Source organism: Oncorhynchus clarkii, chromosome 19, assembly GCF_045791955.1.
Source record: "Oncorhynchus clarkii lewisi isolate Uvic-CL-2024 chromosome 19, UVic_Ocla_1.0, whole genome shotgun sequence".
Taxonomy (NCBI): Eukaryota; Metazoa; Chordata; class Actinopteri; order Salmoniformes; family Salmonidae; genus Oncorhynchus; species Oncorhynchus clarkii.
In genome coordinates this window covers 48,078,132-48,150,220 of record NC_092165.1, presented here as the reverse complement: position 1 = coordinate 48,150,220, position 72,089 = coordinate 48,078,132, and the positions used below count along the sequence as shown (strand labels likewise).

Sequence of the window (72,089 nt, the reverse complement as noted above, 5' to 3'; positions counted from 1 at the left end):
CCCAAAATTAATGTCATTGGTTCAGAGTTTGTTTTGATATTTTGACCTGCGTGTCATGATCGCGTTTGGTGTGGGGGGAGGGCAAAATAAATGTATGCACGATAGCGCATGCGCGCAGCCGGTTTGGGTTCCGTGTAAGTGTATGTAAACTTCCGACTTCAACTGTATGTAATAAATGGATGTGATCCTTCCATTACCACTTGCGAACAGATTAATACAGGTGACAAGAGGGCAGCAACTGGGTGGGATATTTTCTTAGCTGGTCATTGCGTGTGTGTGTCTGCCTCTGTGTGATTATGGTTCTTCTGTAATAATCTTTGAAAACCTTTCAATTATTACATTTGTTTTGATCACAGTACTAATCACTACAATGGCTATAACGTGTCAACTTCGAAGACCCCAGTAGATGGAGACAAAGACCATACTAACCAAGGCCTCCCATATGATTTCCCAAGTCATGTCACTGTAATAAAGCACTTCAGTCTCCTTGCTGGACAGCACTGTACAGAACAAACACACATCGTTAGCTTTATATTGCCCATTTTATTTATTCTGCATCTTTGGCAACATAGTCAGCGTTCACATTTTAGTTACATATAAGAATCAATGGATTGCTAGACAGGGAGACTGCATCCATTCACTCCTTTCCCCCTTCCTCCTTTAAATTACAATCATCAAAGTGCTTATTAAAAGTGCATATTTACAGAGTGCTAAAACGGACAGAAAACATGAACATGTTTTAAATGGAAGACTGTGGTACTAAAGGCACTGGACACAGATCAGCAGCTTTAGATTGCACTGCTGAGAAAAAGTTTAGGAGTCAAGCAAAGGTTTGGTATGATAAGATCAGTTACTTTGTCAGTTACTGATGGGGTCCCAGTGTAGACATTTACAGCAACCTGCACCTGCACTCTTGACCAGAAGGGGGCTCTGTTGTGTCAACAAAGCCTAACTTTCTCTACATGGCTGTCAATGACCATATCAGCTAGTAGAGGAGTGACTCCCACTCCCCATCCTTCCACCAATGGCAGTGAACTGTACCTCCCGCCGAGGTTTCCCTCAAGCACAGTGTCCTGGGCGTTACATCTCAAAGTGACGATACATGCACTCCACATATCCCAGAACTCTTTGCCAGTCTGGTCCTCCGGCCCTCAGCATCTCCTCCATGGTCTGTAAAACACAGATGACTTCAATACTGCAGCGTTCACTGTTGAGTTTTTTCATACAACAAACTTGACAGTCTTTAAATAACACAAGTTCTGATTAACAGACTCACCAGTGATGTTGTGATTCCAACATTCTCTCCCGTCTTAAATGCCAGGCTGAGGTTCTCGCTCTATGGATAAAAGAAGCAGCACCATGTCTGAGGGGCAAATCACTGAGTGAGTGTGCAATGCATGCGTGTGTTACCTAGGACTGTTCCGGTGACCGTAGTATGCCGTAGTAATGCCGTAGTACCGGCATTCACAAGTCATGACTAGTCAAATTCCATGTGATCGTTTAGTCACAGCAACTAAGCTTCTCCATGAGAGCCCATGAGCTCATGTTGCGCCACATTTCTATAAGCTATGCAATTGCGTGAGGAAACAGAGTTGATGGCCTCTATTAAAAATGGTATCCCATCAGCTTTCTATAGGCTAAGCCTGCTATATTTATTTCTCAACTTTATTTGAATGCACATTGCTTTGCATTACAACAGGAGTAGTCTACCTAACTGGCATGAAAATTAACCACGGGAAAAGCATCCTCCATTCGCTATTCACAGTGGGGCCAAAAAGTATTTAGTCAGCCACCAATTGTGCAAGTTCTCCAACTTAAAAAGATGAGAGAGGCCTGTGATTTTCATCATAGGTACACTTCAACTATGACAGACAAAATTAGAAAGAAAAAAAATCCAGAAAATCACATTGTAGGATTTTTTATTAATTTATTTGCAAATTATGGTGGAAAATAAGTATTTGGTCACCTACAAACAAGCAAGATTTCTGGCTCTCACAGACCTGTAACTTCTTCTTTAAGAGGCTCCTCTGTCCTCCACTCGTTACCTGTATTAATGGCACCTGTTTGAACTTGTTATCAGTATAAAAGACACCTGTCCACAACCTCAAACAGTCACACTCCAAACTCCACTATGGCCTAGACCAAAGAGCTGTCAAAGGACACCAGAAACAAAATTGTAGACCTGCACCAGGCTGGGAAGACTGGTAAGCAGCTTGGTTTGAAGAAATCAACTGTGGGAGCAAATATTAGGAAATCGAAGACATACAAGACCACTGATAATCTCCCTCGATCTGGGGCTCCACGCAAGATCTCACCCCATGGGGTCAAAATGATCAAAAGAACGGTGAGAAAAAATCCCAGAACCACACGGGGGGGACCTAGTGAATGACCTGCAGAGAGCTGGGACCAAAGTAACAAAGCCTACCATCAGTAACGCACTACGCCGCCAGGGACTCAAATCCTGCAGTGCCAGACGTGTCCCCCTGCTTAAGCCAGTACATGTCCAGGCCCGTCTGAAGTTTGCTAGAGAGCATTTGGATGATACAGAAAAAGATTGGGAGAATGTCATATGGTCAGATGAAACCAAAATATAACTTTCTGGTAAAAACTCAACTCGTCGTGTTTGGAGGACAAAGAATGCTGAGTTGCATCCAAAGAACACCATACCTACTGTGAAGCATGGGGGTGGAAACATCATGCTTTGGGGCTGTTTTTCTGCAAAGGGACCAGGACGACTGATCCGTGTAAAGGAAAGAATGAATGGGGCCATGTATCGTGAGATTTTGAGTGAAAACCTCCTTCCATCAGCAAGGGCATTGAAGATGAAACGTGGCTGGGTCTTTCAGCATGACAATGATCCCAAACACACCGCCCGGGCAACGAAGGAGTGGCTTCATAAGAAGCATTTCAAGGTCCTGGAGAGGCCTAGCCAGTCTCCAGATCTCAACCCCATAGAAAATCTTTGGAGGGAGTTGAAAGTCCGTGTTGCCCAGCAACAGCCCCAAAACATCACTGCTCTAGAGGAGATCTGCACGGAGGAATGGGCCAAAATACCAGCAACAGTTTGTGAAAACCTTGTGAAGACTTACAGAAAACGTTTGACCTCTGTCATTGCCAACAAAGGGCATATAACAAAGTATTGAGATAAACTTTTGTTTTTGACCAAATACTTATTTTCCACCATAATTTGTAAATAAATTCATTACAAATCCTACAATGTGATTTTCTGGATTTTTTTCCCTCATTTTATCTGTCATAGTTGAAGTGTACCTATGATGAAAATTACAGGCCTCTCATCTTTTTAAGTGGGAGAACTTGCACAATTGGTGGCTAACTAAATACTTTTTTGCCCCACTGTAAGTGCATAAGGATGCCATGTATTTTTCCCCCTGCTCCTGTTCGACAGGTGCATGATAATGGTCCAGTCTATATGAAAACTAATTTAATTTCAAAACGAAAGAAAATATGAAATTGAGAATAGCGTGATGGTGACAATATTATCACTTCTGAATGATGCCCAGTGTGTGCAGACAAGAAACAGCTATTACCTTTTTGACTATATCAAATCATAGTTGCACGCATTGTGTAGCCTAGCTCATAGGCTTATATATTTAGATAAGGTTTGTATCACAACTAAAGTGGCCAAATAACTCCAAACGTGGTCTATAGGCCTAGGACCCCTGGAACGCGATCAGAGCACATAGCCTACGGAGCGCACAGCCTACGGAGCCTAGTGAAATGTGTTCTTATAAGCCCAGTCATTGAGCAATCGCGTGTGAAAGAGTTTTGACTGAACACTATTTAAAAGAGGATCCCAGCTTTCTCGTACTGCTATATTTATTGAAATGAAGCACATTAATCCCCTTTACAACAGGGGTAGCCTACCTGGCATACATAGAATGCAAAAGGGGGGAGTGCACTCAATATTTGGAAGATGCTCCTAATGTTTGGTATACTCAGTGTACACTAATATAAAAGTTGCACCCCCCCATTTTGCTCTCAGATCAGCCTTTGGGGAATGGACTCAACAAGATGTCGACAGCATTCCACAGGGATGCTGGCCCATTTTGACTCCAATGCTTCCCACAGTTGTCAAGTTGGCTGGATGTCCTTTGGGTGGTGGATCATTCTTGATAGACATGGAAAACTGTTGAGCGTGACAAACCCAGAAGCGTTGCAGTTCTTGACGCAAACCGGTGCATCATGCAGTCTCAGAATGTACTAAACATATAGCCTAACATTTGTATCACAACTAAAGTTACATAATTAACTCTAAATTAAGCATATAGAGGACCTGTTACCTTGTAAACGACTCAACACAAAATGTGCACACATCTGGAAATCGTTTGAGGATAATATACTTTTTAAATTTTTTATTCCCAGCTATGTTCAATTATATTCTTCATACTATAAAATAATGCCACGAAATTCTAAGCAAGTCTGCTATATGAACTAGTGTTGCCCACAGCCATATGACATAGCAAGATCAGAGACTAACATAAGGACAACTCAGAGGATGCTATTCTGTTCTTCTGAAATAGACTCCATTTTCTTCATATCATGTTTCTTTAGACCTGTCTAAAATTAATAATGGATTTATTGTGATGGTGTAGGCGACATTAAATGGATGTACATGTTCCAAAAGTCCGCATCAGTAGCTTGTAGGCTATGCGTGGAAGCCTGGAGATGCTAAACGTGTTTATGTTAATTACCGGTAAATTACCGTGAGACCGGCAGATTTGGATGAAAATCAACATTTGACAAAATGTCATAACCGCCACAGCTCTAGTATTACCCACCTTGTTGTCAGGGCTAAGGGTGCAGTAGGGGATGTGTGAAGGGAGGTAGGTGTGGTACACAGCACAGAAGGCCAGACCATCCGCCCAGCTACTGCTGAAGTTAGTGATGTCAATATTCTGTCAATAGAGAAAGTGAGCGGAGGCAGAGAAAGGGTAAAGACACCACCATAATGAGTGCTGAGTGATTACATCTGGACAACATTCTCTTTACATCAGAGTCCCAAAGCATTCTTTCTCCTGACCCTGTTCAACACACACACACTAGGGATGGGTGATGTCAACCTTTGTCATATCGTGATTATGTACCCATAAAACATTGTAATGAGCGATGCTTTCGCCCCTACTAAAATAAATAAATAATACAAATCTGGTAAAATGACTATTGGGCTGTAGCACGAAATCGAATCAAACTGGACAAATTATGTTGAAAGATAATGTTGTTGAAAGCCTGGGCAGAGGCCAAGTGCAGACAATGGCAAATATTTTCTATGATTCCTTTCTGGTGGAGGAGCAGAAAAAGTTTGTGTGTGTGTGTGTGTGTGTGCACGTGTGTATGCGTGTGCGCGTCTGTGGCGCGCACATGATGATGCAGTGACTGTGATGAGGAACAGCTGTCTTACAGTAGTGAGTTACAGGACTATATCAAGTGCTTGATAGAAGCAGTCCACAGTACTGGATAATTCTTGCTTTATTTGCATCATAATATAGACTTAGGCTATAGACTTTTCTTGTTCTTTTTGAACAACACCTTAAGACTAGAATATTTAGGAAATAAGCTACTGTTCTTAACTTACATTTTTCTTAAAGCTTTTATGATCAGCCTAGTAGGAGGATAGGTTATTGGTCATTTGGTTTACCGTCTCACGGAGGGATTTTCCCAGGCTGCACAAATCATTTCTGTCTTAATAAGCTTAAACTTGTCATTAGATTTTTGTATAGGCTATTGATATTGTTTGTTTTCTCTCATTATTAGTCCTCTGGTTACTAGTGCTGAGCGATTAACCAAAATGTTTTTAAAACAACTAATTGACTGACGTTGTTTCAATTACTTGGATTCCATTTCATACTTGTTTTCTTTCTGTGAGCTCAATGGCACATTTTGCTGCAGTTTCTCTACAGATAAATCAGATCTGCCCAAACTGTGCAATGGAGTAGGGAGTTGTAGTTTCCAACAGGGTAATGTTCTACACAGTTTAGCGTAGAAAACTTGATAATCAATTACAATGTCAGATCTGTGCGAACAAGAGGGGACACAGAGCGCAGTTTCTTTGTGAGGTATCTCTACCTGAAAATACATGAACTAAGGGATTGATAGTTGGTATACAGCAGTCATAAAAGTATGCCTTATTTACTTTGAAGAAGTAGCATAGCCGGCAGCTCTATAGATATGAGATGACTTGGAATGGAATTATTATTAAAAAAAAATATTTAACCTTTATTTAACTAGGCAAGTCTGTAAATAAGAATGTGTTCTTAACTATGACGGCCTACACCCGCCAAACCCGGACGATGCTGGGCCAATTGGGCCGGATAATGTCATCAAATAAAACAAATGTCAAATCCACAACAACTAAAATGTTTGATTAAAGTACTGTGAATAAATGGTTAATAAGTAAATCAGAAGTCATGGGCAGTCACAATATACATTGTTTTAGTCTTTGTTACAGCACTCAACCCACAAAATGCATAGTGCATTTAATGTAAAAAATATATATATTTAACACTCAGCAAAAAAAGAAACGTCCCTTTTACAGGACCCTGTCTTTCAAAGATAATTCATAAAAATCCAAATAACTTCACAGATCCTCATTGTAAAGGGTTTAATCACTGTTTCCCATGCTTGTTCAATGAACCATAAACAATTAATGAACATGCACCTGTGGAACGGTCGTTAAGATACTAACAGCTTACAGACGGTAGGCAATTAAGGTCACAGTTATGAAAACTTAGGACACTAAATGAGGCCTTTCTACTGACTCTGAAAAACACCAAAAGAAAGATGCCCAGGGTCCCTGCTCATCTGCGTGAATGTGCCTTAGGCATGCTGCAAGAAGGCATGAGGACTGCAGATGTGGCCAGGGCAATAAATTGCAATGCCCATACTGTGAGACGCCTAAGACACCTACAGGGAGACAGGATGGACAGCTGATCGTCCTCACAGTGGCAGACCACGTGTAACAACACCTGCACAGGATCGGTACATCCGAACATCACACCTGCAGGACAGGTACAGGATGGCAACAACAACTGCCTGAGTTACACCAGGAACTTACAATCCCTCCATCAGTGCTCAGACTTCAACAATAGGCTGAGAGAGGCTGGACTGAGGGCTTGTAGGCCTGTTGTAAAGGCATGTCCTCACCAGACATCACTGGCAACAACGTCGCCTACGGCCACAAACCCACCTTCGCTGGACCAGACAGGACTGGAAAAAAGTGCTCTTCACTGATGAGTCGGTGATGGTCGGATTCGCGTTTAACGTCGAAGGAATGAGCGTTACACCGAGGCCTGTACTCTGGAGCGGGATCGATTTGGAGGTGGATGGTCCGTCATGGTCTGGGGCGATGTGTCACAGTATCATCGGACTGAGCTTGTTGTCATTGCAGGCAATCTCAATGCTGTGCGTTACAGGGAAGACATCCTCCTCCCTCATGTGGAACCCTTTCTGCAGGCTCATCCTGACAGGACCCTCCAGCATGACAATGCCACCGGCCATACTGCTCGTTCTGTGCATGATTTCCTGCAAGACAGGAATGTCAGTGTTCTGCCATGGCCAGCGAAGAGCCCGGATCTCAATCCCATTGAGCACATCTGGAACCTGTTGGATCGGAGGGTGAGGACTAGAGCCATTACCCCCCTAGAAATTTCCGGGAACTTGCAGGTGCCTTGGTGGAAGAGTGGGGTAACATCTCACAGCAAGAACTGGCAAATCTGGTGCAGTCCATGAGGAGGCGATGCACTGCAGTACTTAATGCAGCTGGTGGCCACACCAGATACTGACTGTTACTTTTGACCCCACTTTTGTTAAGGGACAAATTATTCCATTTCTGTTAGTCACATGTCTGTGGAACTTGTTCAGTTTTAGTCTCAGTTGTTGAATCTAGTTATGTTCATACAAATATTTACACATGTTAAGTTTGCTGAAAATAAATGCAGTTGACAGTGAGAGGACGTTTCTTTTTTTGCGGAGTTTATATACAAAAAAATAATAATACTGATACAATTTCAAGAAAAATAAAATCGCTGAAACCCGAAATCGTGATAATTGTCTTATAATCGAACCGAAACCAAACCTCAAAAGGCACTAATCGCTCAGCACTACTAGATACATTAAGTTTTTAAACTGTTCAAATAACTTTGAGATGGAACGCGGTTTCATTCTTTGTTTGATCGGGAGAAAGCCATGCATAAAAAGATGAAGCGTAGCCTTCTGTCATATTCATTGCCTATATTCCTTTCTCTCTCCATTCGACAGGTAAGTCATTTTTTTAAACAGCTTGACATAAGATAGTTAAGGAATGTCTGTTATTAAAAAAAAAGTATAGGTTTAGGCTACTATAGCCTGATGCCCATGCATCTGACAGAGAGAGAAACTATATTTTCTGACTGGACATTTTGTGCTGCTTTTGGGGAATTATCCGCTCTGTCTGGCCTTCAGTCCTCTCGTAGCTCCTATAGAACATATGTATAGAAATGAACTATAGCAAATAGGAAACAACAAATTACTCGGAATGTCACGTGTGAATCCCTGCGAGACTACGGTTTGGGTCACATCACGATGTCATAACCAATCTTCGTCTTTCGACGACGCTATGATAATAAATGGCCCAACCGTAACACACGCATACGTTACAGTACCTTGTAGCCCTGAGTGCGGCTCTGACACCAGCGCAGAAGAGAGTTCCTCTTGGAGCCTCCATGGCGGCGTAGCAGTAGATTAAAGCCATCCTGAGACCTGGTCTTAGAGGTCGTGTTTGGGGGCAGCTCTGCCAGGGCAGAGTTGTACTGGTTCAATGCCTCCTCCCGTTTCCCTGGAACACACATATGTCAATAGAAAGGGATTTAGCTCATTTCCGTTACTAGACATAAGAGCAACATGGAATGGTGAGCGTACTGACACATGGGTGATTGTGGAACACACACAGAAACACACCTGTGTGAGTGCTGAACCAGCTGTCTTGCCATTCTAGCCCTTTTCTTCCTCTGGTTTGACTTTGGTTCTGAAAGGACACACCATACAGTATATATATTGCTACGCAATAACATAGCATACATTCCTTTCAAATTCTAGTAGATCAGAAAACACACTGACTAACGCAATGATGCCACCGGTTGGAATAGTAATATCGTTAAATATTTCCAGAGGTATGACACACAGACAAGCAGTTAGACCCCAACTTTTAAGTGGTCTCACCTTGTTTGTAGATCCAGCTATTGTGGCAGTATTGGACTGGGATGTTCCATTCATTACAGCAGGGGAGTCTGAAGATGCGGGTAGTCTGGAAAGGCTTCTGTGAAATCAAGAAATGTGCTTTGCTTTTATTAGATGAACTGAACTCACACAGCCACACTGAACAGAGAAGATTTGTTGTTCAACTTATCAGGGGTCAGACATGAGAGCAAATTATTCTCAGTTCATGTTTAAAAAATATATCAAAACCGAAAATAATTATTATTTTTGAATAATCTAACTGAAAGCGTAGTAGTGGATCAGTTTTAACATGGTTTTTACAAATCCATGTCCTCAAGTGCCCTGCCTGTTAATCTCTGTTCCGTTACAGCAGTCCAAAAATCGGTCTGGATTGCTTTTTGTTAGAATAGACAGATATATAAATCATGGACATTAACCTTCATTACAAGCAGGAGGCTGAGCATAAGTTAATGTATAGTTGAAATCATACAAACAGGAAGACATCATGGTACTCACTTTGCCCTCTCCTGTGTGACTATCCTCTGTGTCTCCCTCATGCTACACCCTTCCTCTCCACTCCTCTCCTCATTGGTCACGTTCCTCAAGTACCTGTTGGCCACGCCCTTAATGTCCGTTCGAGCCTCTTTCACACTTATATTCTTATTCCCTTCTTCCTGACTCATCTTCTCCATCTTGTCATCTCCTCTTCCTCGGCCAAACCTGCTGATCCCCCTCTCCCTTCCCCGGTGTGTCCCCTCCTGGGTCTCCAGTGTGCTGGTCTCCCCAGTAGCCCTCTCCATGCCCTGGGTCTTGGCTTGAGCCTGTCCTGGTCCCTGGTTCTGGGTGAGGTGGACCAGTTTCTGCCTGCTCTCCCTCAGATCTCCTCTCAGGCTGACCAGCTGCCCATCAGTCTCTTTCTGTCTCTGCTGGGCAGCCTCCAGCTCCCGCTCTGTATCCATCTGAGCCGCTCTGAGCGTGTTCAGCTCCTCCTCGGCCTCGGCCCTCAGTCGGTCGGCCACTGCTACCGCCACCTGCAGGTCAGACTGGAACTGGTTCCACTCCACTCGCTCCGTCTGCAGGAAGGAAGACACTAACAGTTAGCTACTATGAAGAACAATCCAACGGTTGAATCATGTGTGTTAGTGCTGGGCTGGAACAAACATATGTATAGTCTGCAGCTCAAGGCCTGGAGTTAACTAATTCGGGTCTTAAAGTTTATTTCTATATTCACACCCAGAGTGAAAGTCTTTCATCTTTGATTTCATATGACATCATTTCCATATTAATTTGTCTGCCAGCATCACATTATACACAGCACTGGGCCTCTAGAGACTATGAGCTATTTAGTGATCAAATAACCATTTGGCATTCATAATCTGACTCAAATATTGGACAGAATGAGAGGCAAGCTTTTGCAAGTTTAGAGGAGTGGCACTAGGGAATCAAATGAGCCACATCGGGACCCTGTGCCAAGGGGTTGTGACATGGTGGCGTCGACAGACATGGAAGCTCTGCTTCTAGCTTCTAAGCAACTTTGCTACACCGCAATAAGATCTGCTAAATGTGTATGTACCAATAACATTGTATTTTGATTTAAATAGCCCTGGCCCCATTCAGGTGCTCAGATCACATCCACTAACCTGGAATGTAGTGTTAACAGCTCTTACTCCCAAGGGTTTTTGATGCACTGAGATTATTGTATATGTTTCCTTGGAAATGTATCAAATTCAAACAGGGAAAGGAAATCAGAGCATTATTGCTAAATTTCAAAGGAAACAGCAGGTTAGCGGTTTTCATTATGAATCTTGTTCTGGAGGCAGTTCTGCAGAGTGGTCACTAGCTGGCACAACCACAAAGTCATACCATCTGATTTTAAACCTAACCCTAACTTTAACCACAATGCTAACCCTAACTTTACCCACAATGCTAACCCTAACCATAATTTAAGATCAAAAAGCCCATTTAAGTTCTCATGAAAATGTACAATATAGACAATGTTGATTTTGCATCTGGCCAATCTAGCGAGGATCACTTAATTCTGCCTCCAGGACAAGACTCATTCCAATAAACGTCAAATAAGAATTTGTTCTTAACTGACTTGCCTAGTTAAATAAAGGTAAAATAAAATAAAAAATAACATTTTATTGGTCGCGTACACATATTTAGCATATGTTATCGCGGGTGTATTGAAATGCTTATAGTTGGCTAGAAGCTAGGAACAGGGTGACTGTGTCTATCGGTGCCATCTTGAATTACCCCCGCATCAAGCTATTACCTCATGAGAAGGGTGATACCAAGATCCCAACACCAAGTCCTCAAATCAAAACCAGACGGTGCATCTCAATATTGTAAAATGGGCTCCTCCCCTAACCTCATCTGCAATGATAGAACTGCACCAAGCTAAAGTACCAACAAACATCAACCATGTTTTCTTCACATCTCCTGTGTCCAAATTGAGTTATTGACATACTGTAGCCTTATTCTCTACCTATATAGTACTCAAAACACCCAACAACTAATTTAGTTAAATAATACAATGTAAAAATTGCTGAAACCATTCCAATGAGGACTTGGACATGCAAAGCCAATTATCTCAGAATCATCTTTTTGCAGATAGAATCTTCTAGTCCCAAGCTCTCATATTGAGAAAAGCTTTTGAGAGCAGACATCCCTATAATGATGGAAATAGAGGACTAACAAGCTCTAAAGCAGTCAGGTAACATACAGATGACTCGGTTCGTGAACATTGCAATGTGACCCGCAGAGTAACGTGGGAGTGTGGAGGAGTTGGGTCGTTTGGTAATTAAATGAAGAATGGATAGAGACGTAGAGGAGGAGAAGAGACAGAAACTGGAGCCAACTCATTTCCTCATCTGACCAGCGACTCAAGACCACAGCTGGGGCCAATTATGCAGTCACTGGAGACACACACACACAGAACATATTCTCTTCCACCCACTCTCGATAACACACACCTTCCTTCTTTGTCTTTTCCCTTCGAACACAGCCATAAAGTGAAGTTCACCCCTCTCTCGAACAAACTTTACAGCATGTAAAACCACACAAACACTGAACAACCCGTTCCCACATTCTTTGATTCAAATCCACAAACACGCAGCCTCACACAGAGTTTAAACTGCCTTGTTATGGCAGCAGAGACAAACCACTTTTTATTAGTACACATGATGCAACTCATAACGCCAGATGGGAGAAAAAGGACAACGTGGGAAACCATTAGTCTAAACCCCCACATTCTTTAGTAGCCTATGTTCTGAATCCTGTCTGTACAGCTAACTAACTGTCAGTGTCCAAACAGGGTATGTCTTAGAAGGGAAACAGGATGGGACACTCCTTAACTCAAAGATAACACTGTTGATTTTCCCTCAGACACACACACACACACTCTCTCTCTATATATACATCCCTGAGGTACTGACATAGTGACCCACCACAGGCACAGATGCTGACTCTCATACACTGATTCATGAACAGTCTCTCTGGGAGTGTTGAGCTAATTCCAGATGTGTGTTTCTCGGTTGGTGTGCGTGCGTTTGTGCGTGTGAGAGATAGAGAGAGAAAGAACCATCCATCTGTCCCCACGCCTCAGTTTACGTCCACACCCAGACTCCTAAACGCGTACTTGGGGAAACATCCTCACTCAACCGTGGCTCTGCAGCTTTCCACATTCACTAGAGTGTGTTGAACAACCAGTTCCCATACACTCTGATACTCATTAAGAGACTGGTTCAGTCCCTCTACTTACAAGGCCTGTGGATACACTCACCTAGAGAAAAGACATACTTCTTATACCTCTCCCATATACACACACACACACACACACACACACAGTATCTATTTTCTCCCCAGCCTCCACCATTTTTTACACATTGCAAATTTGACACACAACCTTCATTTGGCATGTAAACATGTTCAACCCCAGCCTCTTGAGTTTCTGGAGCCAAAACCAAATAGCTCATTCCAGGAAATCTGCAGCACTGTCCACCTGGAAATGATCCCAGAGCAGACCTGAGAGCTATTAAATCCTTGGGATCAGCCCACCCACCAACCAACCACACGGACAGGCACAATGAATGGGGGGAGACAGGGAGGCTAGCATGGGGGGGATAAGAGACAAAAGCAACAGTTGTGAAGTAATTGTTGTAGTTTCTGTGCTGAAGGAGGGAGGGTTGGTGAGAGAGGAGCGGTGAACCCTCAGATGTCCAGAGAGAGAGGCACAGGAGAGAGAGAGTGAGGTACATTTACAGTTTAGTCATTTAGTAGACGCTCTTATCCAGAGTGACTTAAAAGGAGAAATTGAGGTTAAGTGCCTTTGCTCGGTTACTGGACCAATGCTCCTAACCGCTAAGCTACCTGCTGCACAGAGAGAGAGAGAGGCACAGAGAGAAAGAGAGAGAGAGACAAGCACAGAGAGAGAGAGAGGCACAGAGCGAGAGACACAGAGAGAGATGTATGACCATATTAGAGAGACATATTTCCCTCAGATTACACAGATCCACAATTAGACAACAAACCCGATTTTGATAAACTCATATCTACTGGGTGGAATACCACAGTGTGCCATCACAGCAGAAAGATTGTGACCTGTTGCCACAAAAAAAGGTCAACCCATATTTATGCTTATTTATTTTCCCTTTTGTACATCGTTACAACACTGTATATATACATAATATGACATTTGTAATGTATTTATTCTTTTGGAACTTCTGAGAGTAATTTTTATTGCTCATTTTTATTGTTTATTTCACTTTTGTATATCATCTACTTCACTTGCTTTGGCAATGTTAACATATGTTTCCCATGCCAATAAAGCCCTTAAATTTAATTTGAATTGAGAGAGAGGTACAGGGAAAGAGAGAGAGGTGGAAAGAGAGAGAGAGAGGGGTAGAGAGATGCACAGGGAGAGAGAGCGAGGCCCAGGGAAAGAGAGCGGTAGAGAGTAGAGGTCGACCGATTAATCGGCATGGCCGATTAATTAGGGCTGATTTCAAGTTTTCATAACAATCAGTAATCGTCATTTTTGGAAGCCGATTATGGCCGATTACATTGCACTCCACAAGACCACATGTTACTCGAGTGCAGCAAGGAGCCAAGGTAAGTTGCTCGCTAGCATTAAACTTATCTTATAAAAAAAACAATCAATCTTAACATAATCACTAGTTAACTACACATAGTTGATGATATTACTAGGTTAACTGTTAATTTATCATCGAATCACAGCCTACTTCGCCAAACGGGTGATGATTTTACAAAGGCACATTTGTACGAATGTACCTTACCATAAACAAAATCAATACAGATAAGTTTTTTTTTATATATTTTTTTAAACCTGCATATTTAGTGTTAGCAGGCAATATTAACTAGGGAAATTGTGTCAATTCTCTTGCGTTCATTGCATGCAGAGTCAGGATATATGCAACAGTTTGGGCAGCCTGGCTCGTTGCGAACTAATTTGTCAGAATTTTACATAATTATGACATAACATTGAAGTTTGTGCAATGTAACAGCAATATTTAGATTTAGGGTTGCCACCCATTCGATAAAATATGGAACGGTCCGTATTTCACTGAAAGAATAAACGTTTTGTTTCGAAATTACAGTTTCCGGATTTGACCATATTAATGACTTAAGGCTCGTACTTCTGTGTTTATTATATTAGAATTAAGCCTATGATTTGATATAGCAGTCTGAGCGGTGGTAGGCAGCAGCAGGTTCATTCAAACTTTACTGCGTTTGCCAGCAGCTCTCAGCAATGCTTGATCACAGTGCTGTTTATGACTTCAACCTTATCAACTCCTGAGATTAGGCTGGCAATACTAAAGTGCCTATTAGAATATCCAATAGTCAAAGGTATATGAAATACAAATGGTATAGAGAGAAATAGTCAACGCGTAATAATTCCTATAATAACTGCAACCAAATCATTTCTTTCCTGGGAATATTGAACCTCCAGCTTTCATATGTTCTGAGCAAGGAACTTAAACGTTAGCTTTTTTACATGGCACATATTGCACTTTTACTTTCTTCTCCAACACTGTTTTTGCATTATTTAAACCAAATTGAGCACGTTTCATTATATTTGAGACTAAAAATATTTTATTTCTGTATTATATGAAGTTAAAATAAAAGTGTTCATTGGTCCTTCAGTATTGTTGTAATTGTCATATATATAAGCAGATACCGATAAATCGGTCGATTTTTATATATATATAGACCGATTTATCGGTATCGGCTTTATTTGGTCCTCCACTAATCGGTATCGGCGTTGAAAAATCATAATCGGTTGACCACTAGTGGAGAGGTAGAGAAAGCGAGGTATAGAGAGAGAGGCAGAGAGAAGCACAGGGAGAGAGAGCGAGGCCCAGGGAAAGAGAGGAAGAGAGAGGTGGAGAGACAGAGGTAGAGAGAAGCACAGAGAGAGAGAGCGAGGCCCAGGGAAAGGGTAAACACTGCAGCCCGACACCCACATCTCAGCCAATACTCTCAATACTCTCTCCCCATTCTCTCTCTAGCGCACACACACACACCAACAATAGTCAGTCAGTCTCTCCATTCTCTCCCTCTAACACAGTCTGACTTTTTCCCTAACGCCACCAAACAAAACAAGTTTTGTCTCCGACAGCTGAATGCAGCCCCCCTCCTCCACACATCTCTGTCGCTCTCTGAAAGTACATTAAAGCTTTTATCACTTACATTTCACAACTGAGTCAACAGTGTTAGAAACACTGAATTTAATATTTAGGGGTAGAGGTTCTCTCACTAGAGCCCGTCTCTCTTGGCTTTCCCCAGCTCAGTCTGTCTTGGGCCCCTACAGATATGTTGAAGAGTTCAGGAAAGGAAAGGAAATAATAGAAAGGGATGGAAGGAAGTAGAAAAAGAGAGGATGGTAGGAAAAGAGAGAGGGATGGAGGGAGTAGGGCTTGTATTCCATCTTCACAATCTGTAGCAGATTAGGGGAAGCTGTGAGCCCCTGGAAAGAATAATAATTATGGTGGGTCAAGGTTTGGAATGGGCTTTTGACAGGAAATTAACAGAAAAAAATGGAATCTGAATTGGAATCTCTTGGGAGCCTCTGGATTGTCTGAGCAACGCTCAAAGAATTTAAACTTCCATCTTCCTTACCATGTCTTTCTACACACCATCTAGCCCTTTCAACACAGGAACCTGTGCGTTGGGCAGGGGAGGGGGCAAAATGATATCAGAGCATTTCCTCCTGGGCCTCTCAGGATGGGTCTAGGACAGGATGAGGCCTATTAGCAGGACCACATCTCCCAGAGGCCCTTGCTCTGATCCATTTCTGGGTGGAGATGACAGGGTCTTTTGTTGTTATCTCCTGAACTCAGATGTTACAAGCGGTGAAACCCAGCCCTGACCTCTGCCTCAGGGTGGTGTAATTTCCTGTTTACATTTCTAAACATATCCACACCCCCATTCTCGTCGACAGGGCTACAGCGGAGCAGGTTGAGAGCTTCAAGTTCCTTGGTGTCCACATCACCAACAAACTAACATGGTCCAAGCACACCAAGACAGTTATTCCCCCTCAAGATTTAACATGGGTACTCAGATCCTCAAAAGGTTCTACAGCTGCACCATCGAGAGCACTGGTTGCATCACTGCCTGGTATGGCAACTTATCAGCCACAAGGCACTACAGAGGGCACAACGAATGGCCCAGTACATCTCTGGGGCCAAGCTTCCTGCCATCCAGGACCTCTATATCAGGCGGTGTCAGAGGAAGGCCCTAAAAATTGTCAAAGACTCCAGCCCCCCTTTTACACCGCTGCTACTCTCTGTTGTTATCATCTATGCATAGTCACTTTAATAACTCAACCTACATGTACATTATACCTCAACTAACCACACATCGACTCTGTACCGATACCCTCCTGTATATAGTCGCGCTATTGTTATTTTACTGCTGCTCTTTAATTACTTGTTACTTTTATTCCTATCCATATTTTTTTTAACTGCATTGTTGGTTAAGGGCTCATAAGTAAGCATGTGACTAATACAATTTTATTTGATTAAAACTGAAGGTAAAACACACCTGGGCTTCAGTACTTAGATTAATAGGAATATAGGAATATATTCTGTCATGTTCTACTGTCTAAATGTGTAGCCATGATGAGCCTCACTCCAGATCTGTTTGTGCTTTAGCCAACTGTCCTCTACAGTGTTCCTTTGTTATTATGCCAAATGTGCTGCATGGCATGACAACAATAGTCAGAAGACTTGGCTAAAGCCTAATCAGATCTGGAACTAGACTGAAGCTGAAGGGTTACATTATGTAAAATCAGTTTCCTGATTTGGAAACAGGACATCTTCTGTCCTAAGGTAAGTTTAGTGTTTATTGGGATGTCTTGTTGGTATTTCTCACCTGCATGGTCTCCCGCAGACTCTGGACCTCAGCGGTCAACTCCTGGCGCTCCACTAGCAGATGCTTCAACACATCTGACAGAGGGAGGGGTGGGAGAAAAAGGAGAAAGAGAGTAAGCGCGAGAGAGGGAGGATGACAGAAAGATGCATTTGGTAGTAGTTATTCATATAATTCAGAGGTATGACATCATGCATTTCATAATGAGGGATTATTTTAGGCATTGCTATAAAGAGGGAGTGGTAATGTTTATGTACATGATGTGCTGCTCTTACCTGCGCTGTTTAGTGTTGCATACTGACTGGGACTGAGACCCAGTGCTGTCCTACACTCCTCCACCAGCCTCTCAATCTCACCCTGGTTGTCTGCAGACCCATGGTGCTCCAGCGTGGTCAGGCTCAGCCCACTGTCCTTCTCGCTCTGCCCCGAGGGGTTGACCAGGCTAATCGGGCTGGCCGAGGACAGGGAGCTACCCAGGAATGAAGGAGTCTTGGTGGGGCTCATCGATGAGCTCTTCCCCTGGGGTACAGGGAACCTGGGACTAGACCTGGTGGGGCCTCCATTACACCCCATCACAACCAACCCTTCAGGCACTGCTGCATTACTTCCTGTCCTTCCTTGCAGGGAGATAAACCCAGGACCAATCACAGAGTAGCCTGGGCTGACGGACAGGAGTCTCTTCCCACTTAGGGCTGGGGCTAGGGCTGTAACTGGTGCTGTGACTGGTGCTGGAGTTGGGGCTCGGGCTGTGACTGGTGCTAGGGCTGTGACTGGTGCTGGGGATAGGGCTGTGACTGGTGCTGGGGATAGGGCTGTGACTGGTATTGGGGATAGGGCTGTGACTGGTGCTGGGGATAGGGCTGTGACTGGTGCTGGGGATAGGGCTGTGACTGGTGCTGGGGATAGGGCTGTGACTGGTGCTGGGGATAGGGCTGTGACTGGTGCTGGGGATAGGGCTGTGACTGGTGCTGGGGATAGGGCTGTGACTGGTGCTAGGGATAGGGCTGTGACTGGTGCTAGGGATAGGGCTGTGACTGGTGCTGGGGATAGGGCTGTGACTGGTGCTGGGGATAGGGCTGTGACTGGTGCTGGGGCTGCTGGCTGGCCTGGTGTAGAGGGTGTGATCGGAGTGAGAGCAGGCAGGGTGGAGGTCACTGGAGAAGTAGGAGGGGTTTGGAACAAATCCAAGCTGGGCCCTGGAGAGAATAAGAGCAACGACGCACGAGTGTGAGGGTGAGTGAGGGACACGTACAGATGGTCAGAGAGACAGGCAGACTGACAAAGAGAGTGTGAGAGATTGAGTACAGTGGTCACTGGTTGGGCATGCAGAGCTGCTAGGATGACTAAACCAGACCATTAACCCCGTACAATACCCAGGCTGTCATTCAGGATGAATGGGCAATTGCTCATCTGGAGACACATTCCTCTGCTCTGTGCTGCTGATCTACTCCACCACTGACCCCATCCTCCTCTGTCCTTTGCTTGAACTGACCTTCTCTAGGTTTAATTGATATTACCACTGATAGAGTTCAACTAAACAAGTTATTGAAAGTGATGCATCATGATCAGGTAAATATCAATCCACATCAAATACAGAGTGACGGGCCATAACTCCCCACTTCCACCGCTGCCTTTTATGCACCTATTCCAAGCCATAGTGTGCTAGTGTGAGTGTGACTGCCAACATTAGGCTTGCCATGATTAAGCCGTTGCCCTTGTGCAGAGCTGGGGAATTCTGCCGATTCATCACAGCTGGAGCAGCAGAGCCTGACGAATCACAAGAGGATGCGAGGAGAATGAGCCCAGCCAAGCCAAGATTCCTACCCTCTGGCTTACACACACACACTTTGTTGTTCCCCAATCTCCTGTCTCTTCCCCTCTTCTTGTCTCATTCCTTCTCTCTATTCATGTCAGTCTCTGTCCATCCCCCCTCCCGTCTCCTTTCGGTCTTTCCACCATCGACTAAAAGCTTAAATATAAATGCGAGTCTCAAGGTATGTTGTCTTTGTTCTCTGTAAGAAAAGTCAATAAAATACTTCTTCAGCACAGCAAGGGGGGTTGGCGGGTTAATTAAGTGAGGTGTGTGTGTATTGTAGGGGGGCAGAGGGTACCTGTGGGTCCATGGCCGTCCTTGCTGGAGAAGGTACCCATGATGCAGTGAGAAAGTGGGCAACACACCAGTGGCTCTCAGTCAGGACAGAGCAGAGGCTGCAGAGGAGACCTGCACACAACAATCAGTAGGATTAATCTCCAATATGACACTGCACAATTATGTCATGTTCCACAAGGGAAATTATGCGCCAATGAAATCGGTCATCACTTCTCTAATCATACACATAGCACTCAGTGGCGTAACACATTTGAGGGGCCCCGCAAGGTCTGGGGGGAAAATAAACTTCCAGCAGTTCTACACATTTGGCCATGGGGCAGAAAGGAACATGTGCAGTTACATAGCTAATATCATGCCATTCTACACATTTTGGCATGAGAGAAAACATAGCAGTTTATTTTTTGGTGGGGGCTGCAGGGTGTGTGGTAAGCCAGTGATAGTGCTTTTCTAATCACTTGATATGATTAGAGAAGTGCTATGGAAATGGGCTACTTTGTTTCACATGTAAACCAATCACTTGAACCGGACCCTCTAGTCTAGCATATTGAATGCCCAGTAAGACAGATAGATCGTGCATCCAGACTAAACATTACACTCCCTAGAATCTACGCCATGTTCATTTGAATGTTCATTTGAATTTGGTGTAGTACCTGTGGTGTAAATCAAAGCCAACAACAAAATAAACTACATTTTAGTGAGAGGGATATACCAGGAGACAGAATAGAACCCCACAACTTCTTATCATTAGCACAGAAAACAAACGATATCATATCCAATGCAAATTTGCATACATTTTAATTACAGAAGACACTAGACATAAGTCTATTTACATTAGTAGTAGTGATAACAATAAAAATACGTGCTGGTATCCTGTGTTAGGTTGTCTAATCGTGAGTGCATAACATCAGTCCAAAGGAGAGTGCCAATCCACGAGGCACTGGCAGTACTCAAACCAAATTTGTAGCCGACTAATGATGGAAATCACTCAAACCTCAATGGCTTTGGGCGTTTGCATTGTTCTCACATTTTAAATGAACACGAAGGACTTTAATCAAGATTTTAAATTGGATTGATAAACCGAAGGAAGTTTCATGCATGTAGTCCTAGACTTACAGAACCGCACCTTAACCTAATTAATGTAGCCTCGGAGGGCAACTCAAGTCGTCCCATAAAAATATTTATTCAGAAACATACCTATTTATTCAAGGAATAACAAAAGCAAACATTGTTGTTCTACAAACACAAAACCAGTTTCAAAAGAAGTTGGCTGATATGTTCTTTCTTTCCAAACAGTGACGCATGCATCAAACGTTTTACTCTGCGAAAAAAGTAACTATACACAACCTTTAAAGTAGAATAATTTCTTTTTTTTATCGATTTATTTTCCTCCTCGTGGAAATATAGTCCGTGTGTTGTCCTTTCTTCCCTCTGTAGCCTACCGCGCATTGGATCCGTCTTTGTCAGTGCGGTGGGGTTGAGCACAACGAAAGAGTCGGGACGAAGTAGCCAAGTGCACCAACTCCACTTGTTCTCGGTGGAGTAGACATATAAACTCCTGTTTCTCTCATGAAAACACCCAATATGTCATGTGATTATTTTCTAACAGAACTGAATGCATCTTTATCAACTTTATACAGGCCTAACTTTCTCTAACTTTGATCCATTCTTCTCTGATATCCTTTAAATTCGGACCTTGACCACTAGGGAGCATAGTTGGGCTGTCCTACCAGCGTTTGCAACCTACCAGATGGAATTATAGCCAAAGACAGTACAGTATGAAGATAGCTAGTAAATGTCATGCGCAGACACACGTCATCGGGTCTAATGGTCGTCACGCTCCGAACTGCGCATGTACAAGATGTAAAATCAAAGGCACTCCTTCAATATAAAGTCCGTTTTTCACTTTCACGAGGCTGGAGTAATTGACATGTTCAACTACTTAATACGTTGGCTTGAATCGAGGTTGTGCCTTTAGATTTCGAGAAAATTAAGAACGAAGGAAAAAACCCAAAACCCCGTCCTGGTCTGCTTCTCAAGCGTTCCCGGAAAACTTGCGATGTTGCGCCTCTGGGAATTGAAACTCTGTGTTATAGCCTTTTGAGTTGTCAGCTCTTTTTGATCTAGTGGTATCTTATACATTTTTTCAGGTGTATAATCATATAAAATTAAACATTTTGGTGAATCCTGTTGTAGGGGTAGGCCTGCGCCTGTAAGGTTGGCCCAGCAGTAGGCTTGGAGGCTTGAAAGCATTGGAATGAAGGCAGCGGTAGCCTGGGCCTACATCATTGGTTTATTTTGCAAAAAATATGGAAAGTTCCAGGTCTCTATGGGAATTAGGCTATTTACAGTGCCTGACAAAATGAAAATGACAAAATGATACAAACTTGAAAAAAGCAAACTTGGTTTAGACTAAGCCAACATGGCTTAGGCCCTAAAAAGAGTTAGTCTCGTATGAATCATCCTGGTCTCACGAAACAGAACCTAAGCTCGCGAGATCAGGATGGTTTGTACAAAGCTAAAAAGGAGTGCCATGTTGTTTATTATAAAGTGTTTCTCATAGTGGTCTGGTCAAAGATGGTGGATAAATAAAGATTGTTCACTCAGGTCGTTTACCATTTAACAAAAATGGTCAAGGTTCCTGTCTGTGTAAGTGGCCGTTCCCTCTCTCACGTGAACAGATGGTTCTGGTCTACTTATTGTCCCATCCCCACTCGCCCCATCCTCCCCAGCACAACCAGAAAAAAAATAACCCTTCGCAGGGCTGGGGCAATAATCAGACCATATTGGCAGAACAAATAAGGGAGTGAGATGTCTCGCTTTCTATACCATCTCTGGTCTGCCTACCCATGCTGTGAGCAGCTTGAGGAGCTTTTATGTGGTTCGAACCAGTGGAGGCTGCCAAAGGGAGAATGGAACAGAGCAAATGGAATTCTGCTCCGGCCATTACCACGAGCCCATCCTCCCCAATTATGGTGCCACCAACCTCCTGTGGTTTGAAACCCTGGAATGATGGTACCTCTCCAGTCTCTCTGTCCTTGGAATCTCTCAATTCAGGTTTGCAATTTGGACAGATAGAGATTCGGACAGGTGTGTTGGATGGCGACAGAACCATAATTCTGATTTCAGAAGCTACAGTTTCCATTAACTTGTCCAGTGATTTCTTTAGTCACATTTAGAGCGTTTGAATAGAAAATAGACAATTGCCTGCTAGGATGCGTTTCATGTATCCATTTAACTATCATGCATTGATAATATTGGGAGTTTGCCCCACCAAGATTTACATGCTAAAATTGGCACTGGATTTCACAAACTGATTTGATAGAGTATCAACAGCCATACTTAACGATAAGAACACCCTCCAGCAGGTATATTTAACTGGTCATCCCCAAAGCCAACACCTCCTTTGGCCGCCTTTCCTTCCAGTTCTCTGCTGCCAAAGACTGGAACAAATTGCAAAAATCGCTGAAGTTGGAGACATATCTCCCTCACCAACTTTAAACATCAGCTATCTGAGCAGCTTACCGATCGCTGCAGCTTTACATATCCCATCTGTAAATAGCCCATCCAATCTACCTACCTCATCCCCATATTGTTTTTATTTACTCTTTTGCACACCAGTATTTCTACTTGCACATCATCATCTGCACATATATCACTCCAGTGTTAATTTGCTAAATTGTAATTACTTCGCTACTAAGGCCTATTTATTGCCTTTCCCCCTCACGCCATTTGCACACACTGTATATAGACTTTTTTTCTATTGTGTTATCGACTGTACGTTTGTTTATTCCATGTGTAACTCTGTGTTGTTTGTGTCGCACTGCTTTGCTTTATCTTGGCCAGGTCGCAGTTGTAAATGAGAACTTGTTCTCAACTGGCCTACCTGGTTAAATAAAGATGAAATTAAAAATAAATAAATACTTTGTCACGCAATATAATGAACAACCAAATATCCGTAATATGAAGAACATGAATGAATAAAAACAACCCAACTCTATGAATACACTCTTTGGTTGTAGAACACACACACTTGGCTTTATATTGTCACACAGTGAATTTGTCCTCCCTAAATACTGTATAATGAATGACTCAATTTCTCCCTGGTAAAACGGAGTTGAATCCATTTGGAATTTAGTACAGCTTAAAAGCACATTATTCCAACCTCTGGGTTCATTAAGAGAATGTATGGTATCTAGTTGGATGATGATAGTGTGGTGGTGGGGATACACCCCAACGGGCTCAGGAGGCAAATTTTGAGTCATGCATCCTTCGAAACATGACCCGCCAAACCACGCTTCTTAACACCCACCTGTTTAACCCGGAAGCCAGCTCCACCAATGTGTTGGAGGAAACACTGTTCACCTGACTACCGTATGTATGGTGACAAAATTACAAACTTTATGTACATGCTCTGTATGAGCCGTAAACCTATACATTTCCACTGTCTGTTTCTCTCATGTAAGAAGAAGCCAGTGTTCTTCCTCTATTTTCTGAGCAACTTGGTCACTCCGCCAAAGAGCCTCTGAGAGTGACTACAGGTTTAGGTTCATCCGGTTCTTTTCATATCTTTCAAGGGCACAGCTGTGTGGAGATAAGAGAACAGAGACTAGTTTGAGCATCAGCGACAATTCTATCAGCAGAAAGGAGTAACGCAACTGGTGTTTTCACTTGTTTGTGCGCAATGTTCCCACCATGATCTCACACACCTGCTAAACTGCCACATAAACAGAGGTTGTAATTTCCTATAAAGGATGAGACTCAATTCTTGTTTGTTGGGCTCTTAACGCTGCTCTGTTGTTGAGTGGATTGTTAACCAGCTCCAGATTTGCAAATCTTATAATAAAAAGTTACTTTGAATGATCTGCAGTCTTTCTTCCTTTTGATTAGAATTTCCACAACCAAGGTCAGCCTGTAGGCGTCCGGCCTGCCACAAGGAGTCGCTAGAGTGCAATGAGAAGTCAATTCCCCCCGGCAAAACCCTCCCCTAACTCAGAGATGCTGGGCCAATTGTGCACCGCCCTGAGACTCCCAATCACAGCCTGTTGTGATACAGCCCGGGATCGAACCCAGGTCTGTAGTGACTCCTCTAGCATTGCGGCGAGTTGCCTTAGACCACTGCCCAACTTGGGAGGCCAAAGGCAATATTTCTTAAACTTACAGAAGGTTAACAATATCTCCAAAACTAAATATATATGTTGGTATTAGTTGGCAGGGGTCATTACATCATTGTGTTTATGTATTTCTGATACAAAACATCTACCCCAAAAAATAAAGGGTAAGAACCATTTTCCATCTGTTGATTCAGAACTCAAAGCCTTTACTTATGCCTTCATTTCCCAAAAATATAGACTCAACTTTCATTTGACACCCAATTGTATATTTTCCTATGAATATCACTTCGGTGGTCATGGGTCATTTGATGGAAATGCCCACATGCGGTTTCAGTGACCATTATTAATTATTCTATAAGACTAAACAATAGATAATACATTGTTCAATCCATCTGGAAAAAGTTATTTTGACTTTCTAATGTACAGGTAGAGAACAGACTGAGGAATAGTAAAAGTCAACAATAGTAACAACTTAAAAGAATCATACATTTGTAAAACAAATATAGATAAAAGAAAAACGTGCCAAAAGTTGAACAAATTTATTTGTCCCAGAAATCCCTTACAAATTTCATACATGTATGCAGTAGGTACAGACGACATAATATTCTAGTTTGAAGGAAATAGGGGTTGACCTAACAGGATGCATTTGTTTTCTGTTCCTAAAAAAGTGGTTTCCAAATTGAGCTCAACGGGAACACACCATGTCATGTTTCTGCGTAAAACCATTAGGTAGTCCATTAACAAGTGTTTGAGTGTCAGTCTCTGTCACGAGTTGAGGGAACTGCCTGTAGCTCTTTGGTGCCAGCTCAGCCAATTAGCACATCTGCTGAGTGGATTAGGGCCATTTGTAGTGACCTAAAATGCAGTGGCAGGGCTAGCACAGCTAATCTGGTCTTGCTAAAAATGTCTATTTTGGCAGACACAGGAAACTGTCTCAGCTGCTGTGGAAAAGGATTATGGGATCAGATTTTGCAGACCTCTACTGTACCTGTGGTTCCAGTGGTTGTACAATGGATGTTTGATTTTGAGTCTCACTATCTTCTTTGGGGGGAAAATATAGGTGTGATTCACACTAGCTCTGAGAAATTCATAATGGCCTTTGGTAGCAGTAACAGAAAAATTATCATTCTGAAAGATGCTGTGCACATTTCCCAATCTAGTTAAAGATACCCGATATCATATGAACTCTTTGGAACACAGCCTTTGCTCATGGCACTGCAGGAACCAGTCTCTTGTCTTCACCCCTAATACCAGATTGGGGCGATGTATGCCAGCTCACAGATGTTCCACCTGGTTTAATCCCACAGGAGGAAATTGGTTTAGTGATGAGGAGCTTTGTTCTCTCTCGCTCTCCCTCATCATTTTAACCGTGGTTCAAATAAGAGCTATAATCTAAGGAGCAGTATTGATACAGTTACATTATTCACATGGCAGTGAGACATCATAAAGAGAGTCTGGATCATTCTATACAACCAGAGTCATCACTAGCATGCTTCAGTAACTGTAGCTGAACAATCGTCCAGCCTTTCCTTGCAATGTACCTCATTACAATATCAATATGTAAGAGAATTGACACCTTCAGAGAAGACAACTACTGTAGCACTATCGTTTGAAGACACTGTGAAATAAAACCTGTGTCTTTCACTCCAGTCCAGACTGGACCTGACAGTGGATGTCAAGCTCTAGTGATGGATAGGTCCGCCTAGTTCTTATCAGTTGAAATCAATGGAAGTTGTTGGCTGTGGATGAGCTGCCAACACTTATGGATGGCAACCAGCCCGAGGGGTTGCCAACCATCTGTGTACCAGGGGGCCGAGCCAAACACGTGACTTCACAAAAGACACACAGGATGTAGCTAAATCAGACTTCCATAGCTAAACCTTCCTACCCACTGTGGCAACAAGTTGAATTACTCATCCAATCAGCAATTTTAAATATACTGCATGTCAATGCAGAATCTCACACAGGTGAGGCTAGTAATTATTGATTATCAGATTATGGATCTCTGGGTTAGGGTTCAACATATGTTAACACTGAAGTGCTAGCACAGTGGAGTAAAGCTCCACCATACCTGGCTAGGTACTGCATACTGAGGGATTAAAACATGCACTCTAGATCTGGTGGTTGTTTTAAGGCACTCTCTGCCCAGCGAATGCTGGAGGTGGGATGTCCTGACAGATGCTGTGGCTTTGAGACAGGTCCATGAAGGAAGGGGCTCTCCCCTTCACCGGGGTGCTCCCAACGTCCATCCAGGTCAGCACGCGGGCAGAGGGCCGGTGGTGCAGTGCCAGCTGCCTGGAGCTGTAGCCACACACCCCGATCCCCAAGGCCCCCAGGAGCATGGCCAGACGGGGCAGGTCCCCAGCTCTCTGGGTCTCACTCGCCATAGCCTGGGTCTGATGGGGAGACAAAGCAACATGACATGATGTGGTTAAAGGGGAAAGCAATCTTATTCATGAATAATGGTCTGGGAGATGGCATGGCATTGGCATCCATAGGATAATCATAATAGGCTTTCTAAACGGGCTCAACGCTAACCACTGAGACTACGGCACTGACCAATGTACTGTGCATTGTGCTATATGCTAATAGATAAGGGGATGTAGTGGGCTGCAGTCGCATAAACAGAACATAACTCAAAAAACATAAAACCTCCCAGTCTCTTGCGACAAAATTCCCAATTTCCCAATGTACCAAGTCAGCCACATTATGCCCCCTTCACCCCCACACCCCAATTGAAGAGATTAAAAACCCATCTAGCACATTTGCCAAATTACAGTCTGTGACAAACAAAGGCTGTTATTTTGCGAGATGGACAATTTCCTCGCAGGCCCCTAGACAATAATAAAGAGCAGAGAAGAGGAAGTAATAGATCCCCCAGCTATAATGGGGCTGGGACTCAGGCTGTTAAGCAGCCCTTCCTGATGCTCCCTCAGAGTTATTTGTAATCATAATTCAACAAACCATGTCATGGATTTCTCCCTCACTAGCTAGCAGTAAACACTACTAAATAAGTCCAATAAAGTTGTGAGCTAAAACAAAAGACTTCCTCAAACTTGCAGCTGAGAAGTAAGACAGAGAATATATATTTATTTTTATGCAAGTAGAAGCGTAAACTGCACTGTGGTCTATAACACATTACAACACCACTGTGTTCTCTGTCATTCATAGCCTGCAGACAGTCAAGTTTGAATAGAAAGGGGAACGGCAATCTTAACAAGCTGGCCACTGGTGTTAGTGAGAAACAGACACACAAACTGCCCAATGTTCTATCAAATTGCAAGGCCGCTGCACTTTCTTACAAGGACCTAAACATAAAACCATTTGAGACAAACTGCCCTACTACAAGGTGCAATAGGTTAGTAATAAATGATAACATTAGGCTCAGTAAAGCAATCTCTGGCCAACGGGCATTAACCTGGAAGCCATGCAGTACCTGTCCATCCATTCACAACTACAGGCAATACAGCATACATCAATACACTATCTCAAGTCCCAGGAAACTCCCTAGAGACTCCTAAAGCCACAGAATGCCAAGGACCAAGTCATCTATACTAGAACATCAGCATATATTGCAGGGCATTTATGTTTGAAAGGTCCTCAATCAAGGCAAGATCAGGCCAAACAAAGCAGAATCCACTGCCTCATGCTAACCAGTGTTGAAGACATACAGTTTCCAGTGACTCAGCCAGAAGAGAACTAATTTGGACTGGAGCTACTTGAGGTAGCAGACAGTTTAAACACCACTAATCCCCTTAGAGTAAGGAATGACACAGCAAAACATTCAGTACTTTGTGTACTCATAAGATTTGTCTAAAAGGACAAGCAAAAAAGGACAAGACTAAACAGTACAATTTTGTACACATCACTGGCCACTCACCTGTAGATACCGTAGGTCTCCAGGAGTTAGTCTTCGGAGTCTGAAAAACATCTTGCTGCGGGTCTCCAGGGTTTCAAACTCTTAGAGACTGATAGTGAAAATACAGTTCTACTGGTCAGTTCCTCTCCAACTGTTTCCTCGCAGTCTTCCTAGACTCTCTTTCTCTCCAGTGAGAACCCCACTGTAAGAGGGCTCGTCAGAGGACCTGGATGTGGGGACCTGCTGTTGTCAACCTGGTGCGTGTCAGCCTCTGAAGCTCTTATATAACCTCTCCTCTTTACATAACTACAGTACAGTATAGAACACAGGTGGTGTGTGAGTGGATTATGGGAGTTGCTGGCACAGAGACAATGACCTAGGAGTAAGACAGGGAGGAGGGGGGATTATACACAAGGTCATCAACAGGGAGACAAGTCAATCACTAGAGAGCCAGAAGAGAAGTCACATTGCTGAGATCAAGTATGTAAACACAGCATACAGCATAGCTGTACAGTAGTAATACATGGTTATAAGTAACGCTATATGGTCAAGCATACTAAATGGTAGGCTACCTCCAATAAGATGAGCATTAGGACACATCAACACCAGTTGGTTAACTGCTTTCCCCTTCCCAAGGGCAGAGAGAGTATCATTAGTTGTGAGTTGAACCTGCAACATTAGACTCCTTCAAATCGGCCGAGTTGGGAGATCTGGATGTTTTTCTGATTATGTTGGCAGCAGTGTCTCCTCTCTTTTTGCTAAGTCAGCACCTTCCTTGAGGTTTAATATCCCTTTGTGTCGTTGGGTCCATACTTGCCAGGGGGTGGTCTCCAGCTCAGAAGAATATTAATAATAAGGTTGTTCGGTTGATAACATCAGTGGATAGGGAGAGAAGGAACAGTGTCACAGAGGAACCAGTAATGACCCTCCACTCAACAGAACCTCTGAACAGTGGCTTGAACATTTCATACTCACTCAGCTAGGCAACTGAGCTTTCAGAGTATCCTTTCCCCAAAGTTAGTACAAGTAGATTGTTACTCACAAAAAAAAGATATTTAATAAGATACGATGCATGTCCACATCACCCCAAAATATGACTGTCATAGTATGCAGGACAGTGTTAAGGCATGTCGTAAAGCAGTATGTAAGGCAGTGCGTGAGTTGAGGCATTCTTGTGAGACGTGCATTTAAAAACAACTTACCTAGAAAGATACTCCTGACTGGACATTCACATTATATTACATGGTGTCAGAAGTGCGTGACAGGCTAACATCCTACTAAGAAAGTAGACTATGGCGAAGTTTGAAGCGCCGCATAACGTTAACTTTGATAAACCGACGGAATGGAAACATTTTATGGGGTTCAGAACAACGACCAAGTTGGATCAGGCAGATAGCGATGTGCAAGTCCCTCATACATGACATGTGCAGCAAGGCAGAGGACGTTTTCAAATCGTTCACCTTTGCATCAGAGAATGAGAAAGCAGACTTTGATATTGTCATGTGGAAATATACTGAACAAAAATAACACATGTAAAGTGTTGGTCCCATGTTTCATGAGCTGAAATACATTATCCCAGAAATGTTCCTATGCACAAAAAGCTTATTTCTCTCAAATTCTGCTCAAAAATGTGATTACATCTGTTAATTAACATTTCTCCTTTGCCAAGATAATATACCCACATGGCAGGTGTGGCAAATCAAGAAGCTGATTAAACAGCATTATCATTACACAGGTGCACCTTGTACTGGGGACAAAATGTGCAGTTTTGTCAAACATCATCATTCCACAATTGTCTCAAGTTTTGAGGGAGTGTGCAATTGGTATGCTGACTGCAGGCATGTCTATCAGAGCTGTTGCCAGATAATTTATGTTAATTTCTCTGCCATAAATTCTCTAATATGACGTTGCAGGCGGTTTGGCAGTGCGTCCAACTGGCCTCACAACCGCAGACCACGTTTAACCACGCCAGCTCAGGATCTCTACATCCGGCTTCTTCAGCTACAGGATCGTCTGAGACCAGCCACCCGGACAGCAGATGAAACTGAAGAGTATTTCGGTCTGTAAAAAGCCCTTTTGTGGGGAAAGAAATGTATTCTGATTGAAGAATACAGCTACCTGGGGAAAAGGAAGAGGCATTTATCAGAGCACTTTATTCGCAGCATATTCAGGACTGGATAAAGGACGGTCTCGCAAACTGCAGTTGATGTCAGATCTCATATTAGCAACTACTATACAAACAGTCCGTCAGTCAGAGGTTAGCATGTGAGTAAGAGATTGCAAAATGGCGCACAAAACACAATGAGAACAGAGATTCAAGGGACACGGAGCGTGCAGAAGGAAAACGCAGCCGGTGTGGGAAAATGCAACATAAAAAGCAGGAAAGATGAACAGAAAACAGGACATTGGGAAAGAATGTGTCACACAAAATCGGTTACAGAAAATTACCAGGCATCATATTTATTGGGATCCGTTAGCAATGCCAATAAGAGTAATGACCAATGGACAGTGCAAATCCTCATTGGGGCAACACCTGGAAATAATGTATTGACACTGGAGCAGAAGCTAGTGTAATGTGTGAAAAGAGATTTGATATACACATTCCAGAGAGAACATTGCAGCCGTCTACCATTACTCTGTGAGGTACCGGGGGCCACGAATTGTTTAGGGCAATTTCAAGCAAGCACCACATACAACGAAAAACACTACTCCTTCCCACTATATGTCTTTCAGGCACAGCGTGAACAACCTACTCAGCCGGTCAACAGCAGCTAAGATGGGCCTGGTGAAACACATCGAAGAGTTCATGAGCGCATTAGGAGAACATGGCTTGCTCAAAACAGAACCAGTGAGAACACAGCCATATGCAGTGCACACAGTGTCCAGAATCCCAATACCACTTATGCAGAAGGTGAAAGAGGAGCTGTGCAGGATGGACGAAAATGACATTGTGGAGAAGGTGACGCAGTCAACAGATTGGTGTGCACCCATGGTGCCTGCCCTGAAGAAAAATGCTTGCGTATATATATGAAAAAGCTTAATTAAGTGGTGAAAAGAGAATTGTTCATCCTACCCACCTCGGAAGAGATACTCACAAAGCTGAGCGGAACCAAAGTATTCTCACAATTTGATGTGTCAAGTGGGTTCAAGCAAATACCCCGCCTGCCGTTTGGGATCTCGAGCACTCCCAGGCGAAAATTACGGAGACGTCACATTTTTTATGGATGACACTTTGTTATATCAAATCAAATTTTAAAGTCACATACACGCTATTGCTGGTGTAGCAAAATGCTTGTGTTTCTAGTTCAAACAGTGCAGCAATATCTAACAATTCACAACAATAAGGAAGTAAGGAATATATAAATATTAGGATGAGCAAAGTTGGCGCGGCATAGACTAAAATACAGTATAATAGAATACAGTATATACAGTGGCTTGCAAAAGTATTCACCCCCCTTGGCATTTTTCATATTTTGTTGCCTTGCAACCTGGAATTAAAAAATATTTTTTGGGGGTTTGTATCATTTGATTTACACAACATGCCTACCACTTTGAAGATGCAAAATAATTTATCTTGTGAAACAAACAAGAAATAAGACAAAAAAAACTGAACTTGACTGTGCAGAACTATTCACACTCCAAAGTCAATACTTTGTAGAGCCACCTTTTGCAGCAATTACAGCTGCAAGTCTCTTGGGGGATGTCTATAAGCTTGGCACATCTAGCCACTGGTATCTTTGACCATTCAAGGCGAAACTGCTCCAGCCCCTTCAAGTTGGATGGGTTCTGCTGGTGTACAGCAATCTAAGTCATACCACAGATTCTCAATTGGATTGAGGTCTGGGCTTTGACTAGGCCATTCCAAGACATTTAAAAGTTTCCCCTTAAACCCCTCAAGTGTTGCTTTAGTAGTATGCTTAGGGTCATTGTCCTGCTGGAAGGTGAACCTTCATCCCAGTCTCAAATCTCTAGAAGACTGAAAACAGGTTTCCCCTCAATAATGTCCATGTATTTAGCGCCATCCATCATTTCTTAAATTCTGACCAGTTTCCCAGTCCCTGCCGATGAAAAACATCCACCACCATGCTTCACTGTGGGGGATGGTGTTCTCGGGGTGATGAGAGGTGTTGAGTTTGCGCCAGACATAGCGTTTTCCTTGATGGCCAAAAAGCTCAATTTTAGTCACATCTGACCAGAGTACCTTCTTCCATTTGTTTGGGGAGTCTCCCACATGCCTTTTGGCGAACACCAAACGTGTGCAAAAATTTTTTTTTAAGCAATTGCTTTTTTCTAGACACTATTCCGTAATTCCTAGCTCTGTGGAGTGTACGGCTTAAAGTGGTCCTATGGACAGATACTTCAATCTCTGCTGTGGAGCTTTGCAGCTCCTTCAGGGATATGTTTGGTCTCTTTGTTGCCTCTCTGATTAATGCCTCCTTGCCTGGTCCGTGAGTTTTGGTGGGCGGCCCTCTCTTGGCAGGTTTGTTGTGGTGCCATATTCTTTCCATTTTTTAATAATGGATTTAATGGTGCTCAGTGGGATGTTCAAATGTTCAAATTTTTTTATTACTCATTCCTGATCTGTACTTCTCCACAACTTTGTCCCTGACCTGTTTTGAGAGCTCCTTGGTCTTCATGGTGCCGCTTGCTTGTCAGTTCCCATTGCTTAGTGGTGTTCCAGACTCTGGGGCCTTTCAGAACAGGTGTGTATATATATATATATATATACACTGAGATCATGTGACAGATCATGTGACAGTTAGATTGCACACAGGTGGACTTTATTAATTATGTGACTTCTGAAGGTAATTGGTTGCACCAGATCTCATTTAGGGGCTTCATAGCAAATGGGGTGAAGACATGTGCACGCACCACTTTTTTTTGTTTTTTGAAACAAGTAATTTTTTTCATTTAATTTCACCAATTTTGACTATTTTGTGTATGTTCCATTATTAAAGTGGCCAGTGATTTCAAGTCTGTGTGTTTAGGTCAGCAGCCTCTAAGGTGCAGGGTTGCGTAACCGGGTGGAAGCCGCCTAATGATGGCTATTTAACAGTCTGATGGCCTTGAGACTGAAACAGCTTCTGTCTCTCGGTCCCAGCTTTGATGCATCTGTACAGACCTCGCCTTCTGGATGATAGCTGGGTGAACAGGCAGTGGCTCGGGTGGTTGTTGTCCTTGATTTTAGGGCTCCCGAATGCCGCAGCAGACTAAAGCACTGCATGTCAGTGCAAGAGACGTCACTGCAGTTCCTGGTTCGAATCCAGGCTGCATCACATCCGGCCATGATTGGGAGTCCCATAGAGCGGCGCACAATTGGCCCTGCGTCGTCCGGGTTTGGCAGGGGTAGGCCGTCATTGTAAATAAGAACTTGTTCTTAAACTGACTTGCCTCGTTAAATAAAAGGTTAAATAAATTAAATAATGATATTTTTGGCCTTCCTGTGACATTAGGTGCTGTAGGTGTCCTGGAGGAGCACGACAAGCAACTAAAGAGTCCTGCAGATGATCAGGGTCAACCCGGACTAAAGCTGAAAAGAGGAAAGTGTCCCCTCAGGCAAACACAGCTACAATTAGTGGGATACCTCATCTACCCCTCAGGAGTCAGGCCTGATCCAGAGAAAGTAAAGGCCATCAGGCAGCTTTCCCCACCAGAGAACATGCAGGAGCTGAGGAGAGTTCTTGAGATATACTTCCCTAGGTAGTTAACCATCCCCAACCTTTCCACAGTGGGTCATACACTGCAAGTCAAAGACAGCATGGACATGGGACCGGTGCCTCAAAGAACTCCTGACGACTTCCCCAGTCCTGAAGTTCTATGACAGCAAAAGAGCCTCTGCAGTCTCAGCAGATACACCACCAAGCCCAAGCTGCTTGCAACACTACAGCTCCATGGAGAGGATTGGAAGCCAGTGGCGGTCTGCTCCAGACGGTTCACCAAGGTAGAAACCAGATACGCACAGATCGAAAAGGAGTGTCTGGCGAGTGTTAGAAGATCAAGAAATACCTGTACGGCCTGGAGGACTTCAAGTTACTGACAGACCACAAGCCCTTGGTCCCACTAATGAACAGAAAAAAACTTGGATAATAATGTGGCTTTACGGTGTCAGAGACTACACATGTGGCTTATGAGGTTCAAAGCCACAGTAGGAGTACGCACAAGACAAAACCTTGGTTGTGGCAGACAGTGTGTCAAGGAGTAAGTTGACACGCACACGGACGTGGAGTGTTGCATCACAGCCGTAATCAACGACATACCTGATACAGACAAAAATTAAGAGTTGCCACTGCAGCAGATAAACTATAGACAGTGATCAAGTACTTCACGTAAGGCTGGCTTGAACATGTGAGTAAAACCCCAGTCACAGTCAGTTTCTCCCAGTGAAAAGTGAACTGTCAGAGTACAACGGTATAGTCACATGGAGAAAAGGCATTCTAGTACCAGACAGAGGGCAGACATGTCCGTCATACACGATGAACATCAAGGTCTGACTAAATGCAGAGAGAAGGCCAACGCCTCAATGTGGTGGCCGGGGATCTCAGAGATAAATAAAAAGGCTGTCATGTCAGTCTTGTGAGCTTAGAAAGGCACAGCAAAGGAGACTAATCTCAACACCACTCTGTCAGGCCATGGAAAATAATTGCTTGGGACCTATGTAAGCATTAAAAAAAATACAAAAATCATAGACTATTACTCAAGGTTCATCGAGATACTACACATGCATACATATCTCAATTATACAGATCTGAGTTCCAAGAACTGGTGTTGAAGACCTGCTGGTTGCTCTCAAGTGCTACAGGTCAACCCCATGCACAACAGAAGCGAACCCAGCAGAGCTCCTTATGGGTAGAAAAATCAGAACTACACTCCCAACCTTGGAGAGAATCCTGCAACCTAAGTGACCTAACAAAAAACACACATCAGGTTAAAGGATGAAGCAGAAAAGAGGAAACAAGCCTTCTACTACAACTAACATCATGGCGGGAGACTATTACAGTTGCTACTGCTGGGAGAAACCATGCTCACCATGCCCGATCACCAAAAGGAGTGGATGACACCTGCAGTGGTACCAGGTGAAAGCACCACATCCAGGTCTTACGTCATCGAGAAATAGAAAGGAGGAACACTATGATGAAACCGTCGCCACGTCCAGCAGTGCCTAACCCAACTAAAGGGTAGGAAAAGGTGGCTACCTAGTCAGTTGTACAACTGAATGCATTCAACTGAAATGTGTCTTCCGCATTTAACCCAACCCCTTTGAATCAGAGGTGCAGGGGGCTGCCATAATCAACATTCACGTCTTCGGCACCCGGGGAACAGTGAGTTAACTGCCTTGCTCAGGGGCAGAACGACAGATTTTGTACATTGTCAGCTCGGGGATTCAATCCACCAACCTTTCAGTTACTGGCCCAACGCTCTAAGGCACTGCCTCTCCTGAAAGAAGAGAAAACAGTGACTGTTCCACCAACCGAGTGACAGCACACAGGCTGCTGGTCAAGGACTTTTACTGTACCAGGTCTGGTAGGGTTAGCAAACCAGTTGTCAGACAGGACCTGTAAAGAACAACTATAGAAACAAAGAGGCATTGAAATGAGACACTACAGGTCAAGAGACTTCAGGGGAAAGTAGTGATAAAAAAGAAATGTTGCGTTGCTTGGTGCTTTCAAAACCTTTACAGTAACATTGTTACTGCTATTCTTAAGTACAGTTGTTTTCATTATGTTTACCATAATTTGTAGGCATTAAAAAGAAAATGTGTAAAAGTTAGAGGGAGATGTCATGGTATGCACGACTGTTACGGAATGTCATACAGCCGTGCGTGAGTTCTCGAGGCATTCTTGTGAGACAGGCATTAAAAACAACTTACCTAAAAAGATACTCCTCTAAATTGACATTTACGTTGTATTACATGTATGAATCTAAGTTGCTTGTAACTCATAAAAGTCTTACAAGACTTAAGATAATTTTTGTGATAGCCTATCCATGTCACATCCTCAAAAAGATGACAAGGCTGAATAAAAGTGTGAATTTTAGCAGCCCAATAGGCAAAGTGCTAATGGTATGCCTCTAAAATTCACTGTTACAGCATGATGAGAATGTAGTGTTTGACCTCAATTATCCCCTCTGGCTAATGACTCCAGAATGGGCCTCTTCTCTTATGAATAGGGGCCACAGATGGTGGCCCCTGTGTTAATGGTTCACAACTGCTATGGTAGCTAGTTACTGATCCAGCCAGGACTATCTATGCCTGATCTCATAAAGCCACTCATTTCTAAAATCAGCATCTAGAATGAAATTAATTCTAGATTAGAACGCTCAGTGCTAAAGTAAAATGCTGTGATGTCAGTGGATAATCTGTTGGCTCTGGGACAGTAGGTGATTATCAACTGAACTTCACTCACAAACAGAATGTCAGCAACATTGTGGGCGCATTCCTCTGCCCAGGCATTGCCGACGCATGCCAGATCTTACACAACGCCTGGATAGGTATTTTACGTATCAGCAAACCAAATTATGTAATTGAAATCTGGTGCCCTACGGCACAGAACCATTGGTTGATGCATGCAGGAGAACGCAACCTGTGCATGAATGGAGACTATACACATGTAGATTTAGGGTGACTACCAATGTCTAAACAGGTCTTTGTCCCAAGGGCCAGGAATTTTTCCTATGTTCTGAACAGCAACAATAGCCTGTTGCTAGGGCTCAGTTCTCCTGAGCAAGAAAAAACACCTAGCCCTAAACCTATAATATGCTGAAGAATATCTCCCTTCCAAAACTTCGTTAGGACGTCGTACGTGTACCGTGACTTGATTAGTGAAGTAAATTTTCGCCAAGTTAGTTTAGTCAAACGGTGTATGTTCCGACCTCATTGAAAATGGATTGTGAAGACTACATTGTACAGTAATTGGTGAGCTATCAAGTTGTTCCAAATGTCATGTCAACAAGCCAACAATTGGGTCAGATTTGGCATACGTCTCACGTCATTTGGAAGGAGGACGCCAAGTATGATGCTACTCTTAATTAATCATGCCTTCATATGAAACAACTAACAGTAACTCAGTGGCATTATCACACTTACTCATGGAAGGTGGATCATTCTAACAGCCTCTTCATTTAAAATAAGTAATTAGGGTGCAATGTCTTACTGTATATCAGGTGGACAATAAAAATAAAAGCAAAATATAAAAACATTTTAATACGCAGACACTAATTGATTTCCATTCATATCCACTCCTAATTAACAGCTTCACGTGTGCATTACATTTTTTATTTTAAATAAAAAATAAATAAAAATACAATTATTTTCATGTAAGTGCTACACACTAGGCTGCATTCAAAACAAACCCTACAGCGCATCCATTTACCCATAACATGGCAGAGACTCGCGCTTGAGCCTTTTACTTTGTTTTGGTCCACTAGCTTCAAACGGCTGTAAAACATTTATTGTTATTGAAAATGCATTTCACAGCAATTTAGATGGTACAATGATTCCCTACACTATTCAGTGCTTGTTTTATCTCATACTGAAATGGAGAGTACAATTTTAGCGACCAAAAAATGAAAGCGTTATTTCTACATTGGCCGCTTGATCCGATTTCCACTAGATAACACAGCCAAAGTCAGAACAGCTTTCCTGTTTTGACAGATGCCAGCCCGGCAGGATAAATCAATAGGCCGAATATCACAACCAGTCACAAGGTGGGACAGTAATACTATCATTCCACTATTACTGCAGATATTAGGGACATTTTCGGGAAATTACAATGCAAAAATTCAACAACAAAATCCTACAGGTATGTCGTGTCTTTACTATCATTAAATTGAAGACTTAGTTTTTATCCAAGATTCTCTGTAATTAGTATTACGCGATCAAACTGATTAAACATGTAACTGTAATTAACTAGGAAGTCAGGGCACCAAGGAAAATATTCAATTACAAAGTTATTTCCTAAAATAACTTTTCAGATATTTTATAACTGACCAAATAGTCTTCTGATTAATTAATTATTTACTTTACCTCACATTAGTCTCATTCCAAATGTCGTAAATTGTTGGTTATCTGCACGAACCCAGTTTTCACTATGAGTCATCCATACATCAATTGTTTTAAGTCATTTATTTATTACTAAGTAATTCACAGAAATGCATAAAAAAACAAAGTCAATATGGTTACAAGAAATGATAAGGGAATGTGCCCTAGTGGGCTAAACCAGCATCGCGGCTTGGTGGACAAAAGGGGGAGTCAGCTGAGAAGTCACCACAGAGTTGATCATTATAACAATTGAAATGCTAATCCTATGCACATGAACGCTCGCTCATTCGGGAACAATTGCAATCAATCAATCAATCAATCAATATATATATATATATAGACGCTCAGTGTGTCGTCTTGATCGCTGGTGAAAAGTTTGTTTCTTTTGTAGAATTGTCTGTGTCTCTCCCTCTCTCATGTGGTTAGAGTGGATTGTTCAGAGTGACATTCATTCATTCGTTATTGAATGGATGTTTCAGCGGTTGTCGTTCTTCGCGTTAAATGATACCGAATTCCTAGCTGCAGACTAGTAATTAATATCAAAGACTTGTTCTTATTCTGTTGGTATCGATAGTCTGAGAGTTTAACCACATGGTATGGTTAAAAGATTCAGCAATGGTCTACAACCTTTGTACCCTCGTAATGGAAGAAAACATGGTCTGGTGATCATTTCTCAAAGTTGGGTTTTATTTGGAATTGCAGAAAAGGGCTGTCCCAGGATGCCTGACCCTAACTGGGCTCAGGGGCAGTCCTCGTATTTAGTTTAACGCAAAAGGGAATTGGAGTTTCCTTCATTAAACAGTCCAAAATCACATCACACAATTTTACACACAGTATCATACTCACTCATTCATCTTATACAACAATTAGATGTAAAACCTCATATCTGAGGCTATTATATAAACAGCATTATGGCAATGTGGCCACACCGTCTCCCATGAGCTTCCCCAAAATGTAACAAGTGGACCAGTTCATAGCTGGATTCTTCACCGATCTTTTATACCTTGTCCGGAACATGAAATTTGTTCACACCTCAAGTTCTGTGAGGTGGAAGAAATTCCTTTGTTCTCTATGAAAATTCACTCCGTCTCTTATACTGTGGCCATGAGGCAGGGTCTTCTCAGGAATTTACGACCTCTCTCTGACCACAGCAGCCTAGTTGAAGGAGGCAGGGAGAGGGGGATAGGCTTGCTGTACCCAAAGAGGGCAACGTCATGACAGGTAGCATCTTTAAGAACATTTGTATGCAGTGGTCTTATCAAACAGTTGTGGTTGTGGGCACACAATGTATGATTCAGATACATTTTCCATCAGTAGTATTGTTTAAAACCTTGAACATCTAGGAAAGTCTAAGCGATGTTTGTTGGTTCAACTAGGAAGGTTGTGTTGTTGGTTGGCCTGTCTTCCGGTCTCTGCAGGGGCAGGATGTCTGTGATCCAGTACTGAAATAAGGACACAACTGCAGTGGCCTCACCTGGAAAGACGAGACACACGTTACATTAGTTTGTTTGCAATTAGGAACAGTGAGTGGATTAACAGTTATTTAATGAGATCATTACTGCCATTCCATAGTGATGAGGAGAACTAATTATCCTGGTCTAGGTCTAGTACTGTACCTGTCTGACATTTTTTACCTCGCCTTGACCCAGTCAGTAATCCCAACATGTTTCAAGCTGACCACCATTGTCCCTGTTCCCAAGAGCTCCAAGAAAACCTGCCTAAATGACTATCACCCTGTAGCACTCACATCTGTAATTTTCAAGTTCTGGTCATGACAAGATCCCAGACCCACTCCAATTTGCATACCACCCCAACGGGTCCGCAAATGACACAATCTCATTGCATTTCACACTGCCATCTCCCACCTGGACAAGATGAGAAATAACAATGTGAGAATGCTGTTCATTGACTACAGCTCAGCGTTCAACACCCTAGTCCCCCATAAGCTCATCACCAAGCGCGAGACTGAACATCTCCCTCTGCAACTGGATCCTGGACTTCCTAACAGGCCAGCCCGAGGTGGCGAGGGTAGGCAACAACACCTCCACTACACTGACCTTCAACATGGGAGCCCCTCGGGGGTGTTTGCTTAGTCCCCTCCTGTAATCCCTGTTCACCCAAGACTGCGTGGCCATGCATGACTCCAACACCATCAAGTTAGCTGACGGTGGTAGGCCTGATCACCTACGTTGAGGAGACAGCCTACAGGGTGGAAGTCAGACAGTTGGCAGTGTGGTGACAGGAGAACAACCTCTCCCTCAATGTCAGTAAGACAAAGGAGCTGATCGTAGACTACAGGTGAGAGGGGAGAGCACTTCCCCATTCACATCAGCAGGGGTGTAGTGGAGCAGGTCGAGAGCTTCAAGTTCCTTGGCGTCCACATCCCTAAGGACTTAACATGGTCCACACACACGCAGAGTCGTGTAGAGGGCACGACAGCACCTCTTCCCCCTTAAGGAGGCTGAAAAGATTTGGCACGGGCCCTCAGATCCTCAAATTCTACAGCTGCACCATCAAGAGCATCTTGTCTGACGGCATCACTATTTGGTATGGCAAATGCACCGCCCTCGACCGCAAAGTGCGGTCGAGGGTGGTGCGGACGGCCCTGCACATCACTGAGGCGGAGCTCCCTGCCACCGAGGACATCTATGAGGCAGTGTTAGAGGAAGGCCTGAAAAAAATTGCAGAAGACTTCAGCCAACCAAGTCTGTTCATTTTGCTACTGTCCATCAAACAGTACCGAAGCGCCGGCTCTCAAACCAACAGGCTCTGAGACGGCTCCTATGCCCAAGCCATAAGACTGCTAAATAGTTATATAAATGGTTACACGGACTATGCACACTCAAGACTATATCCATTGAGTATACGCCGTTAGAAGAGCCTCAATTTGTCGAGGCATGAAATCTACAAGGTGTCAAAAGCATTCCACAGGGATGCTGGCCCATTTTGACTCCACTGTTGTGCCATGCTGGCTGGGTGGTGGACCATTCTTGATACACACGGGAAACTGCTGAGTGTGAAAAACCCAAACTGGTGCGCCTGGCACCTACTGCCATACCCGTTTAAAGGAAATGAGATATTTTGTCCTCACCCTTTCAGAATCTGAATGACACATACACAATCCATGTCTCAAGGCTTAAAAATCCTTCTTTAACTTCTTCGAGATAGGGGGCGCTCTTTTAATTTTTGGATAAAAAACGTTCCCGTTTTAAACAAGATATTTTGTCACGAAAAGATGCTTGACTATGCATGTAATTGACAGCTTTGGAAAGAAAAAACTCTGACGTTTCCAAAACTGCAAAGATACTATCTGTGAGTGCCACAGAACTGATGCTACAGGCGAAACCAAGATGAAACTTCAAACAGGAAGTGAGCAAAATTTTTGAGGCGCTGTTTTCCATTGTCTCCTTATATGGCTGTGAATGCGCAAGGAATGAGCCTACACTTTCTGTCGTTTCCCCAAGGTGTTTGCAGCATTGTGACGTATTTGTAGGCATATCATTGGAAGATTGACCATAAGAGACTACATTTACCAGGTGTCCGTCCGCCTGGTGTCCTGCGTCGAAATTGGTGCGTAATCTCCAGCTGCAAGTATTCTTCCATGTGATTCAGAGGAGAAGCCAGACCTCCACGAACGATATATCATCGAAGAGATATGTGAAAAACACCTTGAGGATTGATTCTAAACAACGTTTGCCATGTTTCAGTCGATATTATGGAGTTAATTTGGAAAAAAGTTAGGCGTTTTGATGACTGAATTTTTGTTTTTTTTTGGTAGCCAAACGTGATGAACAAAACGGAGCGATTTCTCCTACACAAAAAATCTTTTTGGAAAAACTGAACATTTGCTATCTAACTGAGAGTCTCCTCATTGAAAACATCTGAAGTTCTTCAAAGGTAAATTATTTTATTTGAATGCTTTTCTTGTTTTTGTGAAAATGTTGCATGCTGAATGCTAGGTATAATGGTATGCTAGCTATCAATACTCTTACACAAATGCTTGTTTAGCTATGGTTCAAAAGCATATTTTGAAAATCTGAGATGACAGTGTTGTTAACAAAAGACTAAGCTTGAGAGCTAATATATTTATTTAATTTAATTTGCGATTTTCATGAATAGTTAACGTTGCGTTATGCTAATGAGCTTGAGGCTATAAATAGGATCCCGGATACGGGATTGCTCGTCGCAACAGGTTAAACCGGTCTCCTCCCTTTCACCTACACTGATTGAAGTGGATTTAACAAGTGACATCAATAAGGGATCATAGCTTTCACCTGGACAGTGTGTCATGGACAGAGCAGGTGCTTTTAATGTTTTGTATACTCAGTGTATACCCAGACAAAACCCACACAGAAAAGATTAGGCATGGGTCCTCAGATCCTCAAAAAGTTCAACAGCTGCACCATCGAGAGCATCCTGACTGGTTGCATCACTTCCTGGGGCCAAGCTTCCTGCCATCCAGGACCTCTATACCAGACATTGTCAGAGGAAAGCCCAAAAAATAACCAAAGACTCCAGTCACCCTAGTCACAGACTAGCGGTACCGGTAGTCTTGGTAGAAAAGGCTTCTTACCAGCTTCTACCCCCAAGCAATAAGACTCCTGCTAATCAAATGGCTAACCGGACTATTTGCATTGCCCCGTCCTTCTACATTGCTGCTACTCTGTTATCTATGTGTAGGTTACTTTCTCTCCCTACATGTACATATTACCTGGACTAACCTGTGCCCCCGCACATTGGCTTCGTACTAGTACCCCCTGTATACAGCCCTGCTCCTGTTATTTTATTGTTGCTCCTTAAATTGTTTTCCATTTTTCTTTTACTTCAGTTCATTTTTGTAAACACGTGAACACTTGTTTTTTTATTAACTGCATTGTTGGTTAAGGGCTTGTAAGTAAGCATTTCACGGTAAGGTACCCGTTGTAGTCGGCGCATGTGACAGAATTTTTTTTATTTGACACACACTTTCACACTAAGAATATCCTGCCGCTACTCTGTTCTTTATTCTGATGCCTAGTCACTTTATCATATATACATACCCCTGCACATTGATCTGGTACTGGTACACCCTGTATAAATCTCCACAGTGATCTGGTACGGGTACTCCCTGTATATAGCTCCACATTGATCTGGTACTCCCTGTAAATATCGCCACAGTGATCTGGTACTGGTACGCCCTGGAAATGGTCTGCCTACCCATGTGAGAGATGCACTCTCTACCTTTAAGTCTTTATTGAAGACTCATCTCTTCAGTAGGTCCTATGAGTGTAGTCTGGCCCAGGAGTGTGAAGGTGAACGGAAAGGCACTGGAGCAACAAACAGCCCTTGCTGTGTCTGCCTGGCAGGTTCCTCTCTCTCCACTGGGATTCTCTGCCTCTAACCCTATCACAGGGGCTTAGTCACTGGCTTACTGGTGCCCTTCCATGCCATCACTAGGAGGGGTGCGTCACTTGAGTGGGTTGAGTCACTGACGTGATCTTCCTGTCCGGATTGGCGCGCCCCCCTTGGGTTGTGCCGTGGCGGAGATCTTTGTGGGCTACACTCGGCCTCGTCTCAGGATGGTAAGTTGGTGGTTGAAGATATCCCTCTAGTGGTGTGGGGGCTGTGCTTTGGCTAGGTGGGTGTGGTTATATCCTGCCTGTTCGGCCCTGTCCGTGGTTATCATCGGATCGGGCCACAGTGTCTCCTGACCCCTTCTGTCTCAGCCTCCAGTATTTATGCTGCAGTAGTTTGTGTGTCGGGGAGGGCTAGGGTCAGTCTGTCCTATCTGGAGTATTTCTCCTGTCTTATCCGGTGTCCTGTGTGAATGTAAGTATACTCTCTCTGAGGACCTGAGCCCTAGGACCATGCCTCAGGACTACCTGGCCTGATGACTACTTGCTGTCCCCAGTCCACCTGGCCGTGCTGCTGCTCCAGTTTCAACTGTACTGCCTGCAGCTATGGAACCCTAACCTGTTCACCAGGTGTGCTACCAGTCCCAGACCTGCTTTTTTCAACTCTCTAGAGACAGCAGGAGCGGTAGAGATACTCTGAATGATCGGCTATGAAAAGCCAACTGACATTTACTCCGAGGTGCTGACGTGTTGCACCCTCGACAACCACTGATTATTATTTGACCCTGCTGGTCATCTATGAACATTTGAACATCTTGGCCATGTTGTCATAATCTCCACCCGGCACAGCCAGAAGAGGACTGGCCACCCCACATAGCCTGGTTCCTCTAGGTTTCTTCCTAGGTTCTGGCCTTTCTAGGGAGTTTTTCCTAGCCACCATGCTTCTACAACTGCATTGCTTGCTGTATGGGGTTTTAGGCTGGGTTTCTGTACAGCACTTTATGACATCAGCTGATGTAAGGGCTTTATAAATAAATGTGATATATAGCTCCACATTGATCTGGTACTCCCCGTATATAGCTTAATTCTAGTGCATTTTTTCCCTTGTTACAATTTGTATAATTATTTTTTAACTCATCGTTGGGAAGGGCTTGTTCGTAAGGAAGCACTTCAAGTCTAAACCTGTTTTTTTCTGCGCACGTGACAAAAAGTTTGATTTGATTCCCGTCACCTACAGTACCTCACTGCTAACAGCTGCCCTTTTCCACTGGGCTGTCTTTTATATAACCGTGCTATTAAGAGTCCAAATTAAAAAGGGGAAGTGCATGAAAGTCATCAAATAAAACTGGCAACAGGCAAGCAGCAGACGTCATCGACGACAGAGGTGTTGGGTAGAACAGTGAAATGTAAGCTGTGGGATATGGTTTAGCACTGCCCTGGTGGTCAATTGATTCTGCCTCTCTCTGAGCTGAAGAGAAGCTCCAGGGAACTGTGGAAAAGACTTGACCTTTTCACAGAACAGGCTAAACCAACAGCACAGCAGGCTTACTGGGCTCAAGCATGGCTGGACAGAAACAGCTGGCTTTATTCCACTGGTGGCCAATTCCATTTGTTTAGCTATAGTTAGTTGGAATAATACTGGGAAAATTATAAATGTCCTTTAAGTGAATGCGCTGTTTGAGAAGACCACCTAAAATTTCAGCCTTTTTTTGTAGGATGGAGTTTTGGCCAGCGTGGGGACATCACCAGGCAGTAAATTAGTTAATAGATCAATAACAAAGAGTTCCAAACCTCTCTGCCAATAACAGCTAGTTTTCAGATTTCCCCTCCCACTCAGACCACTCCCAGACAGTCCGAGAAAAATTATTGCGTGAACTGCTCTTTGCTAAGAAGTTATTTCTGACACTCAATTCATAACCATCACGGTAAAGGTACATAATTATTACCCAGAAATGATTTGATATTGAGATAAAAACGGCAGCATTGGACCTTTAATGACTAATTACGTTTTGGGGGAATCCACAAAGCTTGTCCACATCTGAGGAGCAGGTGGAGGGACCAGCAGGAATAAGCTGTGGTTTTAGTTTATAGTCTATACTAGGGTTCCCAAACTGGTGACGTTATTTGACCACTCAAGTGTTACATTTTTATTGTTAGACATAAGTCTAAAAACACCAGGAAATCAGCTCCAAGTGACTTTCATTTTGGAAATCTGTTCCCAAGTATTCACACACAAACACGTGATCATATACAAAAGTAAGCAAGTTGAAATGATTATGTTCTAGTCAAATATATCTTCTTGCAGTCAATTTGCAGTCTACAAATCATGTTTTGATCCCCCGACCATCAACCCAAGAAACATTTTTTTATTTTTTTTTTTTAAATCGGCCTGCGTCTGAATTTAGTTGATGATCCCTGGTCTATATAGAGTCCACTGTGGGAAGTGATCACAGGTCTGGACTGGAGTTTGTTTTCCTCTTCAGTGTTGCCTTGGCAGAGAGTTGAGCATCACTATGACCACCTGCTCAGCCGTGCCCTGAATCCCCTGGACAGGACAGTCGTATAATACTCTGCACGAGGGCCAACCAGTTCACCACTGATCTTATCAGTTAGATTTGAACTGGCCCAAAACACACACCTGAGACCATGTCATTCACAATTTCCAGACCCGTACAAAGTCTGCTCTCCTGGCAGCTCGAGTAAAACACCCGGTGGCAGGAGATACTGGGGACTGTCAAACTGGTTTGTGTTTGGATAGGGGAGAGCATGCATGTATAGGTAAGGCATGCTAGTATGGCCAGACGAGGGCAGGTATGATTAGGCAACTGGTAGTATGGACTAGAGGTCGACCGATTGATTTTTCAACGCCGATACCGATTATTGGAGGATATATTTTTAAAAAACGATACCGATTAAAATTGGCCGATTTTTTTTATTTATATAATGACAATACAACAATACTGAATGAACAATGAACACTTATTTTTAACTTAATATAATACAAATAAAATCAATTTAGTTTCAAATAAATAATGAAACACGCTCAATTTGGTTTTAATAATGCAAAAACACAGTGATGGAGAAGTAAAAGTGCAATACATGCCATGTAAAAAAGCTAACGTTTAAGTTCTTTGCTCAGAACATGAGAACATATGGAAGCTGGTGGTCCTCAATATTCCCAGTTAAGAAATTTTAGGGTTGTAGTTATTATAGGAATTATGACGCATCGACTATTTCTCTCTATACCATTGGTATTTCATATTCCCTTGACTATTGGATGTTCTTAAAGGCACTATAGTATTTCCAGCCTAATCTCGGGAGTTGAAAGGCTTGAAGTCATAAACAGAGCTGTGCATCAAGCATTGCTAAGAGCTGCGGCAAACGCAGTAAAGTGCTGTTTGAATGAACGCTTACGAGCCTGCTGCTGCCTACCACCGCTCAGTCAGACTGCTCTATCAAATCATAGACTTAAATATAATAAACACACAAATACGAGCCTTTGGTCATTAATATGGTCAAATCTGGAAAATATAATTTTGAAAAGAAAACGCTTATTCTTTCAGTGAAATACGGAACCGTTCGCAACGAACCAGACAGCCCAAACCAGACAGCCCAAACTGCTGCATATACCCTGACGCAAGAGAAGTGACAGTTTCCCTAGTTAATATTGCCCGCGAACATGAATCTGCTGTGTATTGATTTTAAGAAAGGCATTGATGTTTATGGTTAGGTATATTTGCGCAACAATTGTGTTTTTCCCCCACAAATGCGCTTTTGTTAAATCGTCACCCGTTTGGGGAAGTTGGCGGTGATTCGATGATAAATGAACAGGCACCGCATTGATTATATGCATTCAGGACAAGCTAGCTAACCTAGTAATATCAACCAAGTGTAGTTAACTAGTGATTATGTGAAGATTGATGTTTTTTTACAAGATAAGTTTAATGCTAGCTAGCAACTTACCTTGGCTCCTTGCAGCCAAAGTCATTTTATTGCTGCACTCGCATAACAGGTGGTCAGCCTGCTACGCAGTCTCCTCGTGGATTGCAATGTAATCAGCATCCAAAAAGGCCAATTACCTATTGTTATGAAAACTTGAAATAGACCCTAATTAAATCAGCCATGCGGTCAACCTCTAGTATGGACAGGTGAGCTCAGACAAGAATAGTTAAGGCAAAACCAGACTACTCACTAGGAGACATGGTAGAGCTGTTCTGGAGCTCTTGCAGAGCCTTGGCAAGCCTCTCCGTGTCCTGTTGCTGCACCAGGGACTTGAGGCTGTGGAGTTGGGCCAAAACAGGAGGGGGGAATGTTCCATTGGACAGGCTGGTCAGAAGGCCCTCCACTACCCCTGAGGATACATGGAGCCTGCCTGCAGGCAATGAGCCTGGAGAGTGTGAGGAAATAAGAGATGCTCTTACTCCACCAACCTTTCAAATATCCATTACTGAATGGGAATATGCTAAGCAGGATGTGGGCAATTCAGTCATATGACAACAGCAAAATGTCTAATACCTTAACAATCGTCAGGTCTATGTTGAGACTGAGGTGCATAATAAGGACAGGAGAATTTCTTCCGAAGGCAAGTCAGGGGGGGATTATGCCAGACCAGACAACAGAGCCTGTACATTAGGAAGTAACCTAAACACCTCATGAGGAAGTAACCTAAACACCTGACCTTAAAATCCCCCATGGTCCTCAAGTTGGGACCATTTTTGGGGTTGTGCTCTACACACTGCTCCTCAAATTATTTTTTTTTCTGACAATATGAAGGATATAAAATAAACTATGCTTCAGCACTTGAAGAAAAAAAAAAAGAAAAAAAAAACTTTCCCTATATAGTGCACTACATTTGGCCAGCTCTTAGGAAGACTGAGCCAGACTAACCCCGTTCCTGGAGACTACTGATCTGTAGGTTTCCAGTCCCCAACCCAATCTATCACACATGATTGTAATAATTAGCTGGTTGATCATCTGAACCATGTTAGTTACAACTGGGGTTGGAGACAAAACCTACAGGAGGATAAATCTCCAGGAACAGGGTTGGAGAGCTCTGGCCTAGGCTGTGTGACCGTATCTGGGTTGATTAGCAGCCCTGGTATGATACTCACAATCAGACACGTAGATCTCCTGTGTGGTCCTTAGGAAGTCCATCACTTCAGCTGCTCTTCCCTGCCTCATCTCTTCATCCTCCTCCTCCCCATTCCCCTCTCTCTGGTAGGTGAACTCCAGAGCTGCAGCGCGGGGCATCAGACCGAGAGACAGGAGCTTTTCTTTGTGGCGTTTCTTCTTTAGCTTCCTCCTCTTGTTCTTGCTGAGCCGCTCTCCTTTCTCCTCCGTGGGGGTCGGAGCCATGGTTGGATCCCCAGGGTTGGAGTCTGTAGCCTGTCCCGCGACTGTCCCTCCTCCTGGAGCTGTTGTTCCCTTCCTCTTTCTTCTTCTCCTCAGTCGTTGTCTTTCTCCCTCTCCTTCAGACTCATGAGTGTTCTCATCTGAAGGGAACAAGAAAAAGTGAGAGCTTGTTAACTTCACAAGCTAGTCTAATCTAGCTGTGGTGCTGCGCTAGGGTAAGTCAGTCCCTGTGATCCATATTCATAACTAATATCCATTTCATAGCACTTGGAATCAGCCACCTTCAAACACCATGCCTATCCCATCTTTGACATAAGACTGTTTATTTGGTAGCAGATAAAGTTTATTCAGCCAGCATATTCAGCCAAGCAGCACCGCTTGGATTGATGCCTCTCTCTGGATGGCTCTCTGGGGCTCAGAGCACTGAAGTCAAAAGCTGACTGCATCACCTTCCCGTGGGAAAGCTGGGCCCCTGTCCACACACAGAGTGTGGTGGCTGTTCCCCAGGGTAACTGGTGGGTGGAGAGGCTGTCTGGGATTTAGCAACCCAACCACAGTCTATACACTCCAGTACCCCCTACTGCAGAGCATGCATGCGCACACACCACTCTCTTTCTCTAGACTTTAAGCAGTTTCAAGAGCTCTTTTTTTTTGGGTCTTAAAGAGAAACTGCCACCATATGGCCAGCTGTGCAGAGAGAGCGAGTGAGAGAGTATCTTTAAAAAAAAAAGGTTGTGTTATGTATCAATTTCCAGCTGTGAAAGATAGAAATTGGAAACATCACAAATAAACAACCGGTGATGATTATTCACAGCATTTCCATAAAACAAATCATAATAAGCATGTAGGAAGCGATTTACTGTTGGTGGCAATAAGTGAATGCTGCAACAGATGTGGGGCAAAGCGGACATGGCTTGATAAAAGGTGCATAATGCAGCAAATGTGATTCAGCAAGGACCAGCTCAATAAATAGTCTCTCAAAGACACAGGATGTCCTGAAGGAGGATGGACATGCACACACAGTCCATTTTATCATGACTTGGACTGTTCAACAGGTAAACTGCAGTCAAAGGAATGCGAGTCAGTGTTCCCTCTAGTGGTCAGGTAGTCTGATGGTTAGGGATCAAACCAGAGCCATTTTCTGTTTACCATCAAATGTCGTTAGAGTGATGCGCTCGCATCCCGACATCAAAAAGCTCTGTAGCAGGATAGCTAATGCTGGTATCAGGACCTTGACATATTTAAGAGTGAGTGATAACCATGAAAACACACAAGACTGATGGGATTAGCCATGTTCAACAACTATTCTTATTCTGGATTGATCTAGCTCCATTTACCTTGCCTCGCTAATTTACTAGGTAATACATCCTGAGACCACTGCACCACCTGGGAGGCTAAGGCACTGCATCGCAGTGCTAGCTGTGCCACTAAGAGATTCTGGGTTCGAGTCCAGATTCTTTCGTAGCCGGCCACGACTGGGAGACCCATGGGGTGGCGCACAATTGGCCCAGCGTCGTGCAGGTTAGGGGAGGATTTGGCCTGCAGGCATGTCCTTGTCCCATCGCGCACTAGTGACTCCTGTGGCATGTTGAGCAGTGTACGCTGACACGGTCGCCAGGTGTAGGGTGTTTCCTCCGACACATTGGTGCGGCTGGCTTCCGGGTTAAGTGGGCATTGTGTCAAGAAGCAGTGTGGCTTGGTTGGGTTGTGTTGTGTTTCGGAGGACGCACGGCTCTCAACCGTCGCCTCTCGAGTCCGTACGGGAGTTGCAGCGATGAGACAAGACTGTCATTACCAATTGGATACCACAAAATTGGGGAGAAAACGGGGTAAAAAAAATAAAAAAAATCCTCTGATGACATCTGTGATAACCATCTGATTACTTGTTTGTTAACTTGCATGTAAACAAAGAGATTGCTGATGACGGACTGCGCACATAACTTTAATGACATGGCCGGGAAATGGGTCTAGGGCTGTCTCCAACAACAAAATATAGTCTTATTTTTAAACGTGTATATTTCCATATAGGACACACCCTATGTGTTTGAATAAAATCCACTATATGCACTGAGCTTGTCTGATGCTTCACAAGCACTGTTTGACTAAATAATTAAGACACAAATTACTCAAGGAGCCCGATGGCCATGCTGTTAAAACCAAAATGACAGGGAACGCCTGTGTAACTGGTGAATGTGGTCTTACTCTTCCCTGCTGCAGCGAAAAAGGCACCAGAGCACTGCAAGTGTTTTTTCGCACTGTCCGTGCTGAAGCTGCAACATATCAGCTATTTCGTTTCTTACTTGAATCACTGACAAAAGTAGTTATCGAAATCCTTGATTTGTTTAGGAAAAACATTACCTATTTCCTCAATCCTTGCTCTCTTTACGTGAAACATGTAAGCATCTCATGCACGTGACCAATAGGGCCTGATCTATAGCCTATCAATCACATCAATAAATTGATTATCAAACACTGAACTTGACAGCAAAATGGATGCGGAGGTGGTGAAAAATAAACTAACCTGAAGAATGTTTACTGGTTGCTCAGAACGGAAAGTCAGATGTGTGGAAGACATTTGACTTAGTTGTGGAAACTATTGGAGATCAAGAAAAAGGAGGGTATAGGAACAAAATGTTGTGAATAGTGTTACAATTACAATATTTCTGACCATTTGGAACAAAATGTAAACACTAAATAAATTAAGTACCAGTGTCTCTGTTCTAATGAAATATATACCCCCCCACACACACAATTCTTCTCTGCAGATCCTCTCAAGCTCTGTCAGGTTGGATGGGGAGCATTGCTGCACATCTATTTTCAGGTCTCTCCAGAGATGTTTGTTAGAGTTCAAGTCCGGGCTCTGGCTAGGCCACTCAAGGATATTCAGAGACTTGTCCCGAGGCCACTGCTGCGTTGTCTTGGCTGTGTGCTTAGGGTCATTGTCCTGTTGGAACTCTGGAGCAGGTTTTCAGAAGCCATCACACTTCACAGTAGTGATGGTGCCAGGTTTCCCCCAGACATAATACTTGGCATTCAGCTCAAAGTCTTCAATCTTGGTTTCATCATGGTCTGAGAGTCTTTAGGTGCCTTTTGGCAAACGCCAAGTGGGCTGTTATATGCCTCTAACTAAAATTGTATTGGTCACATACATGTGTTTAGCAGATGTTATTGCGGGTGTAGTGAAATGCTTGTCTCTAGCTCCAACAGCGCAGTAATATCTAACAAGATGGTTGTCCTTCTTAAAGGTTCTCCCATCTCCACAGAGGAGCTCTGTCAGAGTGACCATCGGGTTCTTAGTCACTCCCCCTGACCGAGGCCCTTCTCCAATTGCCCAGTTTGGCCGGGCAGCCAGCTCTAGGAAGAGTCGTGGTGGTTCCAAACCTCTTCCATTTAAGAATGATGGAGGACACTGTGTTCTTGAGGATCTTCAATGTTGCATAATTTGTGGTACCATTCCCCAGATCTGTGCCTTGACACAATCCTGTCTCGGAGCTCTACGGACAATTCCTTCGAGCTCATGGCTTGGTTTCTGCTCTGACATGTACTGTCAACTGTGGGACCTTATAGACAGGTGTGTGCCTTTCCAAATCATGTCCAATCAATTGAACTTACCACAGGTGGACTCCAAGTTGTAGAAACATCAAGGATGATCAATGGAAACAGGATTTACCTTAGCTCACTTGAGTCTCATAGCAATGGGACTGTTACATTTGTAAATAAATACCTTGTTTAGTTGTAATAAGTTAGCAAACATTTCTAAAATAACTTTTCGATTTGTGTGTAGATTGATATGTTTTATTTAATACATTTTAGAAATTGGCTGTAATGTAACAAAATGTGGATACAGTCAAGAGGTCCACACACAACCAGCCAAAAGTTGTTTGTATAATAACGAAGACATCTAAACTATGAAACACACATGGAATCATGTAGTAAGCTAAAGTTTAAAAAAAAAGTGAATCAAATCAAAATAGATACTTCAAAGTAGCCACTCTTTGCCTTGACAGCTTTGCATACTATTGGCATTCTCTCAACCAGCTTCATGAGGTAGTCACCTGGAAAGCAATTCAATTAACAGATGTGCCTTAATTTGCAGACTTTTTTCCCGCTTTTAATGCGTTTGAGACAATCAGTTGTGGTATACAGAAGGTAGCCCTATTTAGCAAAAGACCAAGTCCATATTATGGCAAGAACAGCTCAAATAAGCAAAGAAACAACAATCCATCATTATTTTAAGACATGAAGGTCAGTCAATCCGGAAAATGTTAAGAACTTTGAAAGTTTCTTCAAGTGCAAATGAAAATTCCTCTCATGAGGACTGCCACAGGAAAGGAAGACCTAGAGTTACCTCTGCAGCAGCAGATAGTTTCATTACAGTTAACTGCACCTCAGATTGCAGCTCAAATAAATGCTTCAGAGTTCAGGTAACAAAAACATCAGTTACGAGGAGACTGTGAATCAGGCCTTCATGGTCAAATTGCTGCAAATAAACCACTACTACAGCACACCAATAAGCAGAGACTTGCGTCGGCCAAGAAACACAAACAATGGACATTAGACTGGTCGAAATCTGTCCTTGGTGGTCTGATGAGCCCAAATTAGATTTTTGGTTCAAACCTCCATGTCTTTGTGAGACCCAGAGTAGGTGAATGGATGATATCGGCATGTGTGGTTCCCACCATGATGCAGGTGTGAAGGGTGCTTTTCTGGTGACAGTCAGTAATTTAATTAGGATTCAAGGCACACTTAACCAGCATGGCTACCAGAACATTCTGCAGTGATACGCCATCACATCTGGTTTGCGCTTAGTGGGACTATCATTTGTTTTTCCAATAGGACAATGACCCAACACACCTCCAGGCTATGTAAGGGCTATTGACCAAGGAGAGTTATGGAGTGCTGCATCAGATGACCTGGCCTCCACAACCACCCGATCATCAACCCAATTGTGGGAACTCCTTCAAGACTGTTGGAAAAGCATTCCTCGTGAAGCTGGTTGAGAGAATGCCAAGAGTATGCAAAGCTGTCAAGGGTGGCTACATTGAAGCATCCAAAATAGACCGACTTGTTTAACACTTTTTTTGTTTACTGCATGATTCCATGTGTTATTTCATAGATTTGATGTTGTCACTATTATTCTACAATGTAGTAAAAAATAAACAAAAACCCTTGAATGAGTAGGTGTCCAAACTGTTGACTGGATGCAAACTACCGTTCAAAAGTACAGGGTCACTTCGAAATTCCCTTGTTTTTGAAAGAAAAGCACATTTTGTCCATTAAAAATAACATCAAATTGATCAGAAATACAGTGCAGACATTGTTAATGTTGTAAATTACTATTGTAGCCGGACTTAATGGAATATCTACATAGGTGTACAGAGGCCCATTATCAGCAACCATCACTCCTGTGTTCCAATTGCACTTTGTGTTAGCTAATCCAAGTATCATTTTAAAAGGCTAATTGATCATGAGAAAAATATTTTGCAATTATGGTAGCACAGCTGAAATTAAAGAATCAATAAAACTGGCCTTCTTTAGACTAGTTCAGTATCAGCATGTGGGTTCGATTACAGGCTCAAAATGGCTAGAAACAAAGACCTTTCTTCTGAAACTCGTCAGTCTATTCTTGTTCAGAGAAATGAAGGTTATTCCATGCGAGAAATTGCCAAGAAACTGAAGATCTCGTACAACGCTGTGTAATACTCCCTTCACAGAACAGAGCAAACTGTCTCAAACCAGATTAGAAAGAGTGGTAGGCCCCGGTGCACAACTGAGTAAGACAACAAGGACATTAGTGTGTCTAGTTTGAGAAACAGACGGTTCACAAGTTCTCAAATGGCAGCTTCATTAAATAGTACCCGCAAAACACCAATCTCAACATCAACAGGGATGAGGTGATTCCGGGATGCTGGCCTTCTAAGCAGAGTTCATCTGTCCAGTGTGTTCTTTTACCCAGCTTAATCTTTTATTTTTATTGGCCAGTCTGATATGCCTTTTTCTTTGCAACTCTGCCTAGAAGGCCAGCATCCCGAAGTCACCTACACAGCTCAGCAAAAAAGGAAAATGTCCTCACTGTCAACTACATTTATTTTCAGCAAACTTAACATGTGTAAATACTTGTATGAACATAACAAGATTCAACAACTGAGACAAACAGGTCCCAGACATGCTCAATGGGATTGAGATCCGGGCTCTTCGCGGGCCATGGCAGCACACGGAAATTCCTGTCTTGCAGGAAATCACGCACAGAACGAGCAGTATGGCTGGTGGCATTGTCATGCTGGTGGGTCCTGTCAGGATGAGCCTGCAGGAAGGGTACCACATGAGGATGTCTTCCCTGTAACGCACAGGGTTGAGATTGCCTGCAATGACGATAAACGTGAATCCGACCATCACCCCTGGTGAGACAAAACCATGACTCGTCGGTGAAGAGCACTTTTTGCCAGTCCTGTGCTGCCCATAGGCAACATTGTTGCAGGTGATGTCTATTGAAGACCTGCCCTACAACAGGCCTACAAGCCCTCAGTCCAGCCTCTCTCAGCCTATTGCGGACAGTTTGAGCACTGATGGAGGGATTGTGCGTTCCTGGTGCAACTCGGGCAGTTGTTGCCATCCTGTACCTGTCCCGCAAGTGTGATGTTCGGATGTACCGATCCTGTGCAGGTGTTGTTACACGTGGTCTGCCACTCCGAGGACGATCAACTGTCCGTCCTGTCCCCCTGTAGCAATTGCCCTGGCCACATCCGCAGTTCTCATGCCTCCTTGCAGCATGCCTTAGGCACATTCACACAGATGAGCAGGGACCCTGGGCATCTTTCTTATGGTGTTTTTCAGAGTCAGTAGAAAGGCCTCATTAGTGTTCTCTACGTTGTCATAACTGTGACATTAATTGCCTACAGTCTGTAAGCTGTTAAGTGTCTTAATGACCATTCCACAGGTGCATGTTCATTAATTGTTTATGGTTCATTGAACAAGCATGGGACACAGTGTTTAAACCATTTACAATGAAGATCTGTGAAGTTATTTGGATTTTTCGAATTATCTTTGAAAGACAGGGTCCTGAAAAAGGACCTCTTTTTTTTTGCTGAGTGTATACACACACCCTCGCCCACCCAAGTATACAAAACAATAACAACACCTGCTCTTTCCATGACTCACACTGACCAGGTTAAAGCTATGATCCCTATTTGATGTCACTTCAATCAGTGTAGATGACAGGGAGGAGACAGGTTAAAATACGTTTTTTTTAAAGCCTTGAGACAATTAAGACATGGATTGCGTATGTGTGCCATTCAGAGGGTAAATGGGCAAGACAAAATATTTTATTTCCTTTGAACAGGGTATCATAGTAGGTACCAGGGTTTCCCGTGTGCATCTAGAATAGTCCACCACCCAAAGGACATCCAGATAACTCGGCACAACTGTGGGACGCATTGGAGTCAAAATGGGCCAGCATCCCAGTTGGAACGTTTTCAACACTTTGTAGAGTCCATGCCCTGACAAATTGAGGCTGTTCTGAGGGCAAAAGGGGGAGGGGGGTGTAACTCAATATTAGGAAGGTGTTCCTAATGTTTGGTATACTCTGTGTATATAGCCGTTACAGTGCCTTGCGAAAGTATTCGGCCCCCTTGAACTTTGCGACCTTTTGCCACATTTCAGGCTTCAAACATAAAGATATAAAACTGTATTTTTTTGTGAAGAATCAACAACAAGTGGGACACAATCATGAAGTGGAACGACATTTATTGGATATTTCAAACTTTTTTAACAAATCAAAAACTGAAAAATTGGGCGTGCAAAATTATTCAGCCCCCTTAAGTTAATACTTTGTAGCGCCACCTTTTGCTGCGATTACAGCTGTAAGTCGCTTGGGGTATGTCTCTATCAGTTTTGCACATCGAGAGACTGAAATGTTTTCCCATTCCTCCTTGCAAAACAGCTCGAGCTCAGTGAGGTTGGATGGAGAGCATTTGTGAACAGCAGTTTTCAGTTCTTTCCACAGATTCTTGATTGGATTCAGGTCTGGACTTTGATTTGGTCATTCTAACACCTGGATATGTTTATTTTTGAGCCATTCCATTGTAGATTTTGCTTTATGTTTTGGATCATTGTCTTGTTGGAAGACAAATCTCCGTCCCAGTCTCAGGTCTTTTGCAGACTCCATCAGGTTTTCTTCCAGAATGGTCCTGTATTTGGCTCCATCCATCTTCCCATCAATTTGAACCATCTTCCCTGTCCCTGCTGAAGAAAAGCAGGCCCAAACCATGATGCTGCCACCACCATGTTTGACAGTGGGGATGGTGTGTTCAGCTGTGTTGCTTTTACGCCGAACATAACGTTTTGCATTATTGCCAAAAAGTTCAATTTTGGTTTCATCTGACCAGAGCACCTTCTTCCACATGTTTGGTGTGTCTCCCAGGTGGCTTGTGGCAAACTTTAAACAACACTTTTTATGGATATCTTTAAGAAATGGCTTTCTTCTTGCCACTCTTCCATAAAGGCCAGATTTGTGCAATATACGACTGATCGTTGTCCTATGGACAGAGTCTCCCACCTCAGCTGTAGATCTCTGCAGTTCATCCAGAGTGATCATGGGCCTCTTGGCTGCATCTCTGATCAGTCTTCTCCTTGTATGAGCTGAAAGTTTAGAGGGACGGCCAGGTCTTGGTAGATTTGCAGTGGTCTGATACTCCTTCCATTTCAATATTATCGCTTGCACAGTGCTCCTCGGGATGTTTAAAGCTTGGGAAATCTTTTTGTATCCAAATCCGGCTTTAAACTTCTTCACAACAGTATCTCGGACCTGCCTGGTGTGTTCCTTGTTCTTCATGATGCTCTCTGCGCTTTTAACGGACCTCTGAGACTATCACAGTGCAGGTGCATTTATACGGAGACTTGATTACACACAGATGGATTGTATTGATCATCATTAGTCATTTAGGTCAACATTGGATCATTCAGAGATCCTCACTGAACTTCTGGAGAGAGTTTGCTGCACTGAAAGTAAAGGGGCTGAATAATTTTGCACGCCCAATTTTTCAGTTTTTGATTTGTTAAAAAAGTTTGAAATATCCAATAAATGTTGTTCCACTTCATGATTGTGTCCCACTTGTTGTTGATTCTTCACAAAAAAATACAGTTTTATATCTATGTTTGAAGCCTGAAATGTGGCAAAAGGTCGCAAAGTTCAAGGGGGCCGAATACTTTTGCAAGGCACTGTACATATAAAGACTAAAAAAAAGTTACATGCATTCGTGGACTACGTTTTATTTACCGTTTAGGCTAATTACTCAAAGCTCACTTTGTTATTAAATTCTAAAACAAAAATCTTTGATTGCATTTCAAAGCATGAATGACTCATATGCTGTGTGAACAAACGATAGAACAGCCTCACTGATTGATACAGTGCTTCCAGAAAGGATTCACACCCATCGACGCTCAAATTTAAAACGGATTACGTTTAGATTGTCTCTGGCCTACACACACACACACAGAATGTCAAATTGGAATTATGTTCTTCAAATTCATTAAAAATTAAAAGCTGAAATGTCAAATATTCAACCGCCTTGTTATGGCAAGCCTAAATACACCGAGGAGAAAATGTTTGCTTAACAAGTCACATAACACTATTGCATACAGAGTTCATGTAAGTTATGACTACCTCATCTCTGTGCCCCACACAACTATCTTTAAGGTCCCTCGGTTTAGCAGTGAATTTCAAACACACAATTCAACCACAAAGACCAGAGAGGTTTCCAATGCCTCACTAAGAGAGGCACCCATTGGTAGATGGGTAAACATTTTAAAAAGCAGAAATTAAATATCCCTTTGAGCATAGTGAAGTTACACTATCCAAGTGAAATTAGTATCAATACACCCAGTCACTACAAAGATACAGGCGTCCTTCCTAACTCAGTTGTCGGAGAGGAAGGAAATCGCTCAGGGATTTCACTATGAAGCCAATGGTGACATTTAAAACAGTTACATAGTTTAAAATGGCTGTGATAGGAGACAACTGAAGATGGATCAACAACATTGTAATGACTACACAATACTAACCTAATTGACAGAACGAAAAGGAGGAAGTCTGTACATTAAAAAAATATTCTAAAACATGCATCCTGTTTGCAACAAGACAAAGTAATACTGCAAAAAAATGTGGCTAAGCAATTCACTTTTTGTCCTGAAAATAAAGTTATATGAGGGGTAAATCCAACAACACATTAGTACCACACTCCATATTTTCAAGCATAGTGGTAGCGTCATCATGTTATGGGTATGCTTGTAATCGTTAAGGATTAAGGACTGGGGAGTTCAGGATAAAAAATGAACATAATGGAGCTACGCATCTTCCAGGGTCTGCTTTCCACCAGACACTGAAAGATGAATTCACCTTACAAAAGGACAATAACCTAAAATACAAGGCTAAATCTACACTGGAGCTGCTTACTAAGAAGACTGAATGTTCCCGAGTGGCATTGTTAGTAGAGGTCGACCGATTATGATTTTTCAACGCCGATACCGATTATTGGAGGACCCCCCAAAAAAACGATACATCGGACGATTTTTATTTATTTGTAATAATGACAATTACAACAATACTGAATGAACACTTATTTTAACATAATACATAAATAAAATCAATTTAGCCTCAAGTAAATAATGAAACATGTTCAATTTGGTTTAAATAATGCAAAAACAAAGTGTTGGAGAAGAAAGTAAAAGTGCAATATGTGCTATGCAAGAAAGCTAACGTTTCAGTTCCTTGCTCAGAACATATGAAAGCTGGTGGTTCCTTTTTACATGAGTCTTCAATATTCCCAGGTAAGAAGTTTTAGGTTGTAGTTATTATAGGACTATTTCCCTCTATAACATTTGTATTTCATTAACCTTTGACTATTAGATGTTCTTATAGGCACTTTAGTATTGCCAGTGTAACAGTATAGCTTCTGTCCCTCTCCTCGCTCCACCCTGGGCTCGAACCAGCAACACAACAGCCACCATCGAAGCAGCATTACCCATGCAGAGCAAGGGAAACAACCACCCCAAGGCTCAGAGCGAGTGACGATTGAAACGCTACTAGCGCGCGCGCTAGCTAGCCATTTCACTTCGGTTACACCAGCCTCATCTCAGGAGTTAATAGGCTTGAAGTCATAAACAGTGCAATGCTTGACGCACAACGAAGAGCTGCTGGCAAAACACACAAAAGTGCTGTTTGAAATAATGTTTACGCACCTGCTTCTGCCTACCACCGCTCAGTCAGATTATATGCAACGCAGGACACGCTAGATAATATGATCAACCATGTGTAGTTAACTAGTGATTATGATTGATTGTTTTTATAAGATAAGTTTAATGCTAGCAAGCAACTTATCGTGGCTTACTGCATTCGCGTAACAGGCAGTCTCCTTGTGGAGTGCAACGAGAGAGAGGCAGGTCATTATTGCGTTGGACTAGTTAACTGTACGGTTGCAAGATTGGATCCCCCGAGCTGACATGGTGAAAATCTGTCGTTCTGCCCCTGAACGATGCAGTTAACCCACCGTCCCTAGGCCGTAATAGAAAATAAGGATGTGTTCTTAACTGACTTGCCTAGTTAAATAAATCCGATTGTTATGAGAACTTGAAATCGTCCCTAATTAAATTGGCCATTCAGATTAAAATCGGTCGACATCTAATTGTTAGTTTTGACCTAACGCTACTTGAATTTTTTTCTCGTCTTCTCACGCCGCTGCTGTCCGCCGCATTGTTTTCAACACCAATATGCTGGTTAACTTGGCTATTATGCACATAGCAACATGATCTAGGAAAAGGTGACAATTCAACAACAAAATGCTGGTTAATTTTGCTATTATGTCCATAGAAACATGTGCCATTTCAACGACACACAGATGTTTCAGTACCATGGACAGTGACTGCTATCCAACGCGAGAAAGCATACACACACACTAGTGTTGCCCCATTATTTTTTACATAATATAACCATATACAATTTCAGTATACCACGTCTAGTGATGGACTGTGCCTTCAATGGATTAGTCTACTGAGACAGGCATGAATAAGACAGGTGTCTTGTGCACCATGGAAAGAATTATCAATTTGCGACTCTGACTAAAGAAATCTTGGTCGACTAACAGCCTATCGACCAAACAATCGACTAAATGGGGTCAGCCCTACGTGAGTCTATAGTAATGTTGGCAGGAGGGATCAATAGTAAGGTCATCAACTGTCTCTGAGTACATCAAAGCCACTGCTAAGATATCAGTCTTGGCTAGTTTGGTCACTTACTTCACACTTTCTAATATATGCAAGGCCTTGGGAGGGGGTTGAAGGAATTTGAAACAAATTCCTTGTGACATGAACACAGGCCCAAAACTACTCACACAGTAGCTGGAAAAGACAGTGTAATAGAGTTAACTATGCTATCTTCTTAATAGAGGCCATCAATTGGTTCTCTAACACAATTCGATAGACTACAGAAATGTTGTGCAACATGAGCTTTCATGAAGTGTTTGATTCGATTTGTGATTATATTTGCATTGGTGTCAGAGTGATTAGTGGGACAATAGAGTGCTGAGTACCGGGCAGTTAGCAGGTTTGGTAGGCTACTAATGACCATCAGCAGCATCAGAGCTTGGAGAAGCCTAATTGCCGTGACTAAATGGTCATGTCAGAATTTCCCATAAATTGGCCTTTTAAAATATGCAATATTTACGATGACTTCATTTGTTTCTTAGGCCTAGATGGTAATTAGGGCAGAACTGCTTCATGTGTACAGACCTAGCAGCTGATCTACATGAAAGCATTTTAAGACATTATTCAAGGTAGACACCTTGCCCAGCTAAATGTTAAAGGACTTGTAACCAAAAATTAAAAACATTCATGACTGAGGTTGTCATGGTGTACTTTGCTTTCTCCATGGTAACAGATACCTCCTGCAAGCGTAGCACAGAGCCGCAAACATTTGCTCACACAGACCATTTCAGGACTGCAGAAAGAAGCTAAAAACCACTCTCCTATTCCACCCGTACTGCTACAAGACTAGGTCTAATGGCTAATTTGTACTACTTCTAAAATAATCTAAATGTGTTTAGAAAGCCTTTTTTACATCAGCAGATGTCACAAAGTGCATATACATGAACCCAGCTATCTGATGACTAAGTATGTAAGAGAAAGCACCAATTGGCCTAAATTGCTGACTAGTCCATTATAACAGGCAATTATAGCTGCATTGAGTATACTTCGAAGTCATAAATTGAGTTTCTAGAAAAACATACATCGTCTTCCAATTAATGAGACATTTTCTGCAGGTAAAGTGGAAATACCGGTACAACCTACTCAGTGTACACAAATGAAGGTGTTGCCCAAGGCTAATTTCTCTACTGTCAACTATTAATATAATCAGTTTCTGTCAGGTAGCCTAAACCCATTTACCTCTCTGGCAGGCAGATGCTGACTGAATGAAATGGACTGGACTGGGTTAGTAGTGTGGATATCCTGTCAGGACGGCTTAGAGCAGGTTGTTCAGCCAGCTGTTTGATGCCAGGGAAACATTCACTAAAACAAATGGAATGTGCTGCATTACATCTTAATGTTGCAATATGTAACTTTTGGATGATACTAACAAAATCTTATAGAAATGTGAGTTATAGATCTTTCATTCTCATTGAAAGCAAGTCAGAGGTAGATATGTTCTATATGCACTATTTTTATGCTTCCCGTTCATACGTTTAGTTTTTTGCATCTTTTACTTTTGTACACCAGCTTCAAACAGCTGAAAATACAATATTTTTGGTTATTTAAAAGATATTTCAGAGGTTTAGATGGTACAATGACTCTCTCTCTACACATTGCTTGTCACAACCTGAAATTAGACTATTAGAATTTTAGCAACCAGAAAATGGTGGAGCGATTTCTGCATATTGCACCTTTAAGTTTACTGATCATATAACACAAAATGATCAGTTCTGTTGTGAATCAATGTCAACTGTTAAGCCTAAAATGGTTTCAATGAGTGCTCACATAAGCCATATACCTTTAGATAAATCACCACATATCTGTAATAGTAACATTTGACCTTGAAAACACACAGCATCAAATGTGAATAACAGTGGGTGGTCTGATCCATTTGGCACAGATTGCATTCAGATGGGATTTGATCATCAGTACACTCAACACAACCATCTCACATTTATCAACTAAGGTCTTGGATAAAAATATTTGTTCCCGCTTTAATCTCCCCACAACTGGACTGGAAAAGACAATAAAGGAGAGTGATGGTAACACTGAGCTGGACAGAGGAACTGAGGAGAGCCCCTTCCAGTAAATCCCCTGCTTTATGGCACATCTCTGTCACTACAGTACATAAATGTAAGATTATAGCCCTCTTACCAGCTGGGTCTTGCACAGTATTTATGCATGCTGGCTGAGAGAGCGTGACAGATCCCTCTGCAACTGTCTTGTATTCTGCAGGGGGAGCTACGACTGTGTACATTCGTCTGCCTGGCTGGGTCGAGGATGGTATTATCCCTCCATCTCCTGAGACACAGAGCAAATGAGAAAGAAAGAACATTAGCTTTACTGTAAGTGCTTGGCGATTGGTTTGGAGGTGATTGTATTGTAGGCTATATAATTTCCGGACTGTGACACCAACTTATTTGGAAGTAATAAAAAGTGTGTGATGTCTCACTTCGCTTAGCTCCAGGGACAATATTTCTAATTCAATTGAGCATAACTCAGTTAATGAAATATGTTACTCTACTTACCAGTGATAGTGCCCTCGTCTAGGCCTACTTTCTGTTTCACAGAGGACTTGTTGAGAACAAACTCTGGGGGTGAAGAGCTGGGTTCTTTCTCAAGCTTGGGAGGTAAGGGGTACAGCCTCTGAAGAACTTTAGACTGGAATACTGAAACGTAGTTGACATTCTTAACTTTAATTCCACATTGCTGCCAATGTCAAGTACAAGCCATCTAGGGTATTAATACATGTTTTGCTAATTACGCAATTTCAATTGAAATTTAATCACAACTAGTAGTTGATAGATCAAAGTAAAATTCACAAAGCATAAATACCTTATTAATATCAGAAACCTACAAAAACGAAACGGAAAACGAGTTGACCGATCAATCCCGCGTGTTTTTGTGATCCCTTCGCTGATGTAACGTTATACATCAGAGAAAGTATCACAAAAACACGCGGGATTGATCGGTCAACTTGGCGTTTGATAACTCTCAATGAGTTGCGCGAGAGTAGCCTGCCTGGCTAGCGGGACAGGTAAACTAGCTATAAGTACAGACTAGTAAAAACTAGCTACATCTGGCGTTTAATGTTTCAGCAACGACAAGACGTAAAAAAGTACTTACCTTCTTTCCTATGTGCCATATCACTATATTTAACTCGAATGTAACATTAGATAAAACACACTTGTGAAAAATGCTAACGGTAATGTTACCAGCTAGCTAGTTAGCATTGCTAGCTACTGGCACCCTGCTAGTTGATGTTTTGCAGCTTTGTTATGAACTTTTCTAACGACACCCCATCATTTGCAACATTGCGTTGACAAATCATGCTCCGTTACGACTGAAATAATTTCGCTAAATATCATTATGTGCACAGCCGCGACAGAAAACATCCAAACCAGCTTCAACGCAGACCTCAATCATCCACACATGAGGAAAGAACCAAAGATTATCCATATTGACCAGATACTCAAGTGGCCGCTCTAACAATATGAAATGTCTTCAAAAATGGAAGGCAGTCGAGAGGAGGCAAGATCAGGTGGGACCATTCTAGCCAATGAGAGGGCAGATAAGCGTGCAAACCACAGGCACAACTCCGATATAAAATGTTTTTTTCTCCGAGTGACCGGAATGTCAAGTGTCCTACTTATCAAATAAGCCTCACGTAGCAAATAAGCCATTACATTTTTTGATTACCAAATTTGAAACACTCGTTGATCTCCATACAAAATCTGCTTGGTGAGCGAAAAAAATAAATAAATGCCACCTGCTGGAGAATACAGATTTTGGGCCCAGTCATACCTCTTGCTTCGCTTCTTCCTCTCTGAAGGAACTGCCTGCATGAAACCGTGGCTGTCTGTAGCCTGACCAACAGCTCCCCCTCTGGTCGCATCCAGTAACATCAACTCCATCGACATGCGCAAACTAAGCCAGCTGTGAAGAAGGGTTTGACAGCAGCGCATGGACACCGCGATGTGAATATCAAATAGCTCAGCATCAGGACCAGAGTGAGCCTAGTTTGGAATGCGGGCACCCTCTAAACTTCGCTGGGAACGTCAGTATGTGAACAGAATTTGAGGAGGAGGAATTAACTAGAATGTCAGTTCTGAAGAAGGTAATTGTTTTTTTTTATCATAATGTACCTCTCATGTCATAGTTATAGTATATTAGAAAAGTATAAGTGTGTTGGGTTAGCAATGTTGGCAGCTCATGGATTTGCGTGTTAAGCATACCCATAGATTAAGTCAGTTGGGAAATGGGTGGGTCTCAGCATCTTACCTCGAATTTGCTGTATGACTGATCAGTCTAATTTCATATCCATTGTTGAGGAATTTTGATAGATGATTTTGTTAGGAAAGATAATGTACTACTTTTTGAATTATTAGCGATTACTCATTTTCCCCTGAATCATTCCTAGAAATAAACTCATTTGAATGATTGTTCATCAACACCACTGTTCTCTCTGGTTGCTGCTGCATGTGCACAACTTTGTCCTGGATTAGGATAGTGAGAGATGGGAACTTTCCAGGCAGAAAAAAAGCCCTTTTTGTGAGGCATCAAACTCTGAAATGCATGCCAGGCTGATCTCTTACACTTACAGTGCATCACGATCACACACACTCCTGTGAGCAGCCGCCAGCCATGCAATGTGCTGCTGCTATCTGTCTGTGTAGACTATACTCAATGGTAGCGGTGGTGGTGGGCAGTGGTTTTACCCGCTTGCCTTGCAAGCTGTCAAAGGAGAGCTTGGCTCAGCTAGGGAAGGGAGGCAGGTAGGCAGCAGTGTTTGAATAGTCAGTTTAAGTCTCTCAGTGAGAAGCTGAGAAGAAAACCTGGGTAAACATGTTATGTAATGCTTGGGTGTTGAGGACACATTGAGAAAAGCCAAGTATTCAACAACACAATCTGGGACAATAATGATCTACAAGTGCACACTGTGAGGTTTGTTTGTTTGCCACTGATCGCTAGCAGCAAGACTAGATGTTTTCCCATGAGGGGTGTAAACACCCCTAAATTACATATAATTTGTGAATTAGGTTACATCACTTGGGCTGCGGCTGGCTTATTGAAAATGTATACAGTATGATATTTGCTATTGTCAGGTATGATGATGAGTCACTAAGGTGACAGTAGTTAGGATTCACAGTTTGCAGGTGCAAGTATTGACGCCCACAAAAAAGCTGTTTTGTTGTGCAAAATTGGGTGATTGAACACAATGGGAAGAAGTGCTGTAAAATTCCTGGTGTACCATTGGTACCATAAAGAGAGTTGTAAGTACCCCACATACCAATGAGCCTGTCTTCATTTTTAGATCATAGTATCCCATGTGTCTTTCTTCAATGACAGCCAGCTGCGCACCAGTGAGGCAGAAACTAAGTGGCAGCATCCTGTGTTTCTCTCTAGATGAACAGGGAGGTCTGCTATAGTCGCAACATGGAAACATTTCTAACGTGTGGAAATATAGCTGAGAGAGAGAGAGAGAGAGAGGGAGAGAGAGAGAGAGAGAGAGAGAGAGAGAGAGAGAGAGAGAGAGAGAGAGAGAGAGAGAGGGAGAGAGAGAGAGAGATAGATAGAGAGAGAGAGAGAGGGGGATAGAGAGAGAGAGAGAGAGAGAGAGAGAGAGAGGGGGAGAGAGAGAGAGAGAGAGAGAGAGAGGGGGGGGGGAGAGAGAGAGAGGGGGGAAGAGAGAGAGAGAGAGAGAGAGAGAGAGAGAGAGAGAGAGAGAGAGAGAGAGAGAGAGAGAGAAAGAGAGAGAGAGAGAGAGAGAGAGGGGTTTCACAGAGCCCTGTAGTGACAGCCAGGGGGCAAGCTCTATGTAATGAGATAAAGTGAATGGAAGAGGTGGGTGGACCTGGAGTCAAACAAGCTGGGAGTTATCAAGAGGTTGAGTGTGTGTGGTTGGGTGTGGCTGTGTGTCAAGTCACAAATTGCTTGTGCAAAAAGCTGGCAATCCGCCTGGACACTATTTATCACTCTTCCAATCACCTGCTCTTTGACTTCAAATTAGCAGCTTTTCAATGAAACTGTAATTATTCAGATGATTTATTTTTATTTTTTATTTCTCTGTCCTAGCAGGCAATTGCCTCATTTCAAAGGAAGAGGGCCTAATTAAAATCTACTGTATGAAAAACGGTAACTCCTGGGACTTGTAATGTAGGTAGCTTGTTGTTTGAGGGAGTATCGTTTAAGATTCTTAAGCAGATAGACTCAGTTACCAGACACTAGTGGGACTCCTGTTTGGGTCTTATAGACTCTCGATCTGTCTTTCTCATAATGCTACCAGCATCTCTATTAGTCTGGCTTCAGTAGAGTGCTGCAGACAAATTTGAGAGCTTGGGACTGAGCTGTATGAATTTGGCCATGCATGATAGCTTAATTGTGTGTAAGTGTGTGTGCCGGCACCATTACTGCAGCTAGGTTTAAGTGAGTGACCCTCATTGCAGGCTCCCGGTGTAAGTTTAAGTAACTGTGAGTGTAAGTGCATGGCATGTCGCCCTAGGTCACAGCTGACTCATTACCACATCCATTAACAGGCTGTCTTATCTGTAACATGTTCTTAATACTAATTGCACAGCAATTTATAAAGGCCGTTTGATCAGACCTCTTCATAATGATGAGGGTGTTATTACCCTTCTTGTCACTTAGCCCGTCATCAGAAAGCCCCATGACACTGAAAATTATATAAGGACAATCTTCTCTTATTCACATTTGTGTTAGTCATCTCGACTTAAACCTGCAATATGTAACTTTTTGGGCGACCTGACCAAATTCACATAGAAATGTGAGTTATAGATCTGTCATTCTCCTTGAAAGCAAGTCTAAGAAGCGTTAGATATGTTCAATGTGCGCTATTTCTTTGCTTCGGTTCTTACGTTTGTTTTTGCATCTTTTACTTTCGGTTTTGTACATCAGCTTCAAACAGCTGAAAATGCAATATTTGTTGTTATTGAAAATATATTTCACAAAGGTTTAGATGGTATGATGATTCTCTACATCAGTGGTTCCCAAACTTTTTATAGTCCCATACCACTTCAAACATTCAACCTCCAGCTACGTACCCCCTCTAGCAACAGGGTCAGCGCACTCTCAAATGTTTATTTTTTTTGCCATCATTGTAAACCTGCCATACGATGCATTTATTAAACAGTTTTTGTCACAACCCGGCTCGTGGAAAGTGACAAATAGCTCATATAGGACCAGGGCACAAATTATAATATAATAATAATGAATAATTTTGCTCTTTATTTAGCCATCTTACATATAAAACTTGATTTGTTCATCGAAAATTGTGAATAACTCACCACAGGTTAATGAGAAGGGTGTGCTTGAAAGGATGCACACAACTCTGCAATGTTGGGTTGTATTGGAGAGAGTCTCAGTCTTAAATCATTTCACACACACAGTCTGTGCTTGTATTTAGTTTTCAGGCTAGTGAGGACCGAGAATCCACTCTCACATAGGTATGTGGTTGCAAAGGGCATCAGTGTCTTAACAGCGCGATTTGCCAAGGCAGGATACTCTGAGTGCAGCCCAATCCAGAAATCTGGCATTGGCTTCTGATTAAATTACATTTTCACAGAACCGCTTGTTGCAATTTCAATGAGGCTCTCTTGTTCAGCTATCGGTAAGTGGACTGGAGGCAGGGAATGAAAGAGATAATGAATCCAGTTGTTTGTGTCATCCGTTTCAGGAAAGTACCTGTGTAATTATACACCAAACTCACTCAGGTGCTTTGCTATGTCACATCTGGCATTGTCTGTAAGCTTGAGTTCATTTGCACACAAAAAATCATACAATGATGGAAAGACCTGTGTGTTGTCCCTGTTAATGCAGACAGAGAAGAGCTCCAACTTCTTAATCATAGCCTCAATTTTGTCCCGCACATTGAATATAGTTGTGGAGAGTCCCTGTAATCCTAGATTCAGATCATTCAGGCAAGAAAAAACATCACCCAGATCGGCCAGTCGTGTGTGAAACTCATCATCATGCAAGCTGCCAGACAAGGGAAAATGATGGTCAGTGAAGAAAACTTTAAGTTCGTGTCAATACTTTGCCCCTTGATAACCAGCACAGTTCTGAATGTTGTGAAAGCGTTACATGGTTGCTGCCCATATCGTTACATAGTGCAGAAAATACACGAGAGTTCAGGGGCCTTGCTTTAACAAAGTTAACAATTTTAACTGTAGTTTCCAAAACATCTTTCAAGCTGTCAGGCATTACCTTGGCAGCAAGAGCCTCTTGGTGGATGCTGCAGTGGACCCAAGTGGCGTCCGGAGTAACTGCTTGCACGCGCGTTACCACTCCACTATGTCTCTCTGTAATGGCTTTTGCACCATCAGTACAGATACCAACACATTTTGACCACCAAAGTCCATTTGATGTCATAAAGCTGTCCAGTACTTTAAAAATATCCTCTCATGTTGTCCTGGTATCCAGTGGTTTGCTGAAGAGGATGTCTTCCTTAATTGACGCCCCATAAATGTAATGGACATATACCAGGAGCTGTATTTGTATTTTGTATTTATTATGGATGCCCATTAGCTGATGCAAAATCAGCAGCGATTCTTCCTGGGGTGCAGCAAAATTAAGGCAGTTTATACAATTTCAAAACATTACAATACATTCACAGATTTCACAACACACTGTGTGCCCTCAGGCCCCTACTCCACCACTACCACATATTTACATTACTAAATCCATGTGTATGTATAGTGCATATATTATCGTGTGTGTGTGTGTGTGTGTGTGTGTGTGTGTGTGGGTGCGTGCGTGTGTGTGTGTGTGTGTGTGTGTGTGTGTGTGTGTGTATGCATGTGTCTGTGCCAATGTTTGTGTTGCTTCACAGTCCCCGCTGTTCCATAAGATGTTTTTTTATCTGTTTTTTAAATCTAATTTTACTGCTTGCGTCAGTTAGTTGATGTGGAATACAGTTCCATGTAGTCATGGCTCTATGTAGTACTATGTGCCTCCCATAGTCTGTTCTGGACTTGGGGACTGTGAAGAGACCTCTTGTGGCATGTCTTGTGGGGTATGCATGGGTGTCCAAGCTGTGTGCCAGTAGTTCAGACAGACAACTCGGTGCATTCAACATGTCAGTACCTCTCATAAATAAAAGTAGTGATGAAGTCAATCTCCTCCACTTTCCTCCACTCCACCCAGGAGAGATTGACAAGCATGTTATTAACATTAGCTCTCTGTGTACATCTAAGGACCAGCCATGCTGCCCTGTTCTGAGCCAATTGCAATTTTCCTTAGTCCTTTTTTGTGGCACCTGACCACACGACTGAAGAGTAGTCAAGGTGCGACAAAACTAGGGCCTGTAAGACCTGCCTTGTTGACACTGTTGTTAAGAACATCGCTTTATTATAGACAGACTTCTCCCCATCTTAGCTACTACTGCATCAATATGTTTTGACCATGACAGTTTACAATCTAGTGTTACTCCAAGCAATTTAGTCATCTCAATTTGCTCAATTTCCACATTATTTATCACAAGGTTTAGTTGAGGTTTAGGGTTTGATGAGTGTTTTGTTCCAAGTACAACGCTTTTAGTTTTAGAAATATTTAGGGTTAACTTATTCCTTGCTGCCCACTCTGAAACTAACTGCAGCTCTTTGTTGAGTGTTGCAGTCAATACAGTCGCTGTAGTAGCTGACATCTATAGTGTTGAGTCATTCACATACATATAAACTCTGGCTTTACTTAAAGTCAGTGGCATGTTGTTAGTAAACATTTAAAAAAGCAAGGGGCCTAAACAGCTACCCAGGAGAATTCCTGATTCTAACTGGATTTTATTTCATAGGCTTCTGTGTTCTTTTAGACAAGTAACTCTTTATCCACATATAGCAGGAGGTGTAAAGCCATAACACATACATTTTCCAGCAGTAGACTATGATCAATAATGTCAAAATGCACTGAAGTCTAACAAGACAGCTCCCACAATCCTTTTATCATCAATTTATCTCAGCCAATCATCAGTCATTTGTGTAAGTGCTGTGCTTGTTGAGTGTCCTAACCGGCTGATTGGTCGGCTATTTGAGCCAGTAAAGGGGGCTTTACTATTCTTGGGTAGCGGAATGACTTTATCTTCCCTCCAGGCCTGAAGGCACACACTCTCTAGTAGGCTTAAATTGAAGATGTGGCAAACAGGAGTGGCAATATCGTCTGCTATTATCCTCCGTAATTTTCCATCTATATTGTCAGACCCTGGTGGCTTGTCATTGTTGATAGACAACAGTATTTTTTTCACCTCTTCCACACTGACTTTACGGATTCAAAGTACAATTCTTGTCTTTCATAATTTGGTCAGATATACTTGGATGTGTAGTGTCAGCGTTTGTTGCTGGCATGTCATCCCTAAGTTTGCTTATCTTGCCAATGAAAAAGGCATTAAGGCCCGCCACATCTATTGACTCATCTAGCTGTAATGCATAGAATTTACTGGCTT

The 72,089-nt window shown here is 42.7% G+C and overlaps 2 protein-coding genes across 3 annotated transcripts; both read right to left on the bottom strand.

Annotated features, from left to right (window-relative positions):
• Positions 1-523: 523 nt before the first annotated feature.
• Positions 524-21,481, bottom strand: LOC139375329 (cytospin-A-like). Of its 2 annotated transcripts, XM_071117009.1 has the most exons (11): positions 21,056-21,481; positions 19,713-19,822; positions 17,877-18,797; positions 17,605-17,678; positions 9,727-10,283; positions 9,214-9,310; positions 8,953-9,019; positions 8,658-8,830; positions 4,800-4,916; positions 1,277-1,336; positions 524-1,170 (listed from the first exon to the last, which is right to left on the bottom strand). In XM_071117009.1, the coding sequence occupies exons 2-11, from the start codon at positions 19,750-19,752 to the stop codon at positions 1,081-1,083; spliced, it is 2,196 nt and encodes a 731-aa protein (XP_070973110.1). In that variant the 5' UTR covers positions 19,753-19,822; positions 21,056-21,481; the 3' UTR covers positions 524-1,080. The 2 variants fall into 2 exon arrangements, with proteins under 2 accessions (XP_070973110.1, XP_070973109.1); XM_071117008.1 differs by lacking the exons at positions 524-1,170; positions 1,277-1,336 and having other exon boundaries at positions 4,528-4,916; positions 21,056-21,399.
• Positions 21,482-38,786: 17,305 nt separating this feature from the next.
• Positions 38,787-65,105, bottom strand: LOC139375328 (glutamate rich 1). Its single transcript, XM_071117007.1, has 6 exons — positions 64,766-65,105; positions 64,168-64,308; positions 63,794-63,940; positions 49,162-49,542; positions 48,243-48,437; positions 38,787-40,191 (listed from the first exon to the last, which is right to left on the bottom strand). Exons 1-6 carry the CDS (start codon positions 64,782-64,784, stop codon positions 40,067-40,069), a joined length of 1,008 nt encoding a protein of 335 aa, XP_070973108.1. The 5' UTR covers positions 64,785-65,105; the 3' UTR covers positions 38,787-40,066.
• Between the last annotated feature and the right edge of the window lie 6,984 nt (positions 65,106-72,089).

Coding starts and splice junctions, on each gene's coding strand:
- LOC139375329 (XM_071117008.1), bottom strand. CDS start 19,752: ATGGGTACCTTCTCCAGCAAGGACGGCCATGGACCCACAG. Junction 17,679..17,876: donor TGCAACACTAAACAGCGCAG/GTAAGAGCAGCA, acceptor TCCCTCTGTCAG/ATGTGTTGAAGCATCTGCTA. Junction 8,831..8,952: donor CTGGTTCAGCACTCACACAG/GTGTGTTTCTGT, acceptor TGTGTGTTCCAG/GGAAACGGGAGGAGGCATTG.
- LOC139375328 (XM_071117007.1), bottom strand. Junction 63,941..64,167: donor AGACGAGGGCACTATCACTG/GTAAGTAGAGTA, acceptor TCTGTGTCTCAG/GAGATGGAGGGATAATACCA. Junction 48,438..49,161: donor GGAGATCTACGTGTCTGATT/GTGAGTATCATA, acceptor CACACTCTCCAG/GCTCATTGCCTGCAGGCAGG.